This window comes from Heptranchias perlo, chromosome 3 (genome assembly GCF_035084215.1).
Source record: "Heptranchias perlo isolate sHepPer1 chromosome 3, sHepPer1.hap1, whole genome shotgun sequence".
Classification (NCBI taxonomy): Eukaryota; Metazoa; Chordata; class Chondrichthyes; order Hexanchiformes; family Hexanchidae; genus Heptranchias; species Heptranchias perlo.
The window spans coordinates 55,134,172-55,206,260 of record NC_090327.1 but is presented as its reverse complement, the minus strand read 5'-3'; the positions used below and the strand labels follow the sequence as shown (position 1 = coordinate 55,206,260).

Genomic DNA, 72,089 nt, shown 5'->3' with positions numbered 1-72,089 from the left:
TTCGATTCACTCCACATGATATCTAGAAACAGCTGAGTGCACTGGACACAACAACATTCCTGTGCTCCAGCCGTGCCTGTAGCCATGCTGTTCCAGTACAGCTACAACACTGGCATCTACCTGACAATGTGGAAAATTGCCCAGGCAATTACTTGTTCAAATCCTCCTTAGATATGGGGGCGGTGCCAGAGAACTGGAGGATTGCAAATGTTACAACCCTGTTCAAAAAAGAGGAGAGGGTTAAACCTGGCAATTACAGGCCAGTCAGCCTAATGTCAGTGGTAGGGAAAGTTTTAGAGGCAATAATCCAGGACAAAATTAATTGGCACTTGGAAAAGTATGGGCTAATAAATGAAAGTCAGCACGGATTTGTTAAAGGAAAATCGTGTTTGACTAACTTGATTCAGTTCTTTAATGAAGTAACGAAGAGGGATGATGAGGGTAGTGCGCTTGATGTGTATATGGACTTTCAAAAGGCATTTGATAAAGTACCACATAATAGACTTGTAAGCAAAATTAAAGCTCATGGGATTAAAGGGACAGTGACAGCGTGGATACAAAATTAGCTAAGGGACAGAAAGCAGAGAGTAATGATGAACGGTTGTTTTTCAGACTGGAGGGAAGTACACAGTGATATTCCCCAGGGGTCAGTATTAGGACCATTGTTCTTTTTGAAATATATTAACGACCTGGATTTGGGTATACAGGGTATAATTTCAAAGTTTGCAGATGACACATAACTGAGGAATGTAGTAAACAATGTGGGGGATAGCAACAGACTTCATGAAGACATAGACTGGTGAAATGGGCAGACATATGGCAGATGAAATTTAACGCAGAGAAATGTGAAGTGATACATTTTGATAAGAAGAATGAGGAGAGGCAATATAAACTAAATGGTACAATTTTAAAGGGGGTACAGGAACAGAGAGAACTGGGGGTGTATGTGCACAAATCTTTGAAGGTGGCAGGACAAGTTGAGAAGGCAGTTAAAAAAGCATATGGCATCCTGGGCTTTATTAATAGAGGCATAGAGTACAAAAGCAAGGAAGTTATGCTAAACCTTTGTAAAACACTGGTTAGGCCTCAGCTGGATTATTGTGTTCAATTCTGGACATCACACTTTAGGAAGATGTCAAGGCTTAAGAGAGGGTGCAGAAGAGATTTACCAGAATGGTACCAGGGATGAGGGACTTCAGTTATGTGGAGAGACTCGAAAAGCTGGGATTGTTCTCTTTCGAGCAGAGAAAGTTAAGAGGAGATTTGATAGAGGTGTACAAAATCCTGAGCGGTTATGATAGAGTAAAAAAGGAGAAATTATTTCCAGTGGCAGAAGGGTCGGTAACCAGACGACACAAGTTTAAAGTGATTGGCAAAAGATCCAAAGGCAATAAGAGGAAACATTTTTTTAGGCACTGCATGAAAGGGTGGTGGAAGTAGGTTCAATAATACATTTCAAAAGGAAATTGGATAAATACTTAAAGGGAAAAAGTTACAGGGCTATTGGGAAAGAACAGGGGTGTGGGACTAATTGGATAGCTCTTTCAAAGAGCCAACACAGGCTGGATGCACCAAATGGCCTCCTTCTGTGCTGTAACATACAATGATACTGTGATAAATCCAACACGGCCAATTACTGTCCTATTAACCTACTCTCAATCATCAGCAATGTGATGGAAGGAGTCGTCAACAGTGCTATCAAACAGCACTTACCAATGACCTGCTCGCTGACACTCAGTTTGCGTTCCGCCAGGACCGCTCACTCCAGACCTCATTACAGCCTTGAGCCTAACATGGACAAAAGTGCTGAATTCCAGAGATCAGATAGAGTGACTGCCCACTGACATCAAGGCAGCATTCGACCAAGTGTGGCACCAAGAAGCCCTAGTAAAACTGAAGTCAATGAGGATCAAAGGGAAAAATCTCTGGAATCATACCTGGCACAAAGGAAGATGACTGTGGTTGTTGGAGGCCATTCATCTCACCCCCAGGACATCGCTGCAGGAGTTCCTCAGGGCAGCATTCTAGGCCCAACCACCTTCAACTGTTTCATCAATGACCTTCACTCCATCATAAGGTTAGAAGCGGAGCAGTTCGCTGATGATTGCACAGTGTTCAGTTCCATTCGCAATTCCTCAGATAATGAAGCAGTCCCTGCCCGCATGCAGCAAGACCTGGACAACATCCAGGATTGGGCAAGTAACATTTGCACCACACAAGTGCCACCCAATGACCATCTCCAACAAGAGCCAAATCCCCCATCATCAACATCCTGGGGGTCACCATCGAACAGAAATTCAACTGGACCAGCCACATAAATGCCGGGGTTACTAGAGCACATCAGAAGCTGGGTATTCTGCAGTGAATGGCTCACCTCCTGACTCCCCAAAGCCTCTCCACCACTTACAAGGCACAAGTCAGGAGTGTGATGGAATACTCTCCACTTGCCTGGATGAGTGCAGCTACAACAACACTCAAGAAGCTCGACACCATCCGGGACAAAGCAGTCCACTTGATCCACCACCTTCAAAATCCGCTCCCTCCACCACTGCGCTGCAGCAACACACCAAGACTTCTTCGATAGCATCTCCCAAACCCGCAACTTCCACCACCTAGAAGGATAAGGGCAGCAGGCACATGGGAACACCATCACTTCCAAGTCACATCCCATCCTGACTTGGACATATATTGCCATTCCTTCAGCATCACTGGGTCAAAATCCTGGAATTCCATACCCAACAGCTTTGTGGGAATACCTTCACCACACAGACTGCAGTGGTTCACCACCACCTTCTCAAGGGCAACTAGGATTGAGCAATAAATGCTAGCTAGCCTTGCTAACAACGCCCACATCCCAAAAATGAATTTTAAAAAAAATCATCTCCACTCATCAGCCATCAAGCAAGGGGTCATGTTCTGGGTACATCACTTGCATGCAGACTCATACTTGCACATTGAATTTCCTTTTACTTCATTTTTGTCTGTGATTTCTTACTTGTCTTCTGTATCAGCCTTTGAAAAGGCTCCTAATGGGTTGAAATGCCTTTTGAGCCTTTTGTAAAGCTACAGGATTTTAACTCCCTATTCTGATACGTCCCTTCAATTGTTCACATCCCTTTAAATTTCAGCCACACACAATTTTCCAGTCCCACTGCTAATGTGCTCTCTGCACCCTTCCAAATATGCAGTTGGACCTATGAACAAATATGTAAATGAGTTTACCCTGGAACACTGAGTGCCTATACCACAATATCATTCGAGTGAGATGTGCACCAGTTCTTAACCATTTAAAAGTCAATCACAGCAACAGATGAAAATTGGCCTTATGGACTCTTGTATGATTTGAAACAATACAGATCTCCATAGGTCACATTTACATCCCATGGTGGAACAGTTGTGTTCTTAGGCATAACATTGTAAGGATGCCAAAAGTTCAAGAACCATGTCCTAATGTAATATTTGGTTATCTCTAACAAAACACATCCTTTTAAACTTTCTAAATATTCTTAACTCCTAATTAGAAATTTATCCAACTCTTTTTTAAAAATGTTGATCAACACAGTATCAGCCAGTTTAAGTGGAAGTTTACCCCACATATGCACTGCTATATATAGGGAAAAAGTCCTTAAAGGTAAAAGTTTGGAGTTCTTCAAAGAAATTTGAGGACTATTTTATGAACTTTTGTTGATGCCACCTGAGACCACATACAACCAAAATATAGTCAATAAATTACTTGTCCAAAACAATCTGGAATTTAGTCTATCGTAAATAAATTTCTACTTATCGGACCCCTTTTCCTCCTTCCTTCTCTCCATTAACTTAGTGTTTAAAATTATAATTTTGATAGATTGAGTAGGAAAAAATTATTTCCTCTAGTTAGGGAGTCAATGATGAGGGATCATCAATTATTATTAAGAGAGTGAGGAGAGAAATGTATTTACACGGAGGATTGTTGGATCATGGAACATTTGCCACAGGGAGTGGTTGAGGCAGAGACTATTGCATCTTTCAAGGGAAAATTAAATAAATATGGGAAGCAGAGGCAATGGGAAGAGAGCAAGTCAGTGGGATTAGTTTTTAATTGCTCCAGCAAAGATGTGGCACAGACACAGTGGAACGAAAAGTCTCCTCCTGTCCAGTAAACTTCAATGGTTCTATGGGTCACTGTTCATTCTCAAAACGTGCTTAAGTTATTACTACATCAAATGCATATTGCTACATCTGTTTGAATATAATATACATTATTTTCTGCTATTGGAAAATGAGTGTACAGGAGGGTACAATTGGCCTCTGCTGACTGAGGCTGGGCACTCAGTGGGTAGAGTGGGTAGCTCCAGTTTACATTCCTCCATTTTCAATGTGGGGTTCAAAGACTAGTTTCTTATAACATGGCAGAGAAGCAGAACTTTACATGTGGAATGGAGATGTGAAGGAAAATAGTACAACCTGAACCAATTACAGTCAGCTATTTTTTTTCCTAGGTGTACTGTAAAATGCATTGGTAGCCATTTTTCTACAAAAAAATCAAATTATAATCCTAATGATTCCACACCTTACTTAACCAAAGGACTGCCAGAGCTCAACATCAGTGAGTGCCCACAAGCTTGAGCCCCTAACACCTCCCGTTTGAGCACATGCCCAATTAGCTATATAACGTTCCTCCTGAAGTATGTAGTACCATCCTTAAAAGTAACTGGTGTTCACATTTCTAACTTTGGAAGTCCCTACCTTCTAACACACTTCAAATTCTCCACCTCCTGTCAATTCTGATGTACATTAATAGCTACTACTATCTTATTATCTTGCTGTCATAGAAAGAAGGCAGAACTTCCCTTATAATATGAAATTGGTTTCCATTGTGACAACATGGGGAACGCTGGGTTTGTCCCAATCTCAGTTGTGATTCCTGACTCAATTATGAGAGTGAGAGTATGGGGAAAGCACCACACAAGGAATGGATGGGAGGTAAACTCAAAGTTATCAAAGTATCTATAATTTTTTGGGTGTGGGCTCAAGTTTAGGAAGTGGCGTTGGAGTGGATTTTAAATTTTAACACAATAGGGCTGTTTATTCCATATAGGGGATAATATCAGGGCTGCTGATTTACAGTGATTGAAATGCCAAATTCCATCTTTATTGAATGTCATTGTGGGATTATTCTTGCTGCTTTAGAGATTGAATTGCTCAACTGTCATCATTCTGTGAAAATTGTAAATGCATGGCCTTTATTGTTGATTGTATCCATGTGATTTATATCTATTAGTGTTAATTTTATTCAGGTGGTGTGTATCAATTGGGGCTTTTGTGCATCCATATATAAGAGAGCTTATCTAGGGTGTGGTGTGTGTAATGTGGAGCTCTGTGAATAAAGGCTTGGAAGCAACTGAAGACCAGGCTCTAGTATTCTATCCTTCACCACCAGGCTATCCAGTTTAGAACATTTATTTCATGCATTTATTAACCTATATGGATTTCATTTTTATCCCTTTTTTAAAGTAGGGAATACGCAGCAAGATGGTATACAAAATACATAAAATGGAGGAAGATATCTAGTATTTAGCAGAACTGGGTAGTGGGCAATGAAGTTTATCTACACTCAGGGGCATTCCTGCACTTTGGTAACATTGGAGGCAGTCCTGGATTTTGGTAACACTGAGGGATGGTCCTGGACTTTAGTAACTCTGAGGAATGATCATGGGGTTTGGAGAATTAAAGTGGGGGTTCTGAATTTTGATAGTAGTGCAGAGGGGCTGTTGGAATTTGGCTGCATTGGGGGTCCAGCAAGACATGGGCCTGACAGCAATGAGTAGGGACAGCACTGATTTGTGACTTTCTAAGAGATCACCGTAAACACTTGATTTGATGTTTTGTGATGGGTTGCTGGATGTGAATCTCTGTCTGTTTCTTTCTTTGTCTCTATCCATCTGTCTGTCTGTCTCTCTCTAGGCCGTAAGAAGATCCAAACATCTAATTACTATCTTCAAAACACAGGTAATAATTACAGCTTTCAAAATTCAACTCTTTGCTTTTCACCATATATTTTAATGGCTTATATGAAGGAATAGAGCGTTGTATGTCCAACTTTGCAGATGGCACTAAGTTGGGAACAGGAAGTTACGAAGGGACAGAGACAGATTAAGTGAGTGGATAAAACTATGGCAGATGGAGTTCAATGTGGATAACTGTGAGGTCATCCACCTTGGATCTGAGTAAACAATTCAGCGTATGGCGAGAGACTAGGAGCTGAGGAGAAGCAAATTGATTGAGGTATCCATACACTCAAATTACTAAAAGCTAGTGCACAGGTACAAAAAGTAATCACAAAGGTCTTTCAACTGAGTTAGAATTCAAAAGTGATGCTTCAGTTGTAGAGAGTCTTGGTTAGATCCCATCTGGAGTACTGCGTTCAGTATTGGACACTGAACCTCAGGAAAGATATATTGGGCTTGGAAGGGGTACAGCGCAGATTCACCAGAATACCACCAAGCATTAAACAGTTATATGAGGACAGGTTGCATAAACTTGACATGTATTCCCTTAAGTTTGCCAGGTTAAGGGGTAATTAACCAAGGCGTTTAAAATGATAAAGGAATTCGATGGGGAAGATACGGGGAAACTATTTCCTCTGATGGGGCAACCCAGAACAAGAGGGCATAATAAAATTAGAGCTAGGCTATTTAGAAGTGACATCAGGAAATATTTTTTCATGCTAAGGGTAATGGAAATCTGGAACACTCTCCTTCAAAATACTATAGATGCCGGGTCAATTGAAATTTTCAAACTGCAATCGATAGATTTTTGATGGTTAAGGGTATCAAGGGATATGGAACAAACGCGGAAAAATGGATTCAAGGTACATATCATCCATGATCTAATTGAACGGCAGAACAGGCTCCAGAGGATGAATGGCCTACTCCCGTTTCTATGTTCCTATGTTTGAAGAAAAAAATCAAATTAAAATGAGGAAAGACTCTCTGTCCCCATTTCCCTCTGTGACTCCCCCTCTCCTGGATCTCACAAGTGTCACTAATTAGGATGTCAATATTTTCTAACTCTTAACAGATGTGATCAAGTGCTAATGAAAGATTCTGGGCCCGATATTAGCACCCGCTATCGGGTGCGTTCCTGGCGGGGGGGCTCTGAAAATCGGGGAATCCCGGAGCGGGTCGGGAGCCCGGCTCCAACCTGCCCACTTCTGGGTTCCCCACAGACGCGCTGATGTGCGCGCGCAGCCCCCGCATGTGGGACTCCCGCAGGCAATTAAAGCCGGCGGGGTGCCACTTAACAGTATTTATTCTGGTATTTCAGGTCGTTAACAGACCTGATTAAGGGAATATTTCAGGAGGGGTGGGATTTTACAAACAACTGGGACTGTTTCCCGTACTGGGGGAAACACTCCCAGTTGAAATGGACGTGTTGCAGCTATCAGCCTGTGGCAGCTGCAAAGGTCCATTTGACAGGTGGGGGGGCGGGGGGAGGTCCATTTGACAGGTGGGGGACAGGAGGCCACTCTGTCACCTTGGACAAAGTTTGGCCTCCACCACCCTCCTCCTAACAATCAAATTCACCAACTTGCACACTTACCCCGGTGTCCAGACACATGTACCTACCTTGTAGACCCCCTCAGATGTACATCTTCCGGATGGGGGCCGCCATAGCTGCAGTCATGACCTCCTCGGAGGGTGAACAGCATCACCAGCCTCGCCGGCCACGCCATCCACCTCTGACAAGTGGAGCCCCACAACGCAGTGCTGTGACACATCCACCTGCACAGCAGGAGGGAGGGCAACCGCAGAGAGAGATGCGTCGCAGAGGGCACTACCCTCGCCACAGGGTCCACAGACAGAGGCTCAGCTTCCTGGACCTCTCTGAGCAGCAGTGCACACAGAGGCTCAGAGTCACTTGACATGTAGTAATGGACATCTGCAGCCTCCTTCATGCCGAGCTGCTCCCGGCTGGCCCGAGCACCATCTTCTTACCTGTCGCTGTCAAAGTCACCACTGCCCTCAACAACTTCTCCTCCGCATCCTTCCAGGGTGCAACCGGGGACATCGCCGACGTCTCTCAGTCGTCTGCACAAAAGAGCCCTGCAAATACACCCACACCCACTCTGCGGTGACACAATGGGTGGCATCAGGTGTGGGTCTTCATAGTGATCCTCAGGAAAGGGCATTATTCCACAAACCAGACAAGATTCGCAAAGACGTGGCAGTAGTGGTGCCAATATAATATGTGATGTGAGTTGGTCAGAAATTAATATAAGTAACAACCATGACAAACCCACAAACACCCTTGTGCATCCCCTTCATGCTCACAACACGTTTGCCTTACGCTGCCTACTGCACATATGTGATGCATGCCCTGTGGCTGCAGCACAGGTAGTGGCAGGTTGAGTGAGGCTGACCGTGAAAGAGATGCATGAGAGGGTGAGTATGAGATAGAGCCATGAGATTGTATGAGGATTGGGTTGAGTACTGGCGAGGTGAGTAAGTGCAGGTAAGATGAGGATGAGGTTTGAGTGGGTGTGAGGGGTGATGTGACAGAGTAGTTTTGGCAGTGCAGAAGGAGGTGTGGGTTGGGGTCGGTGATGTGGCAGATGGAGTGTAGGGGAATGAGTAAGTGTACTCACTTTGGCTGACCTACTTAGGTCATTGCAGCGCCTCCTGCACTTTATGCAGGTGGGCGATATGTTGGTGGTACAGGTGACCTCCTCTGCCACCTCGAGCCAGGCCTTCTTGGTGGCAGAGGAGGTCACCTGCACCACCAACCGTTTCCTCCCGTCCGCCGGGGGGAAGATATCTGTCCTCCCCCTCTTCCTCACCCCATCCAATGATACCTGGAGTGAGGCATCATTCAACCTGGGAGCAGCCTTCCCCCTGGGCTGCTCCATGCTGTAATTTTTCCTATTTCTTGCAGCATCAGTCAGTGGAGGACTGTCCCTTTAAATAGAGCTCCTCCAGCTGACAGACCTTACTGGCATGCGCAGTCCGCCCGACGCACAGCTCAGCAGCGGGGCACCCGGAAGACCAGGTAAGTGGATCCAATTGGGCTGCGATCGCGCACGGGGTCAGACTGATTTCACCAGGCGTGTTACCCACGCGCCCAATCGCCCCTCCCACCGTCCTCCTAATATCGAGCCCTCTGTCTCTGACTACCCACTCTCACTCTCTCTCTGTCTGACAGGTGTCATGAATTAAAATATTAGCATTTTCTGTCAACCTAGCACAAATGATATTGGGACAAAGGATCAGGATAATGAAACAGTTTGGGTCGAGATAAGGAATAATAAGGGGAAAAAAACACTCGTGGGCGGAGTATATAGGCCTCCTAATAGTTGCAACGCTGCTGGAAGAAGTATTAATCAGGAAATAGTCGGGGCATGTAATAAGGAAACAGCTATAATTATGGGGGATTTTAACTATCATATTAACTGGACAAATCAAATTGAGCAGGGCAGCCTTGAGGAAGAGTTTATTGAGTGTATTAGGGATGGATTTCTTGAGCAGTATGCAACTGATCCTACAAGGGGGCAAGCAACCTTGGACCTGGTCCTGTGTAATGAGCCAGGATTAATTAATAATGTCCTAGTTAAGGGTCCCCTTGGAATGAGTGACCATAACATGGTTACATTCCATATCCAATTAGAGGGTGAGAAGGTTGGTTCTCAAACAAGCGTACTGAGCTTGAATAAAGGAGACTATGATGGTATGAGAGCGGAATTGATTAAAGTGGACTGGGAAAATAGATTAAAGGGTAAGACGGTACATGAGCAGTGGTGTTCATTTAAGGAGTTATTTTACAACTTTCAAAACAAATATATCCCACTGAGGAAAAAAGGGTGTAAAAGAAATGACAGCCATCCATGGCTAAGTAAAGAAATTAAGAATAGTATCCGACTAAAAACAAGGACATATAAGGTTGCCAAACTTAGTGGGAGGATAGAAGATTGGGAAGTCTTCAAAAGACAGCAAAAAGTAACGAAAGGATTGATTAAGAAAGGGAAGTTAGATTATGAAAATAAATTAGCAAAAAATATAAAAACAGATAGCAAGAGTTTCTATTGTTATATAAAAAGTAAAAGAGTGGCTAAGGCAAATGTAGATCCCTTAGAGGATGAGACCGGGAAATTAATGGTGGGAAACATGGAGATGGCAAACATGCTTAACAAATATTTTGTTTCAGTCTTTACGGTAGAGGACACTAAGAATATCCCAACACTGGACAAACAGGGGGCTCCAGGTGGGGAGGAGCTAAATACGATTAAAATCACTAAGGAATTGGTACTTAGTAAATTAATGGGACTCAAGGCGGATAAATCCCCTGGACCTGATGGCTTACATCCTAGGGTCTTGAGGGAAGTGGCAGTAGGGATTGTGGATGCTTTGGTAATAATTTTCCAAAATTCTCTGGACTCGGCAAAGGTCCCGGCAGATTGGAAAACTGCTAATGTAACACCCTTATTTAAAAAGGGTAGTAGGCAGAAGGCTGGAAATTATAGACCAGTTAGCCTAACATCTGGGGTGGGTAAAATTTTGGAGTCTTATTAAGGAGACAGTAGCAGAACATTTGGATAAACATAATTTAATAGGACAAAGTCAGCATGGCTTTACGAAGGGGAAGTCATGTCTGACAAATTTGCTTGAGTTCTTTGAGGACATAACGTACAGGGTGGATAAAGGGGAACCAGTGGACGTAGTGTATTTAGACTTCCAGAAGGCATTCGACAAGGTGCCACATAAAAGATTATTGCTCAAGATAAGAAATCACTGGATTGGGGGTAATATTCTGGCATGGGTGGAGGATTGGTTATCTAACAGGAAGCAGAGAGTTGGGATAAATGGTTCATTCTCGGACTGGCAGCCAGTGGCCAGTGTTGTTCCGCAGGGGTCGGTGCTGGGTCCCCAACTCTTTACAATCTATATTAACGATTTGGAGGAGGGGACCGAGTGTAACATATCAAAGTTTGCAGATGATACAAAGATGGGAGGGAAAGTAGAGAGTGAGGAGGACATAAAAAACCTGCAGGGGGATATAGACAGGCTGGGTGAGTGGGCGGAGATTTGGCAGATGCAATACAATATTGGAAAATGTGAGGTTATGCACTTTGGCAGGAAAAACCAGAGAGCAAGTTATTATCTTGATGGCAAGAGACTGGAAAGTACTGCAGTACAAAGGGATCTGGGGGTCCTAGTGCAAGATAATCAAAAAGTTAGTATGCAGGTGCAGCAAGTGATCAAGAAGGCCAACGGAATGTTGGCGTTTATTGCTAGGGGGATAGAATATAAAAACAGGGAGGTATTGCTGCAGTTATATAAGGTATTGGTGAGACCGCACCTGGAATACTGCATACAGTTTTGGTCTCCATACTTAAGAAAAGACATACTTGCTCTCGAGGCAGTACAAAGAAGGTTCACACGGTTAATCCCGGGGATGAGGGGGCGGACATATGAGGAGAGGTTGAGTAGATTGGGACTTTACTCATTGGAGTTCAGAAGAATGAGAGGCGATCTTATTGAAACATATAAGATTGTGAAGGGGCTCGATCGGGTGGATGCGGTGAGGATGTTCCCAAGGATGGGTGAAACTAGAACTAGGGGGCATAATCTTAGAATAAGGGGCTGCTTCTTCAAAACTGAGATGAGGGGAAACTTCTTCACTCAGAGGGTAGTAGGTCTGTGGAATTTGCTGCCCCAGGAAGCTGTGGAAGCTACATCATTGAATAAATTCAAAGCAGAAATAGACAGTTTCCTAGAAGTAAAGGGAATTAGGGGTTACGGGGAGCGGGCAGGAAATTGGACATGAATTTTAGATTTGAGGTTAGGATCAGATTAGCCATGATCTTATTAAATGGCGGAGCAGGCTCGAAGGGCCGATTGGCCTACTCCTGCTCCTATTTCTTATGTTCTTATGTAAGTGGTAATTAGAGGCAGTTTGTTTCAAAATTCAACCAATTGGTAGGTTTTTTTTGGAAAATGAACTCCAGTTAAGACGAGGAAAGACATCAGCCTGGTGTTTCCACAAGTTTTCCACTCAGATATCAGTGCAATCTGGGCGGAATCGACTGATATAGTGCAATAGATCACGGAATTTAAAACATAAGTGAGCTATGCCCATAACCACTTATGCTCAAGTTTCCTCAATCTTTCACATTGGTTCAAAAGTCAATTCGCCCAAAGCAATCCCTGCCCACTAAACTGGCCACACCCAGGTCGGCATGGCAAGCTTCTGTGGAAAACTATAAGCTTTGACTGACTAAATTGACTTTCTAATACACTTAAACCATAAAGCTGACCATATTAATGTAGAAATACTGAACCATAAAAGAAGCAAAGCATGATGGAATAAGTTGACCATGTTAGCTGACCAGCTGAATACAATAGAACGCTTATGTTCGGTTCCCAGCAAAGACACACAGAAGAGCTATTGTCTGCTTATGAGATAACTGTCTGACTAGCAGAAATGAATGACTATATAGCCTTGAGACTGAGTACAAAACTGATAATAAAAACACTTTCTTAGGGGAAAGCCACTTTCCCCTAGACATTGTCTCGTGATGTTGAACAGGCATGGGAACCAAAAAGGTTGGGGTCCCTATTTTTGATTGACTAACCACTTGACCAATGAGAGTGTACATGTACGCCCATATTCTATGATGGACAGACATTACTAATTGAACCGTATAAAAGTTAACCATTTCATCTGCTCAGCGAAGAGGTGGTTCCAACCATTGCTTGGACACAACTTCCAACTTGTACAAGTTTCTTAATAAATTCTTACTTGTCTGAATTAAGTGTTTGGAGTTAATGCATTGTGTATAATAGGTAATTAAGTTTTCGACACTTCTGCCAATTGCGCCCGTTCTGAGGGTGTTCATCATATTGTGCCCAGAATTTCGGGCACACAGGCATCTATGGTTACATTAATCCATCGTTAATGATCTGTAGCTGCAGTGACTAGCTGTCAATTGAAGCTTCACTCAGGTCTGTTTCTCATACTGATGCTACAATTGCTTTAAATTACTTTAAGTTCAGTTTAAATTAGTTCAACTTCAGCCAAAAGACCTGTGACCAGCAGACAGTTGAAACCGCTGATCGGCCTGTTTCTTCAGCTGCAGCAATTATTTGAACAAATTTTCAGTTTAAATTAGTTTAATTCAGTAATCTTAAGGCCCCATTGTTCCAGTGAACAATCGATTACGATCGATAACGTTGCTTGATTGCACTGATTCCTGGGAGAGTCTACGTTTGGGCTTATGCAAATGAGTTTGAGCAGAAACTTGGGCATAATTTCACCTTGGCAAAACCGGCGCAGTGTCCAGCACATTCCGGCCGCATTTTCCCGATTGTACCCCTAGTGGAAACTCCAAGTCATCCTATCTACCCCACAGCTTAGTGCACTTTCTGAAGGTTACACCACACAAAATAAAAGCAACAAGTGTTTAATCAGTAGTCTCTCTTTCCCCGCACCCCCCCCCCGCCCGCCCCTACACACACACATCCTCTCTGTTTAAAAAACATAGCCTTTAAAAAAAATAGACAACTTAAACTTTACTTGGACAAAGTTTTTGAAATTTCGGTCTGTTCGACAGGGTCTGGAATCTGTGGGCTTCCAGGAATTAATTCCAGACTGCCAAGTCCTTTCTGAGTTCCACAATCTATGCTTCATCTTTTCTGACTAGGATGTATCACACAGATGTTTGACTCACAAGTTTGTTGTGGGAAAGCCTTCGATGCTCCACCAGAGTGGAGGCTGTATCATCTTGTGGACAGTTGAACAAGTTTGCATGTTGCAGGGGTGGGAAGGAGTGGTCACTCTTTAGTGTGTAAATACTGCCTTGCCAGTGTTGCCAAATCCCAAAAACAATTTTTTAAAAAATGCTTTCTTTCAGATTGTTGCCCAGAAAGGTTTGGTATGGTAGCAGAACCACACTGTGTGCAGCAATGTACCTCTCAGGCCACAGTGACTTTAGCATTTTTCCTCAAGGGAGAGTTGGAACTTAAGGACCAGTGTGGGGTATAGTACACTTGACATATTATTCTCAGCTGGCCGTTGCACATCCTGTTGCAGGTGATGGCTGTTAGAATCTGCTTTCATACTTGACCCCATTGTTCTTCTGTTCTCAAGCTCCTTAAAGACTTTTAATGATGTCTTTTAACCTAGAAGCAAACATGGTACAGAGGGTGTAGATTTGTATGGGAGATTTGTTGGGAAGTGGAGTTACAGATCCAGAGGAGTCATTCCCATTGGAATTTATTGAGCATGGCTGGGTTTTGGAGGAAATGTTTGATTTGGAGATAGTGGAACAGGTAATGCTAGATCAGGTGAAGTTTGTCTGCCAGTTGTTGAAATTCCATAATCTGGCCTTTTTAAGGAATTGACCTCGACTGCTTTTGTCATGCTAGGTTTTGAACTTACCCATAGGACATGCTTCTGGGAGTTCCCCATTATCCACAGTTTTTTCCCCTACCCACAAAACTTGGAGATGTGGGTGTTGAGCTCTCTCAATTGTGGCACTAGGACATCTTAAACAGGTAGAGAGGGTGGGGAGTACCTTTATTTTTATTGCATTTGTCCTTCCTAGATTGTTCCATCTGTTCAAATCAGTGTGTATGCTGACCAGGGTGGGAGAAGCTTGTTTTGTAAAGATTGGTGAGTTTGGGCATTGCTGTTATCCCAGGTATTTGAAGGCAGATCCTGACCATGCAAAGGGTAGGTCTTGTGGATATATTTGGGAATGCTCTGCTCATAGATTATGCCCTCAGTCTTGGAGAAGTTACACGCGTATCCTGAAAATCTATCCTACTGTGGTCATTTGGAAGATGCCGGGCAGTGAGATGGAGGGGTTAGTTACATAAAGTAGAACATCATCATACAGCAATTTTTATGCTAGGTTCCTCCAGCTGCTACTACATGGACATCTAAGCTTTTTATTTCATTATCGGGATATGGGCATCACTGGCAAGGCCTGCATTTATTGCCCATCTCTAGTTGCCCTTGAAAAGGTGGTGGTGGGCTTTCTTCTTGAACCACTGTAGTAAATGTGATAAACGTGCTTCCTCAATGCTGATAGGTAGGGAGTTCCAGGATTTTGACCCAGCAATGATGAAGGAACGGCGATATATGTTCAAGTCAGGATGTTGTGCAACTTGGAGGAGAACTTGAAGGTGATGGCGTTCCCATGCGCCTGCTGCCCTTGTCCTTCTAGGTGATGGAGGTTGCAGATTTGGAAAGTGTTGCCGAAGAAGCCTTTGCGAGATGCGTCAGTGCACCTTGTACAGAGTACACACTGCAGCTGGTGGTGGATGTTTTGGTTAGTGGTTGAGGTTTTGATTAAGTGCTTTGTCCTGTATGGTGTTCATCTTCTTCAGTGTTGTTGCAGCTGCACCCATCCAGGCAAGTGGAGAGTATCCCATCACACTCCTGACCTGTGCCTTGTAGATAATGGAGAGGCCTTGGGAAATCAGAAGTTGGGCCACTTGCCACAGGCTATCCAGGCTCTGAGTTGCTCTATTATCCATGGTATTTACATGTTTGGTCCAGTTGAGTTACTGGTCAATGGTGACCCTCTAGGATGTTAATGATCAGGGACTTGACAACAGTAATGTCATTGAATGACAAGGGGAGGTGGTGATGGTCTCTCTTGTTGGAGATGGTCATTATCTGGCGCTCGTGTGGCACAAATGTTATTTGCCACATCAGTCCAAGCCTGGATGTTGTGATGATTGCTGCCAGGGGCTCTATGGCCTGCACAAAGAGGAGGGAGTTTAAGGGGAATCCCTGTTTGGAGGGGGAATGCCAGGGAGCTGAGGGTGTTGGTTTACTTGCTGGATGAGGGGTTTGATTATATGATTTTTAATTTACTTTTGAAATGTGTCATCATAGGTTATTCATCTGAATACAGCGAGAAGGAATTCCCACTCCACTCAGTCAAGTGCATTCTCTGTGTCTAGTGACAGTATGAGGCCGAGGTGCTGTTGCAATGATGCACATGTTGAATAGTCATCTGATGATATCACCTAAGTGGCGGATGTATATGAATCACATTTACTCAGCACAGCCAACTGCATCCAGTTAGCGACCATTGTCATTGCCAATATATCGCAGACCATGTTGAGTAAGGATATAGGCCTGTACGAACCGCAGGGATTGAGATCTTCGCATTTTTTTAAAGCATCTGGAAGGGATCTTATTTGTTCAAGATGACAGAAGTAGAACAGGTGTCAATTCCGGGAGTAGTGCCTTGTCGAACTTAGCTGGGTAGCCATGGGGTCCAAGAGGATTTCTGATTATTATTTAGCGTATGCAAACTCGACATATAATTCCAGCCATCTTAGGGCATTATCGTCACAAGCGTGCAAAGCTTGTACACCACTAAATCATTTAGTTAGTGGGCATGATTTAAAAACGTAGGAGGTTTATATCCAGTGGCATTAAAGATTGTCAGTACCAACCAATCAAATAATTTGGAAGATTGGGGCTGGAGCCTATCAGAACCAAATAGGCTGGAGGATGGGAGAGAAACAATCAAATGCTACTTTCTCCCATTGTTTGTTTCACACAGTCCTCCTCACTAACATCTGGAGACTTGTGCTAAAATTGGGGGAGCTGTCCCACAGACTAGTCAAGCAACAGCCTGACATAGCCATACTCACAGAATCATACCCTTCAGCTAATGTCCCAGACTCTTCCATCACCATCCCTGGGTATGTCCTGTCCCACCGGCAGGACAGACCCACCAGAGGTGGCGGTACAGTGATATACAGTCAGGAGGGAGTGGCCCTGGGAGTCCTCAACATTGACTCTGGACCCCATGAAATCTCATGGCATCAAGTCAAACATGGGCGAGGAAACCTCCTACTGATTACCAACTACCGCCCTCCCTCGGCTGATGAATCAGTCTTTCACCATGTTGAACACCACTTGGAGGAACCAATGAGGGTAGCAACGGCACAGAATATACTCTGGGTGAAGGACTTCAATGTCCATCACCAAGAGTGGCTCGGTAGCACCACTACTGACCGAGCTGGCCGAGTCCTAAAGGACATAGCTGCTAGACTAGGCCTGTGGCAGGTGGTGAGCGAACCAACACGAGGGAAAAACTTACTTGACTTCGTCCTCACCAATCTACCTGTCGCAAATGCATCCGTCCATGACAGTATTGGTAGGAGTGACCACCGCACAGTCCTCGTGGAGACGAAGTCCGTCTTCGCACAGAGGACACCATCCAACGTGTTGTGTGGCACTACCACCGTGCTAAATGGGATAGATTCAGAACGGATCTAGCAGCTCAAAACTGGGCATCCATGAGGCGCTGTGGGCCATCAGCAGCAGCAGAATTGTATTCCAGCACAATCTGTAACCTCGTGGCCTGGCATATTCCTCACTCTACCTGGCATGCTATTCTACACTCCTCATTGAACCAGGGGATCAACCCTGGTTCAATGAGGAGTGTAGAAGAGCATGCCAGGAGCAGCACCAGGCGTACCTAAAAATGAGGTGCCAACCTGGTGAAGCTACAACTCAGGACTACATGTTACAGACAGAGCTAAGCGATTCCACAACCAACAGATCAGATCAAAGCTCTGCAGTCCTGCCACATCCAGTCGTGAATGGTGGTGGACAATTAAACAACTAACGGGAGGAGGAGGCTGTGTAAACATCCCCATCCTCAACAATGGCGGAGTCCAGCACGTGAGTGCAAAAGACAAGGCTGAAGCGTTTGCAACCATCTTCAGCCAGAAGTGCCGAGTGGATAATCCATCTCGGCCTCCTCCCGATATCCCCACCATCACAGAAGCCAGTCTTCAGCAAATTTGATTCACTCCACATGATATCAAGAAACGGCTGAGTGCACTGGATACAGCAAAGGCTATGGGCCCCGACAACATCCTGGCTGTAGTGCTGAAGACTTGTGCTCCAAAACTAGCTGCGCCTCTAGCCAAGCTGTTCCAGTACAGCTACAATACTGGCATCTACCCGACAATGTGGAAAATTGCCCAGGTATGTCCTGTCCACAAAAAGCAGGACAAATCCAATCCGGCCAATTACCGCCCCATCGGTCTACTCTCAATCATCAGCAAAGTGATGGAAGGTGTCGTCGACAGTGCTATCAAGCGGCACTTACTCACCAATGCTCAGTTTGGGTTCCACCAGGACCATTCAGCTCCAGACCTCATTACAGCCTTGGTCCAAACATGAACAAAAGAGCTGAATTCCAGAGGTGAGGTGAGAGTGACTGCCCTTGACATCAAAGCAGCATTCGACCGAGTGTGGCACCAAAGAGCCCTACTAAAATTGAAATCAATGGGAATCAGGGGGGAAACTCTCCAGTGGCTGGAGTCATACCTAGCACAAAGGAAGATGGTAGTGGTTGTTGGAGGACAATCATCTCAGCCCCAGGACATTGCTGCAGGAGTTCCTCAAGGCAGTGTCCTCGGCCCAACCATCTTCAGCTGCTTCATCAATGACCTTCCCTCCATCATAAGGTCAGAAATGGGGATGTTCGCTGATGATTGCACAGTGTTCAGTTCCATTCGCAACCCCTCAAATAATGAAACAGTCTGAGCCCGCATGCAGCAAGACCTGGACAACATCCAGGCTTGGGCTCATAAGTGGCAAGTAACATTCGCGCCAGACAAGTGCCAGGCAATGACCTTCTCCAACAAGAGAGAGTCTAACCACCTCCCCTTGACATTCAATGGCATTACCATCGCTTAATCCCCTACCATCAACATCCTGGGGGTCACCATTGACCAGAAACTTAACTGGACCAGCCATATAAATACTGTGGCTACAACAGCAGGTCAGAGGCTGGGTATTCTGCAGCGAGTGACTCACCTCCTGACTCCCCAAAGCCTTTCCACCATCTACGAGGCACAAGTCAGGAGTGTGATGGAATACTCTCCACTTGCCTGGATGAGTGCAGCTCCAACAACACTCAAGAAGTTCGACACCATCCAGGACAAAGCAGCCTGCTTGATTGGCACCCCATCCACCACCCTAAACATTCACTCCCTTCACCACCGGCGCACAGTGGCTGCAGTGTGTACCATCCACAGGATGCACTGCAGCAACTCGCCAAGGCTTCTTTGACAGCACCTCCCAAACCCGCAACCTCTACCACCTAGAAGGACAAGAGAAGCAGGTACATGGGAACACCACCACCTGCACGTTCCCCTCCAAGTCACGCACCATCCCGACTTGGAAATATATCACCGTTCCTTCATCGTCACTGGGTCAAAATCCTGGAACTCCCTTCCTAACAACACTGTGGGAGAACCTTCACCACACGGACTGCAGCAGTTCAAGAAGGCGGCTCACCACCACCTTCTCAAGGGCAGTTAGGGATTGGCAATAAATGCTGGCCTCGCCAGCGACGCCCACATGCCATGAACGAATAAAAGAAAACATGATGCATGAAAATTTAAGAAGAGTTGTTGACTTCTGAGATTCCTCTTTATGTGGGTGTGTTTATTCAGCATTTGTCCACAGAGAAGTTGTACATAACAAATAAGTTGCTTCTTAAACCTTTTTATTTTCCTCAAAAGATACTTTCTGGGGCATGTTCGACTGTTACCTTATATGAAGGTTTATTTTCTTCAGTACTGGTTGCAGCGGTCTGTTGAGATAAGGTAGATGTTCTCTGGTAAAAGTGCATTAACTGGCTTTATTTAAAAATTCCTGTCACTTTAGTTGGCTATTGCCAAGGTTGGAAATAAAATAGGGATTGGAATTGGAATGATGATGTGTTTTACTTAGTTAAAAAAAATGGATGTTCACACTCAGAATTACAGAGGGCCCCAAAATTTCAATAAATGTACCAAATCAGGTGTCAAACATCAAAATGTTCTGGAACGGGCATGCCCCCATGGGAAATAATCTTCATTCAGTACTCACATCTCCCTTAAATAATTTCTAAATCACCACTGGTAATTTTTCTGAAAAGTATTGATGGAGTGCTGCGCTCCCTGAGGTGTTGTCTTCCAGGTGAGACATTAAACTGAGGCCGCATCTGCCCTTTCAGATGGCGTAAAAGATTCCATGGCATTATTTCGAAATAGTAAAAGGGTAGTTTAAGGAAGGGTGGGACCGATTAGGAACAAAAAAGATCTTCTTGTAGAGGCAGAGGGCATGGCTGAGGTACTAAATTAGTACTTTGCAATTGTCTTCACTAAAGAAGAGGATGCTGCCAATGTCACAGTAAATGAGGAGGTAGTAGAGAAATTGAATAGGATAAAATATATAAAGAGTAGGTACTGAACAGGTTGGCAGCGCTCAAAGCAGAAAAGTCACCTGGTCTGGATAGGATGCATCCTAGGTTGCTGTTGGAAGTAAGGCTGGAAATTGTGGCGGCTCTGTCCACAATCTTCCAATCCTCCTTAGATATGGGAGTGGTACCAGAGGACTGGAGGATTGCAAATGTTACATCCCTTGCAAATGTTCAAAAAAGGGGAGAGGGATAAACCTGGCAATTACATGCCAGTCAGTCTATTGTCAGTGGTGGGGAAACTTTTAGAGACACTAATCTGGGACAAAATGAATTGACACTTGGAAAAATATGGGTTAATAAATGAAAGCCAGCACGGATTTGTTAAAGGCAAATCGTGTTTGACTAACTTGAATGAACTCTTTGATGAAGTAATGGAGAGGGGTAGTGCAGTTGATGTTTTGTGTATGGAATTTCAAAAGTACACAACACAAAGTACAACATAATAGACTTGTTAGCAAAATTGAAGCCCATGGGATTAAAGGGGCACTTGCTGCGTGGATATGAAATTGGCTAAGGGACAGAAGGCAGAAAATAGAATAAAAGAAGTTATTTTTCAGACTGGAGGGAAGTGTGTAGTTGTGTCCCCCAGGGATCGATATTGAGACCACTGCTTTCCTTGATATATATTAATGACTTGGACTTGGGTATACAGGGCATAATTTCAAAGTTTGCAGATGACACAAAACTCGAAAATGTAGTAAACAACGAGGATAGTAATAGACTTCAGAAGGACGTAGACAGGCTGGTGAAATGAGCAGACACATGGCTGATTAAATTTAATGCAGAGAAATGTGAAGTGATTCATTTTGGTAGGAAGAATGAGGAGAGGCAATATAAACTAAATGATACAATTTTAAATGGGATACAGGAACAGAGAGAACTGGGGGTGTACATACACAATTCTTTGAAGGTGACAGCACAAGTTGAGAAGGCTGTTAAAAAAGCATACGGGATCAAGGGGTTCATTAATAGAGGCATAGAGTACAAAAGCAAGGAAGTTATGCTAAACCTTATAAAACACTGGATAGGCCCCAGCTGGAGTATTGTGTCCAATTCTGGGCACCACACTTTAGGAAGGATGTCAAGGCCTTAGAGTGGGCGCAGAAGAGATTTAATAGAATGGTACCAGGGATGAAAGATTTCAGTTACGTGGAGAGACTAAAGAAGATGGGGTTGTTCTCCTTCGAGCAGAGAAGGTTAAGGAAAGATTTGATAGAGGTGTTCAAAATCATGAAGGGTTTTGATAGAGTAAATAAGGAGAAACTATTTCCAGTGGCAGAAGGGTCCGTAACCAGAGGACACAGATTTAAGGTAATTGGCAAAAGAATCAGAGGCGACATGAGGAAAAAAAAATTACACAGCGAGTTGTTATGATCTGGAATGCACTGCCTGAAAGGATGGTGGAAGCAGATTCAATAATAACTTTCAAAAGGGAATTGGATAAATACTTAAAGTGGAAACATTTTCAGGGCCATAGGGGAGGAGCAGGGGAGTGGGTCTAATTGGATAGCTCTTTCAAAGAGCCGGCACAGGCTCGATGGGTCGAATAGCCTCCATCTGTGCTGTATCATTCTTTGATTCTATGAAAAGCAGGGTAGTTCTCCCTATTGTCCTGGCTAATATTTATATATTTGCCAGGAAACAGGGGAAATGCACAGGAATCCTCCACAGTGGCTGGATATAAAGGAGCAGCGGAGAGAAAGCACGGGATTCCCCTGTAGCAGCCAGGTATAAAGGAGAAGCGGAGAGAGAGAGAGCAGAGAAAGTGCGGGAATCCCCCCCCCAACTAAAAATATTAAGTGAGTAAAAACTTTAACTAATTAAATATATAAAAGTAGGTTAGCTCGGGATGGCAGGGCAGGTGGTGTGTTGTAACTGCAGCATGTGGGAGTTGGTGGAGACCAGCGAGATCCCGAGCAATCACATCTGCAGTAAGTGTCTGCAACTCGAGGAACTTCAGCTCAGAGTTGTTGAGCTGGAGTCGGGGCTGCAGACATTGCGATGCACCAGGGAGGGGGAGAGTTATCTGGACACTTTGATTCAGGAGGCAGTCACACCACTTAGGTTAGGTAGTAGTTTAGATTTGGTCAGTGGTCAAGGACAGGAGGACGTGACTGAGAGTCAGGAAGGTGTGGGAACCCAGGATGCAGTGATGGAGGAGCCTCAGCCTTTGACCTTATCCAACAGGTACGAAGTACCTACTACCCGTGTGGACAAAGACTGCAGGGAGGAGGGGCAATTTGACCACAGCACTGTGGTACAGGAGGCCATTCAAGTGGGGGGGGTGTAAAAATGAATGTGGTAGTGGTAGGGGATAGTATAGTCAGAGGGATAGATACTGTTCTCTGCAGCCGCGACCGGGCGCCCTGAAGGCTGTGTTGCCTTCCCAGTGCCAGGATTAAGAATATCTCCTCGCAGCTGGAGAAGAACTTGAAGCATGAGGTGGAGGATCCAGTTGTCATGGCCCACGTAGGAACCGACGACATAGGTAGAACTAGGAATGAGATTCTGCTGAGGGAGTTTGAGGAGCTAGGGTCCAAATTAATAAACAGAACCTCGAAGGTAATAATCTGTGGATTCCTCCCTGAGCCAGGAGCAAATTGGCATAGGGTCAAACAGATCAGAGAGGTAAATGCGTGGCTCAAAGAGTGGTGTGGGAGACAGGGGTTTCAATTCATGGGGCACTGGCACGAGTACTGGGAAAAGAGGGAGCTTTTCCATTGGGACGGGCTCCACTTAAACTGGGCTGGGACCAGTGTCCTGGCGAATCAACTAACTAGGGCGATAGATAGGATTTCAAACTAAAAAGGTGGGGAGGAGGATTCAGGTAAAGGTAAATTTATAAATCTAAAGAGAAAAGTCAAGTCCATAGAGCAGTGTAGCGATTTGGGTAAAGATGAGCAGAGTGTATCAGGAAGGGACAGAGAGTTTAACGGTAATAGTGCATCATTGAATAAGGTCAAATCAGGGAAAAGTAGTAAAAAGTCAAAATTAAAGGTGCTTTATCTGAATGTACGACTCATTGGTAACAAGATAGATGAATTAATGGCACAAATAGAGATAAATGGGTTTGATCTACTAGCCATTACTATGACATGGTTGCAAGGTGACCAAGGTTGGGAACTAAATATTCCAGGGTACTTGACTTTTCGAAAAGACAAACAAAATGGAAAAGGGGGGTGGGGAGGGGGGGGTGTGGGTGGGGGTAGCCCTGATAATAAAGGATGACATAAAGACGGTAGTGAGAACAGATCTTGGCTCGGAAGATCAGGAAGTAGGATCAGCAGGGATGGAGATAAAAAATAACAAGGGACAGAAAACACTGGTAGGAGTAGTTTATAGGGTCTAATGAGAGGGAGGAACTTAAAGTAATTAAGGTTAGTGAAGAAAATGTTTTAGAAAAATTGATTGGACTAAAAGCCGACAAATCCCTGGACCTGATGGCCTACACCCTGGAGTTTTAAAAGAGGTGGCTGCAGAGATAGTGGATGCATGGATTTGGTTCCCTAGATTCTAGAACGGTCCCCGTGGATTGGAAGGTAGCAACTGTAACCCCGCTTTTCAAGAAAGGAGGGAGAGAGAAAACAGGGAACTATAGACCAGTTTGCCTGCCATCAGTAGTAGGGAAAATGCTAGAATCTATTATTAAAGACGCAGTAACAGGGCACTTAGGAAATCATAATATGATATGATGGCATAGCCAACACAGTTATATGAAAGGGAAATCATGTTTGACAAATCTATTAGAGTTTTTTTAAAGAAGTAACTAGCAGGGTAGATAAAGGGGAACCTTAATATGGTGTTATATGTATTATATTTGGATTTTCAAAAGGCATTTGATAAGGTGCCACAAAAAAGGTTGTTACTCAAGATAAGGGCCCATGGGGTTGGGAGTAATATATTAGCATGGATAGAGAATTGGTTAATGGACAGAAAAGAGAGAGTAGGAATAAACGGTCCATCTTCAGGTTGGCAGGCTGTAACTAGAGGGGTGCCGCAAAGACCAGTGCTGGGGCCTCAGCTATTTACAATCTATATTAATGACTTAGATAAAGGGACCGAGTCTCATGTATCCAAGTTTGCTGACGATACAAAGCTAGGTGGGAAAGTAAGCTGTAGGGAAGACACAGAGTGTCTACAAAGGGATTTGGACAGGCTAAATGAGTGGGAAGAAGGTTGCAGATGGAGTATAATGTGGGGAAATGTGAGGTTATTCACTTTGGTAGGAAGAATAGAAAAACAGAATATTTTTTAAATGATGAGAGACTATTAAATGTTGGTGTTCAGAGGGATTTGGGTGTCCTTGTACACAAAGCACAGAAAGTTAACATGCAGGTACAGTAAGCAATTAGGAAGGCAAATGGTATGGTGGCCCTTATTGCAAGGAGGTTGGAGTACAAGAGTAAGGAAGTCTTGCTGCAATTGTACAGGGCTTTGGTGAGTCCACACCTGGAATACTGTGTGCAGTTTTGGTCTCTTTACCTAAGGAAGGAGACAATTACCTTAGAGGCAGTGCAATGAAGGTTCACTGGATTAATTCCTGGGATGAGAGAGTTATCCTATGAGAAGAGATTGAGTAGAATGGGCCTATACTCTCTGGAGTTTAGAAGAATGAGAGGTGATCTCATATTGAAACATATAAGATTCTGAGAGGGCTAGACAGGGTAGATGCTGAGAGGCTGTTCCCCCTGGCTGAAGAGTCTAGGACTGGGGGCATAGTCTCAGGATAAGGGGTCAGCCATTTAATGCTGAGATGAGGAGAAATTTCTTCACTCAGAGGGCTATGAATCTTTGGAATACTCTACCCCAGACGGCTGTGGATGCTCAGTCATTGAGTGTATTCAAGGTTGAGATCGATAGATTTTTGGACTCTATAAGGGAATCAAGGGATTTATTTTATTCGTTCATGGGATGTGGGCATCGCTGGCGAGGCCAGCATTTATTGCCCATCCCTAATTGCCCTTGAGAAGGTGGTGGTAAGCCACCTTCTTGAACCGTTGCAGTCCGTGTGGTGAAGGTTCTCCCACAGTGCTGTAAGGAAGGGAGTTCCAGGATTTTGACCCAGCGACGATGAAGGAATGGCGATATATTTCCAAGTCCATATGGGGTGTGACTTGGAGGGGAATGGGCGAGGGATGTGGGGATCAGGTGGGAAAATGGAGTAGAGGTCGAAGGTCAGCCATGATCTTATTGAATGGCGGAGCAGGCTCGAGGGGCTGTATGGCCTACTCCTACTTCTATTTCTTTTGTTCTTATGTACCTCGATGAAAATTACTAAAACAGATTAGCTAGTCATTATCACATTGCTGTTTATAAGACCTTGCTGTGCGCAAATTGGCTGCTACACTTCCTACATTACAACAGTGACTACACTTCAAAATACTTAATTGGCTGTAAAGCGCTTTGGGATGTCCTGAGGTCATGAAAGGTGCTTATATAAATGCAAGTCTTTCTTTCTTCTTTAACTGTGCTTGCATGTACTGCAATGAGAATGATGGAATGTTGAGTATATCTGCAGTGGAGGATATGCCAGCCCATGTCCCACTGCACTTTCGGTCACCTCCTTGTTCTCATGTCACAGGTCTATATTTATCGCTGTTTTTGAGTTGTCAGCTTTTGTGGCTGTATCATCTTTTTTTGAAGTTGTTGGTCAACTTTTGCTCATGTTCTAAATTGGCACATATGAAATCCATAGGAAAAAATAGGTTAGATGCCAGTGTGTATTTCTTTTAACAGTCATCACCCTCTGGAACAAACTGCCGAAATAAGTGATGGGAATAGATTTGCTGCATTTCTTTAAAAGTGAACATTTCTAGTAAATTAAATTAAGTTAAATAAAAAAAGAACTTGCTTACTGTGTGATGTTTCAGTCTGTGCAATATTACAATTTGTGTCATGTTGCAGACTGTAATGTTACACTCTGTGTAGTGTTGTAATCTGTCTAACAGTGCGGTTTGCATCACATTGTGGACTGTAATGTTCTGCACTAACAGTGCGGTTTGCATCATGTTTTGGACTGTAATGTCGCGCTCGGTCTAATAGTGCGGCTTGAGTCATGTTGAGGACTGTAATGTTGTTCTCTAACAGTGTGGCTCGAGTCAAGTTGCGGACTGCAATGTCGCGCTCGGTCTAACGCATTAATCTCGCTCTGAGGGAGGGGGCGCTGTTGCGCCGAGATCCTGTTTCCCAGTTCGCATCGCGCTTGGGTCTTCCGGTCAAAATGTCTCCTGGCGTGTTCCAGTTTAATGAGGCGCGACAGAAATTCAGTGTAAGGAGTCGTCGGCACTCAGTGTCCGCGAGTGATCGACCCTTTCCTCTTTGTTGATACTGTGCAGTGGTAATATTTATTGTACGGGGCGGGGGCGGGTTGTGGTTAAATGAGTTTCCTGGGCCTGGGGAAGGAGGAAGGAAGAGTTGTTACCAGTGACATAAAACAGTAATCTCGAACACCTGGCGCGGCATTAATTTGCAATAACCCGCAATATTCGGGCCTAATAAAGTCTAACTTATGTTATATAACACGTGCTAGGGAGGGAGGGAGGAGGGGATGGAGAGATGAAGGTGAGGTGTAGGAGCGGGAGGAAGTTACACACCAGACGGTTTGTTTGGAGTAATTGTCACACGCAGACCTTTTGCTGTCATTGCGAAAAGTATTTGAAAGGGTGCCAATTGAGTAACTGAAAATATTATTTTCGTTAGATGTAGCTATTCAAATCAGATTTCTATTAAGAGATGGATAGTCTGAAGTATGGCTTAATGAAGTAAAATATTAAAGGGTTGAAAGAAGAAAGAACTTGCAATTACATGGCATCTTTCACGACCTCAGGATGACCCAAAGTGCTTCACAGCCAATTACGTGGTTCTGAAGATAAATTACCAAATTATATATTTTAATGAAATTGGTTGAGGGATAAATATTGGCCAGAGCACTGTGAGAACTCCTCTGCTCTTCAAATAGTACAATGGGTTATTTTATGTGCACCTGAGAGGGCAGATGTCTCATTTTAAGATGTCTCATCTGAAAGATGGCTCCTCTGACAGTGCAGCACTCCCTCAGTACTACACTAGATTAGTCAGTCTAGATTATATGCTCAAGTCTCTGGAGTGTGGTTTGAACCCACAACCTTTGAAGGTGTGAATGCTACCAATGAGCCTAGACTAAAATGTGAAAGTGAAGTTCCAGTGCTTCCTAAGTATTCTCAATCTTGCAATGTTTTGCAGCTTTATAACATGCTCCACTCTCGTTCTTTATTTAAAAGTGGATTTCCCATGGTGGTGTTTGCAGACCGGGGATGGCAGTTATTAAGCAGAAAATGTGTACGCAGGGAGGGAAATTGCATAGAATAATTCTGGGAGCAGTGAGGGGTGCAGTGCCTGCTGCTGAGTAGGGGCAGTGGGAGCCTGTTTTTGGAGTGTTGGGGGCCAGGGGAACATGAATCAGTAGTTGTCAGTCTGAGTTGGGGCATCAACTTAAAAAATTAAATTTCATTTGTGTGTAGTTTATAAACATCCAAATTGTGATAACGTAAGCATTATAATGTACCTAGAGAGTTTCATAGTGACTGGGAATGCAGCAAAATCTTGGTGTGGCATTTTTTTATTACGTTTCCTAAAGCTGCAATATCCATCCTATAGTGTGGAGCCCAATACTCACATAGCATTCTAACTGAAGTCTTATTAAGGTCTTAAATTTGCCTTTTACTAGTTTTAACCAGTGTCCCCTTGTTCTACCTTAGCAATTAGTTTTCTTGTATACCTCTATAGGATCACCTTTCAGATGCCACCTTTCAAGGTTGAAAAGCCCAAGTTTGCTGTGATTGGTTCAGTCAAACAGCCAACCAGAAATTCATAGAAATTTGTGTAGAATAGGCCATTCAGCATTTACCGTTCATATGAGCAAACCGTTCTAATCATGTTTACGTGCTCTGTTCCCATATCCCTTCAACCCCTTTTCCTTCATCCAACTTTCCAATCTAATCTTAAATGTTGACATAGTTTCTACCTTAACCACTAACTATGGAAGTGAATTCCACAGCCTCACAACTCTGTGTAAAGAAGTTTCTCTTGTTCTCTGTTCCAGATCTCTTGCATTTATTTAATCTTGTATCTACAGTCTGCTATCTATCCTGTCTCATCCTTTCATAATTTTAAAATGCTTCTATCATATTGCCCCATAATCTGTGCGCTAGTACAAAAGACCCAGTTTTTCAAATCTGTCTTCATATTTGTATTCCCTCATACCAGACAGCATCCTAGTGAAAGTGTTAGTACACTTTCTAAAGCCACAATATCCATCCTATAGTGCGGAGCCCAATGCTCACATAGCATTCTAACTGAAGTCTTATTCAAGCCCAAGTTTCCCTAGCCTTTCCCCATAACTCAGACCCCTGACTCTGAGGATCAGCCTTGTGGCTCTTATATGTACTGCCTTGAATGTTTTCCTTGTGTCTTGGTGACCAGAGCTGGACATATTACTCAAGGTCTGACCAAAGCTCATGACTTCCTCTGATTTGCATTCTACTGTTCTGAGTATATTGTTCAGCATTCTATTAGTTTTGATCATTGTTGCTCCATTTGACATGTTAAGTAAACTAAAACTCCATTTGTAGCTATTCCAATACCATTCATGGAGTACATGTTGCCCATTTTTCCTTTCTGTGTGCAGTAGTTTACAATTGTCTGTTAAATTTCATTTGCCATTGTTCTGCCCACTCACATATTTTGTCCTGTTCGTTCTGTAGTTTCTGAACTGCCTCCTCCAGTTCAACTCTCCTAGTTTGGTGTTAAGTGCAAATTTGACAAATTATCATGGTGTTCTAAATCCAAATCATTGATGTAAATCAGAAACAGTCATAGTCACGACGTTAATCTCTGGAGCACCCCCAACTTCTCCCAAGACGTAAATTCATTAACAGGCACCTTTCAGACAATTTATAACCCATTCCCAAAATTTTCTCTGGATGCCCATAGCTTTGACCTTAACTGGTAGCCTTTTGCGTGGAACTTCGTAATGTAGGCAAGCACTGCAGCCAATTGTGCACAGCAAAATCCCACAAACAACAGTGATGAATGACCAAATAATCTATTCTTTGAATGATACTATAGATCCTATTTGCAACTATTAGAAATACTAAACCAAACATCAAAATTAGATTTGAGCCTATAGAAAATCAATCGGAAAACTCTTGCATGAAACTTTGGACAGATGGACGTGACTGATACAAAAAATGTAGCAGGAGGGGAGAAAATATACAGAGGATACATATTGTGAGCTGTTGATATACAGAAAATAAACCACCTAGTGCTCAAAATATGAATTTATTACTAATTGAGGTGCTCTCCTGTATTTACCAGTAGTTAGTGTAGCAGGTCTTCCTGTAAAGTGGCTTCACTGTGGGCCTCATTATTTTGTACATGCGCAAACTTGCTGTGGCAGTTTGTCCATTGCATGTTTGTGAAGAGCTGATAACATGATGTCACTGGACACAATAGTTGTTTTGTATGTAATGAGGTTGCATAACATGTTCTCTTGTGTGGTAGCTGAAGAACCAATACAAGACCAACTGTAGATGGGTTTCAAAAGATATTAATGCATTTTGACTGGAGCAATTATTCCTTTCCTCCAGCCTTCCAGTCCAGATTTTTGCATTTGATATGTTTAAGTTGTGAATATGGTGGATGTTTACAAAACAATTAATTTTCATATGTTAGCAGATAACGTGTTGTTGGTCATGGTGATTGGAGGATATGCTGGAGGAACGGCCGGAGGAAAATATCTAGGTTAACTGAATCCATACAAAAGCTTATTTTTTAGCATCTGAAGGAACAATTTCTCTTTCTATTTTGTTGAAAAAGTACTCATTCCATCTATTATGGCATTAATATTTATTTTATATTTGAATAATTAGGGAAGCAGTCCCGTGTACTTTCAACTTTACGACAGGTCAATTGGAGTTGGAGGTTCAGTGATGAGCCTATTGCATTTGTCAATGTACCATGCTCTGCGCAGGAAACTGGATCAAACTTCAGATTGGTGGAATTGCACAGCAGGAAGACTGGACTTAGAAAAATTGTTTTAGTAGTTGTAAGAGACTGTTAATTCACACAATAGATAAACTGTTTGTAATTGAGTAAGAAAGGCAACATTTTGAAAACTAACCATGAAATCAATTTGTGAGCTTTACTCACTGCAGTTTACTTTTGTTTCACTAGATTTGTACAAAAGAAGCTTTGAACAGCAAGAATGTCAAGCCACTAATTCTTATCTTCAGCCAGTTGAGTGGAGGGTGAGTGAATTGACATTTTAGCTTATACATTTAAAAGTTACCGACGTAAAAGAGCTTCTGATGTGGTAAATTTGGCTTTTATATGATTATCAGAGGGTGGAATGTTTTTGTTTAAGAATGTATGCTTGCTTTGTTTCAATGCAGTGAAACAGAAAAGAAAACAACACTAGATCAGGCATTCAGAGGTATTCTTGAAGAAAAAATTGTAAGTGTCAATGGAATTCTGTTATTTATGGCAGAGTATGAGACATTTTGTTTACAACTTCAGATGTTGCATGTAATGATGGCTATGAAGTTAGGAACAAACTGAAGTAAAAAAAAAAATTGTATTAGCATGAATGTAGATTAAACATTACAAGTATTATACAGTATATCTATATTATATAATTATGGACACAGTTGCATTAGTCTTTATTGCATAAAAGTGCATCAAACCTGGAAGGACTGGTGATAGAAGAATAAAGTAATCAGTGGCCCCAGGCCTTTTTCCACAACGCATAGTTAAAACGGAAAGGAAAACAATAAAACAGTAAAACTTACTCTCTCTTTAGGAATATGAGAATTGTAGAGCTTTGCTGAGACTTTCACAACCAGAACCATCCTTCTGGGTTATCTAGCAAATTGTTTGATATTGTATTCAAAAATATGAAATATTGTTTGAAGTAGTTTAAATGGAAATGTGCATATTTGCTGGGGGGGTGGGGTGTATTCTTCCAAATTTCACCTTATTTCCTAAATTGTGAAGGGAAATACCTTGTATGTTAAGAATATAAGAATGTAAGAAATAGGAGTAGGAGTAGGGCACACGGCCCCTCGAGCTTGCTCTGCCATTCAATCAGATCATGGCTGATCTTCAACCTCAACTCCACTTTCCTGCCTGATCTCCATATCCCTTGATTCCCTTAGAGTCCAAAAGTCTGTCTATCTCAGCCTTGAATATACTCATCGCCTCAGCATCCACAGCCCTCTGGGATAGAGAATTCCAAAGATTCACAACCCTCTTAATTGGCCGACCCCTTAGCCTCCAACTATGCTCCCTAGTTCTAGATTCTTCAGCTAAGGGAAACAACCTCACAGCATCTATCCCGTCAACCCCCTCAGAATCTTATGTTTCAATGAAATCACCTTTCATTCTTCTAAACTCCAGAGAGTATAGGCCCATTCTACTCAACCTCCCTTCATAGGATAACCCTCTCATCCCAGGAATTAATCTAGTGAATCTTCGTTGCACCGACTCCAAGGCAAGTATATCCTTCCTTAGATAAGGAGACCAAAACTGTATGCAGTACTCCAGATGAGGTCTCACCAAAGCCCTCACTACAACTGTAGTAAGACGTCCTTACTCTTGTACTCCAGCCCTCTTGCAATAAAGGCCAACATTCCATTTGCTTTCCTAATTGAATGCTGTACCTGCATGCTAACTTTTTGTGTTTCTTGTATGAGGACACCCAAGTCTCTCTGAACACCAATATTTAATAGTTTCTCACCATTTAAAAAATAATCTGTTTTTCTATTCTTCCTATCAAAGTGAATAACCTCATATTTCCCCACATTATATTCCATCTGCCACCTTCTTGCCCACTCACTTAACCTGTCTATATACCTTTGCAGACTCTTTGTGTCCTCCTCACAGCTTACTTTCCCACCTAGCTTTGTATCGTCAGCAAACTTGGACACATTACACTTGGTCCCTTCATCTAGGTCATTAATATAAGATTGTAAATAGCTGAGGCCCAAGCACCAATCCTTGCGGCACCCCACTAGTTACAGCCCGTCAACCGGAGAATGACTCGTTTATCCCTACTCTCTGTTTTCTGTCCTTTTAACCAATCCTCTATCCATGCTAATATATTACCGCCAATCTCATGAGCCCTTACCTTGTGTAACATCTTTTTATCGGGTGCCTTTTTGAAAATCCAAATATACCACATCCACTGGTTCCCCTTTATCTACCCTGCTAGTTACATCCTCAAAAAACTCTAATAAATTTGTCAAACTACTAGTTTGTTACACCCTTGGAGTAGATCTTTATTTAGAGCTCTCCTTAATATGATAAAATCAAGTTTTTCACCAAAGAATTAATGAATGGAGAGCATTGCTCACAGGTCACTACTTCTATTCATAGTGTTATTGTAGTGCAACTTTACCGATTGTAGAGAAAAGTGGTATTAGCTGTGTCTGAATTTACATTTACTACGTGACCTGGTAGCTCAGCTGTTGGGTGCTTGTCTTCCAGCCAAAGTGATGGGCTTGAATCTTAAGACTGCCTATTACTCAAAATTATCTGGTTAAACTTTGTCAGCTCTAGGTCAAACAGCAGTTGTAAATAAGACTTTCTGTTTGAAGGATTGTTTCCTGTCTAGTCAAGGGGTAACATTATCAGTGGCCAGTAACTACTTGTGTCCAAACAGTCTTATCTATCTGATTGAAAGGTGATGCTTGCTAGCAAGTAGTCTTTAGTAGAAAAATTAAGATCAAAAGAAAAGTTTATAACAAAAAAAATGTATTTGTGTTTTGGCATGTTGAATTTTTATCAGGCAAGGACTTATTTTTTTTTATTCTCGGGATATGGGCGTCATTGGCAAAGCCGGCATTTATTGCCCATCCCTAGTTGCCCTTGAGAAGGTGATAGTTGGCCGCCTTCTTGAACCCTTGCAGTCCATGTGGTGAAGGTGCTCCCATGATGCTGTTAGGTAGTGACAGTGAAGCTAATACTTAACCATTTTTCTATGTAGTTGCCAATGATTTCTTGAAATTAAAATGTTCTGAACAAAGTCTTCTAGAAGAGAATGACTGACCATCTAATTTAGCAATCCAAGTAAATAGCGCATAATTTTGTAATCAGTTTTAGAATTTCAGGTCTGATAACTTGGATAATTTTAACTTTTTGTAATTCAGGTTACTCAAAGATGACCATCAGATCTTTTGCACGTGTTAAATTTAATGGAGCATAATTAACTGGGTTAGAAATGTTATGACTTCAAATAAATGAACCACTAATATTGTAGGCTTTAGTAACTTTGTTCTTGAAACTTTTTTTCTCTCTATTTTAGTTAGAACAAGGGGAATGTGAAGATTTCTTGTCTATTATCTCCCTTAGCATTAATGGAGTCACAGAAGGTAACCACATATTCAAATTTATATCCAAAATGCGTATTGTTATTCTAAATAGGAGTTCTCTAACATTCAACTTTGAATACTCTTGGATGTTAAAATGTTTGAGGCTATAATCAAGAACATTTAATTGCTTTGTGTAGCTAATATACTGTTATATAATAAATTGGTATCACATACAGTATATATTTATGTAAATATATAATTTACATAAAAATGTTAATATAAGCTGTTTGAATAGTTGTATCGGAAAACATATAACCTGAAGTGTATTTTAATGCAGTAACACATCAAGGGGATTAGATGATGTCATAACAGGTCAAAGCTTGAGAGTCTAAATGTAATTTAATTCCCAAGATGTTACTGCCTTGGAACATGCTCCAAAGTTTGTACAGTTCATAGAACCTTGAGTCATTGTCATTTTTGTTCTTTTGTCAGCGGCTATCTTGGACACCAGAATGTAGGTCTCCACAATTGAATTGTGATTTAATAAGTAGTATTGTGTACTATATGATTTGACAGTTATTGTTGGAGATTTATTTTACAGTCTAATACAAAAGAGCACCATAGCTGTTGCACATTATGTGAAAGATATTGAGTGCTTTATATTTATTTTGTTACTGTGTGTCAAAATGTGGAGGTACCGCACAAAGAGTTGCATTCAGTGCTTTCTTTGTAGGGGTAATTGAAAAATATGATTACATTTTTATTGTGTAGGAGGAGTAAACCAACTGTCACCAAGTCATATCTTTGCACCTAACGTGCATTTTCTCACGGACCAGACATTTTTTTTTCAGAGGCAGAACAATTTTAGAAAGAGAAAGTTAGTCATTGACTTGAAGCCTTAAAGGCAGTGGCCAGGTTATCAGCCAAACATCACAATCGTGCTCCAGAACCAAGACTACCTGTGAGCAATGCCATGGAAGATTCACTGGTCTATCACAGTCAAGTATCAAAAGCATAAAAAGAAAGAAAAGTCTTTTCTGTCTTGGAGCTGAAAATTTACAAGCACTTGGAAATCTGCAAACTTTCCTCACCAACCAGCAGTTATGCTCTGATTGACTTCAGGGCTTGTTTACACTACATCCCCACAGGGATTACCTGAGCAACGGCATTAATGGGGCAGACCAGGTTACCAGCTAAATACGTCAACCATGCTCTGGACCGCAGGTTATCTGTGAGCAACATCACAGGAGAGCAGATAGTTACCTGTAAAATGGCTTAATTTTAAAACATACGGATCTGATTCAATGCCTTTTCCAACAACAAATTTAGTCTTCGGACGATATAGTTGGGGTGGGGGAAAGTGGACCCTATTTAAAAATGCCTGTTCATTCCAACTTATTATGATGGGAATATTTTAGAGGCAGCAGAATAGAAATGCACATTGGCATATTCACGCATTGTGGCAGGATGTATTCACACCAGGTTTTTCCCAGTATGTTTCCAGCCTTGGCAAAGTCTTTCAGGACACTTTGGGTGAAGGCTAACACAAGCAGATAAATCAGGATGTCATATTGCCTGGGCTATTCTTACCTTCTAGCACATAATTTAAGAACAGACCGATGGAGGTTGGGGAGCAGGATACTTGCATGTGTTTTCAGTCAGGATAATAACATGAAGTGAGAACAATAAGGCTTAAACAATGAGAAGGGGGGAAATTACCTGATTTGGGACAATACCAATTTCAGTTTCAAACATTGATTAACATCTACTGCTTTACAAAGATGAAAATTGACTGTCCCTTTTTCTTGTTAAAGTGGATGTTTTTATTCTCAATATTTAATGGTTTAATCTCCTTGTCCCATCAAATTCTCACTTCTGTCATTAAAACCTTATTTGAACTACCAATATGTTACCTGTGATAAGATACCTCTAGCATTAATGATTGTTCCTCATCATGAATTCTTTGTATTACAGACTTAATATGACAGTATTAAGAATTTTAAAATCTTTTTGCCCTCTTCAGCCCAGGTAATTCATTAAGATGACTAAAGTGTTATGTAAACAGATATATATTAAAATAATTTAATTTATTAGTGGCAGAACATTTAGCTCCTTTCACTTGGTGCAGAATAACATCAGTGCTTAATAGTTTAAAAACACGATGCTATCTCACTAACAGGCATTGAAGTTATGCTGTAATAATTTCATAACTTCAGTGCTTATTAGTATTGGTTGTTTTTTCTTAAAGAATTGGGCAGTTTAGGACATATCAAAATTCACTGTATTTGGAGGGAAAAAGCAAACTAAAACTTTGAAGGTTTTTAATTGTGACAGAAAACTGGTAATGCAACAACACTGATACTCTGTACTGTGGTCTGTGTGCAGCTGTGATGTTTGGAGAACAATCTGTTCCCCCTCCTCGATTGGAAGAAAATGTATGGTGACGAACTGTACCACTGAAACTAGTTTTTAAAATTCGATTAGGGTAAGTTACAAGAGTGAAATTACCACAAAGAGCAATAGCATATATGTTGTGTTTTTGTGCTTGTGTAGGTATCTGCTCTGCTACAACACCCTTTATACTGCTTGGTGATGTTCTCGATTGTCTTCCTCTCGACCAGTGCGACAGGATATTCACTTTTGTTGAAAAAAATGTTGGAACTTGGAAATCCGTAAGTAATGCTTGAAATAAAACAGTTGTTCAACAAAAACAGTTCAGTTGAAATAATTGACCAACATTTATTTTTAATCACCTGTTTCCTGAAAGACAGACAACTTAACACTATTTACTTTCTACAAGTTCATTTCTTAGTCATTTTTCAATGAGTGAAAATAAAATTTAAATTGTTAGTATATTGGGAATCTCAATCACAAAACAACAACGAAGCACTTCCTATAATTCTTGCATTTTCAGAGCAGTCATGGCCTTAGATAGTTTGCCTTTGTACCTAGGTTAATGAATGCAGTGGAATCGAAAAAGAAGATGGGGGGAATTGTTAAAAAAAAATGCAGTACACAGATGATAGTACACTGAAACCTCTATGCTAATTATAAATAAAAATAGCTTGCCATTAGCAGTAAAAGATTACGGCACAGAAGGAGGCCATTCAGCAAATCGTGCCTTTGCTTGCTCTTTGAAAGAGCTATGCAATTAGTCCCACTCCTGTGCTCTTTTTTCCCCCACCCCCCCATAACCCTGTAACATTTTTCCCTTCAAGTATTTATCCAATTCCTTTTTGAAAATTATTATTGAATCTGCTTCCACCACCCTTTCAGGCAGTGCATTCCAGATCATAACAACTCTATGCATAAAACAGTGATCCTCATGTCACCTCTGGTTCTTTTGCCAATCACCATAAATCTGTGTCCTCTGGTTACCGACCCGTCTGCCACTGGAAACAGTTTCTCCTTATTTACTCTATTGTAACCGTTCATGATTTTGAACACCTCTATTAAATTTCCTCTTAACCTTCTCTGCTCTAAGGAGAACAACCTCAGCTTCTCCAGGCTCTCCACATAACTGAAGTCCCCTCATCCCTGGTACCATTCTAGTAAATCTCTTCTGCACCCTCTCTAAGGCCTTGACATCCTTCCTAAAGTTTGGTGCCCAGAATTGAACACAATACTCCAGCTGAGGCCTAACCAGTGTTTTATAAAGGTTTAACATAACTTCCTTGCTTTTATACTCTATTCCTCTATTAATGAAGACCAGGATGCCGTATGCTTTTTTAACAGCCTTCTCAACTTGTCCTGCCACCTTCAAAGAATTGTCTACAAACACTCTCAGGTGTCTCTGTTCCTGTATCCCCTTTAAAATTGTACCATTTAATTTATATTACCTCTCCTCCTTCTTCCTACCAAAATGTATCACTTCGCACTTCTCTGCGTTAAATTTCATCTGCCATGTAACTGCCCATTTTACCAGTCTTAGACTGGCAACAGAAGCCAACACAACCAAAATAGGAGCAAAAAGTACATATCTGAAGGGAGGCTATTGTTTTCGCAGTCATTGTTATTTTAAAGAGCATGTCTCTGGGTGGGAATTGATTTGGAAAAGTATCCTGAGTGGCTTAGGTTTCCTAACTAACCAGGTGATAGAAGGTCAGTGACCTTTTTAATTACACTGTTGACCAACGTGTATTCTATTCTGGAGGATTTTAGAGGAAGATGGGGTGATCACATGATCTGAGACTCATTGTGGCTCCTATTAGCCAGTTGCAAAGGACTATTAATTGCGATTGTGTAGAAGTCCATATAGTTTGAACTAAAGCTGCTTAAAGCCACAATTAAGTAAATTTGAACTTCTAATACTTTTATATCATACTTATGGCACAAATCTCATACTGGTAAATTGTTGAATTCACAATTATTGGTTCCTATTACCCATGGGAATGTGGAACTCGCTACCACAAGGAGTAGTTGAGGCGTAAATGCATTTAAGGGGAAGCTGTATAACCACGAGGGAGAAAGGAATAATAGGATATGTTGATGGGGTTAGATGAAGAAGGGTGGGAGGATGATTGTGTGGAGCATCAACCAGTTAGGCCGATTGGCCTGTTTCTGTGCTGTACATTCTATGTAATTCTATGTAACAGTTTTCCATTGGGTATTCTTTAAATTAATTTCCCCAATTCTCTTGAATTACCAGCATCAACTGTGAGTAAAAAGCGCTTCACAGCTGATGAATTGCTTTTGATGTGTAGCCACTTGTAATGTATGCACCAGGTGGAGGCCAGGAACTTTCCCAAAACAAGGGAAAATCTGAGGCATAGGGCTCAATTTTCAAAGTAAAAAAAACGGGTGGGTTGGGGACATTGAAAATTGCCACCATTTCAGACCTGCTTCCAACCCGCTCATTTCCTGTTTTCACGGGGCGGGCGACATACCCGCTCCCAGGAAGCGGGTCGGGCCTTATAACCTTTCAAGGAGGCTTCAGGCCTCCGTTTTTCTCGAATTCCCGATTTCAACCCCAGGGGGCCGGGATTCCTGGGCCTTCTGCTTTACGCCTTGTGAAAGGAGTCGAGAAGGCCTGAGACTAACAGGTAAGTGCCTAGAAAGTCACAGCTTGTGGGCCCGGAGGAGCAGGAGTGCTTCCCCCAGGCTCAACAAGCCTACCTGCACTGACCCTGATCACAGACCCTCTTCCCCCCATTCCGATCCTCCGACTGCTGACCCTCCTGCCCCCAAACGATCGTGCCCATCCGTGCTATGCCCCCCCCAATTCATACTAACACAGACTTAGCTGAAGACGTCCTCTCTCTGGCTGGTCTCCCGTTCGACTGAGACCAGAATGTCAGTCAGTCGGATAGGAAACTGACAAAAAAATAAAAGACGTCCGGGAAACCCATACTAATGGGTTTCCAACCTCAATTTGATGTCCCCACCCCCTTCCCGGCTCCGTTTTAAAATTGAGCCCATAGCTCTTGGACTGCTTTTGATACCACCCTGTGATTGACCGAAGAACAACAAAGGCAGCGGGGGGGGGGGGGGGGGGGAGAATTCCGAGGGTAGCATAAGCAATGTAAAGTGGTCATGGTAACAATTGTGTTTTGCTCTTAGGCAACATTTTACTCTGCTGGGAAAAACTACTTATTAAGAATGTGCAATGGTAAGTGGGTACAACTGGTCCAGACTTTTGTAAATTGTTTACAGTCAAATATATGTAAAAATAGGATCAACGTGGTGTTGCTGTTCAGGCTTTCTTTAAAAACTTTTTTCTTTCTCAAAATACTTTGTGCTTGAGCAGTTTCTATAAATACACCAGTCTCCTATAAATCAAACCTGCACCTTCATGCATGTGTGAATGGGATAATGTGCCTCAAGGCTAGCAATTACTCTTTACCCGTGTCATATTGCACTAAACAGTAAGTGAGATGTTGATCATGTTCTCTTGTCCATTCTGAAAGACTGTCAGACCATTACATTCATTCTAAAACTAAGAGTCAGATTTATTTACAAGTAAGACTATACAGAAGTGATACGACACAAATACCAGAAGTGCAGGAATAGATTATTACAGTGTGGCACTGTCCACATACTTGTACCTAGTGTTAATGACCACTTCCACCTTGCATGCAAAGTATCTAATAGTGTAGTGTGCCCATGGTGAACAATAAATCCTTTATGCTGTTGGTAAGGTCACTGGACATAATATAAAATCCTTTGTACTCTCCTGGTCTCTCTGGCTATGAACAAATAGCACTGACAGAATGTATATCTCGGGCAATAAACTATGAATCAGATTTATTATAAAATAACATTTAACAGACGCAAGAGGAAACCTAGCAGATTTCACTAGATTACAATATAATATTTAAGTCCTTGTTGATATTTCAAACTGAATTAAAAAAATAATAAATATCTCAACTTTTAATATTTCTTGTACCTTCGAACACATACCTGTGAGGAAAAGCTTTACATGAAATCCGAGTGTTTCTGCAGTGTCGCAGAGTCACAAAAATCTGAGTGTATATCTGCTGTTGGGATAAGGGAGCCAGCTCATGGACATCGGTCTTGGACCTGAATTAAAGCAGTGCCCGTTTGACAGTGGCTTTTGAGATACCACTAGCTGAAGTGTTTTTAAAACAATTTATCCCATCTATGTAAAGTTATATAAAACAGAAATCCCTGTTGTGTTGCACTGTAAGTTGATGAATTATATCTCCACACACTGAAGCAGGCACTGAAATTGTTTTGAAGATCATTTAGTCTTTTTATAAAACAGCCCATCCTAAACACCAGACAAAATATTCTTGTGATCATTTCAGTATACAATGATTGCTGGCTTGCCTTGGAGTCTAAGATTGAATAGAACATAGAGGCAGTATCAACAAAGTGGAACTCAGCAGCAGAACTTGGGCATAAAAGTCAAAGATTTCAAATTTCTTGTACCATGGGATGCCACCATCCATTAAACACATCATTGGAATTGTCTGTTTGTAAACTTGGCCAATGACTGATCCTTAATCCTGCACCTCCAAAGTTAGTAGTTACAGCATGAATCTGAAATGAGTCAGGACACCTAAATTCAGAAGCCTTCTGTTTACTTCTCCCATTAATTTACTTCTCCCTTCCTCATTCTCTCTCATGAAGCTATTACCTCTATATGGCCTCCTTCAGTATGTTGGGTTAGTTAAGATCAGATTTCTTTTGGCCTCACTATGACACAATTACATTGTTTTGCTTATGGATCCTTTGTACCCTCTCCACAACACGTTACTCTATATCATTTATTTTTGAGTCAGAGTTCTTGGGTCCAGTGTATTATATTTGTGCTAGTTTTTATGTGAACTCCCTTATCTTCAAATGTAATTCTAGTCAATGAAGTAGCCAAAGCAAAAATAAAGTCTGCAAATTAATTAAGTCAACCATGTAATTGTACCCTGAAGCATCCTATTCTGATATAGGTTTAATTAAACTGGTTTATACTAAAGGAACAGATTATTTTCTCTTTTTTTTCTCTTTCCCTCTCCCCCCCCCCCCCCCCCCTCCCCTCCCTCCACTTGTGATGCCTTTCTGTTATACCATGACGAACATCTCATGGAGTTATGGGTGCATGTCTTCATCCCTCTTCTCCATAATGTTGTATGTTAGAGTTCCAGCATGTTGTGCTGCTCTAATGCCCTTTCTGTATGTTTTCCAATAACTAAATAATTTTGCAGATCTCCTACGAAGACTTTCCAAGTCACAGAACACTGTTTTCTGTGGAAGAATTCAGTTATTCTTGGCCAGATTGTTTCCTTTATCAGAAAAATCAGGTAAGAAATTAGAATTTTTCTCATGTAAAGGAATTTCTATTTCTATTCACGAACTGTTATGTTGAATAGATCTTGTATGTTGGCCATCTGTCTACACACTTGGAAAACTCCATACAAGAAAAGAGTTAGAATTAAAGGTCATTATATTGTCTCCCAACAAAACTACGTTCATGTCTATCCAGTTTCCTCCCCCCATGTGGTTGTTTATGGCTCAGTCTCTGAGATTTCCAGAGTTCTTAGGACTTTGTTACCTCTTGTTTCATACTACAATTGACCTCTTCAATGATCACCTAACTGTATCCACTTCTTTGCTCTTGATTCTACTATTCTTCAACTTCCTTCAGATTGAACATCCTCAGTGTGTACAACCATCATTCGTCTGTGCAATGATTGATATCTTCACCTCAACGCCCTTCGATCAGACCAAAAGAATCTTGTTTTAAAATTCAAAGGAAATTTCTTCATCTCTTGCAAGTTCAACCAGCAGTCACCAATTTTTACCTTCAATGGTTCCATTCTTCGTACTTTTTTTATTGACATTCTTGGCCTCACTATTTGCTGTGACTACAAATGAGACTCTCACTTCTCCATTGCCACAGATGCCACTAAGAAGCTCAGGTTTCTTGGTGTCGAGCAGTTTTCCACCTAACAGCTCTTGACTCTCTTTAAAACCCAAGTCGGTCTAAGGTTTGAATGCTGATCACATTTGAGGTGGCACGTCTGACGCCTCTCTTGCACCCTTGAACAGGATACACGAAAAAGGTTGTCATCTGATAGGTGACTTCTAACCTTTAGCCTCTCTCGGTCGTAAACTTTCTTGTCACTTTTATTGATCTGAGGTCAGTCATACTCTGAACTTTCTTTTCTTGTTCTTTCTAAGCTCAAAACACCCCACCCGACATGCCAATTCTCTTTCATAAAACCATACTGTTTTGAACTCAACACATTGCACAGCATCCTAATCAGTAACTCATTCTTTCTTAGGATATTAAAAATGTGGAACTCCTTACCTCCCTCAATCTTTTCTTTCCTTGTGCAATCTTCATGCTTTTAAAAACCAAGCTTGGAGCCAACAAAATATTACTTCCTGATTTACCTCATCTTTGCACTATGGGTTCATTTAGTTCCATTTGAAAGCAGAGTTGCTAGAAAGAAACATGCTGCTTTTATTTAAGCATTGAAATCCTGTTGTTATTTACACCTGCAATATTGCCTACCTCAGCCCCTCGACTGATGAAATCCTTATCAATGCTTTTGTCACCTCCAGTCTCAACTCTAATTCTCTCCTTACTGGCATTTTATGCTTCAATCTCCCAAAACTCTACCATCTGTATCCTTTCCTGCACTAAATCCCACTTGCCTGTCGTCCCCAACTCGCTGATTTACATTGGCTTTCCGTCCCACAATGCATTAAATTTAAAATCCTCATTTTCCTCTACAAATCCTGCCTCAGCCTCAATCCACTCCATCTCTGCAATCTCCTCCAACCGTATATCCCTTCTGTTCCTTCCGATTGTGGCTTTGTGTGCATCTCCTGCCCCCACCCCACTTTCTGCCTCACCTTTGGTGGCAGATCCTTCAGCCTGCTATGTTTTACTCTGGAACGCCATCTATAAACCAATTTGCTGCTGTATCTCCCTCTCGACCTTTAGAAGCTTTCTTAAAACTCCTTTCGATTGAGCTTTTCGGCACTCCTTCTAATCCCTCCCCTGGCTTGGCATCCATTTCCTTTGCTTCCGCTTATGAAGCACGTTGGACCTTTTATTACAATAAATGTGCTTTTTAATTGCAAGTGGTTGTCATCATCTAATGCATAATAGAGCGAGAATGTCTACAGCTTCTCAATAGACATTGCCACAAACAGCTAGTGTTCTCATCTGCAGCCTGAGCATTCATTTCAAGAATATAAAGCAATTAAACCTTGTATCCTTAAAGGGGGTGATACACCTGCACTTTAGCAGCAGAATAAAGCATTATGTTTTCCATTGTATAATGTTCCTGTCCTTATAAAACATAACATCGTCAGGTGTAAGGTGAGCAGCAGGATGGGAGGTTCACTAAATTCTATTAATGAGACATGAATTTATAGAGTGCCTTATGATATCCCCAGGGCATCCCATGCACTTAAACAATGAATTACTTTTGAAGTATAATCACTTGTTATGTAGGCAAACGTGGTAGTCAGTTTGTGCACAACTAGGTTCTATAACCAGCAAAAAGGAAGTCTATATTTTTGGTGGTGACGAAGCAGTGTTGGCCAGGGCCAAGTGCAGTGGAATCTTTTGCATCCACCAGAACAGGCAGACAGGCAGGCTATGGTTTTAATGTCTCATCCGAAAAATGGCAATGTAGCACTCCTTCGGTTTGTACTGAAGTGCCATCCTAATTTATATGTTCAGTTCTTGGTGTCGAGGGTGAGCCCACGGCCTTCTGATTTAGAGTTGAGAGAGTGCCACCAACTGATCCAAGCTAAAACTTTAAATGCAACAGAGAAAAATAGTAATTCAACAATTTTAATTTCTACAGCCATCATTCTTAATGTTTATCTAATTAGTTTGTGTTAAGAACAAGTAGCATTTTTTAGCAGGAATTTAAACTTTATTTTAATATTGGTAACGAACAGTTTGCATCTATATACTTTGGTTCTATTTAAAAAGTGCGTGTGCACATTACAAATATTATCATGGCAAAATCCATTCTTCTTCCTGTTTTGCACTCATCTTTGTTCATCAGTAGAGGGTGCATCTCACATTGTATTATAATCTTTACAAATTATGGAGGAATAAGGAGTATAACTGGTCTTGGGTGTTAACATGTTCCAGACTGCATATCTTACCACTTCAGGCATTTGAGCATGCTCTCTCTCTGCTCTAAATAACTTTGTTGCTTCAGTCTTAAAGATGACTGAGTCAAAGTCTTATGATTTTACATGTTAGTTTGATCTCTCTCTCGTTCTGTGCAAGTACACATAGGCTGTTGGTTCAATTTCCCTCTGTAGTTATCACAACTCCTCTTTGTTTTCAGCATTTAGATTTTTTTTTAAAAAAGACCAGACTTTTTTTTTGCATTTCTGGCCTTCCTTTCCTTTTTGTCTTTGGATTCTTATTTCCTGCTGTCCGCTTCTCCACTCCCCCCCCCCCCCCCCAACGTTCAATAATAGGCTTTTTAAACTGTTGGTTGGTTTCTTTTATTCAGCTGTGCTTAATATAGCTTCCCTCCTTTTATTTTACTGTGTTTTTCTTTTAACCATTCCATTCCATTTACTTTTGTATTAACTCCTTTGAGTTTTCACTCTTACAGGTCCCTCTCAGCTCCTTAGTCTTTTTGCACACAAGCATGTTTCTACCTTTTTAAACTAACTGCTTTGTACCTCTCTGTTTATAACAAAAGTTGCTTCTTGCACCTGGATGTTCTTTGTTTATTACATGCTCTGGGTGCTACTGATATGACAAATCCTCCAGCAACCTAAATGGTCCCTCAATATAGGTAAGTCCTTTTGATCTGAGAATGAAAACTAGATGCAGTTGGTATGATTCTCTCTGCTCCTAAAAAGCCTATTTTTCCCAGGTGCTTTCCCTGGTTCGTCTCCACACAATCAACATGTTATGGGAAAAAAAATGATTTTAGAACTGCCACAAGTGTGTCAGGTTCAGCATCACTGATCTAGTTTATTGTTGTAAGCCTGTGATTTCTGTGTTTTATTTCAGGGCTCAATTTGCAAAGCCAGTTTAACCTAGAAAATGTCACTGTGTTTAACACTAATGAACAGGATAGTACACTGGGGCTGAAGGTGAGTGTTAGCTGGGGTGTGAAACCCCTTTTGAGCTGTATACCACTCAGAATACTGTTATGTATTTATGTGATTTTTAATAATGTTGATGTATTTTGAGAATTTACAGCACACAGAAGATAGAGAAGATGGAATGGAAGTTGAAGAAGGGGAGACGGGTGATGAGGAGCCTCCTACGACTTGGTAGAGAACACTAACTTTTTATTAATCTCAGAACTGCCGTACTTAGTGCACGTGTTTTTAAAATTAATTTGTATGGAAGTTGCTGCTGAATGTAAACATTTTAATAATAAGAATGCCCCATAGAAAGCAAAGTGTTCCCTTTATTCAATCATTCCTAGTAAACAAACAAACACTGGAATGTATGTGGTCCCTAAACAATTTTTTTTCAAATGGTTTGTTGTATTAATCAACTTCCTCTATAATGGATTTGTAAAAGTGTAGGCAGAATATTATTGTCAATGTGTCTTTAGGTCAGAAAAATTTCTTATAATGCACATCTGCTGAATTCTAAGGATATGATAAAGCAAATAAACTGTTACTTTTGGGATCATGGAAATGACTAAATGTGCAACAATTAACTCAGCCTTTATGTATATTGTTTCACAAGCTATTTATAGGTATCTTTATTTCTTATTGTTTATAAGGCCATTTCAAATTGACTGCTGGCTGCCACAGTTGAATCAAATGATCAAGTTTTTGTTCACTGTTGCAGGGGCTTGCATATCCTAAATATTATACCACTCTTGTCACTTACAAAACCCTGGTATAATAGTTTACTACTATAACCTTCACTTACTGTCAATATTTATATTTTTTTAAAAATAGCTCTGTTCCCATTGATTACAACCTATACCGGAAGTTTTGGTCACTCCAAGACTTTTTCAGAAATCCATTGCAATGTTATGAGAAGATTTCTTGGAAGACATTTTTGAAGGTAAAATCTATTTATTAACATGATGCAACTGTATCTCCAAAAAACTCTTTAGTTGTGCTTGTGTTTTAAAAAAGAATCCATATTCACCAAGTGACAGTGTTAGATTGTGGCAGTCCCCAGAAGTCCTGTAATTGCACATAAGTTGCTTTTATATTGGTGTCACACATATTTGCCCCACCTGTTCCTACACCTGAGTCTGGCACAGTTGCCAGCTACAATTCTCTAAGGCTGGTGTCTAGGAAAAACTGCTAAAATCTGGCAGGTTTACCTTGGGACTGCTGCTGGCTGCATGAGACGTGCTGTTTGGGAGCCGGTGGTGCAAAGACCCCAACAGAAAAGCAGCTGAGCTCAATGATAGCAACTGATCTAATCCATGAACGTCCATCAGTATTGCTGCTGTGAATTAGCCACCCGATCACCTCAGATGAGACGTTTCCATTCTACATCTTCTACCTGTAGTAGCCAGGCTGAGAATACCTCAGTTGTTGGACAGTCAAGTTTAAATGTTGAGAAGCTCAAAGGATACTGAATTATGATTTTCAGATTTAGAATTCTTGACCAGGGCACACAGAAGTTGGTGCAAATCGAAAATAGTTGGTGGTATTAAAGCATGCAGTGACTTACAGAACATTCGAAACTGATGATTTTAAATGTGTCCTGTACATTTTGCCCTTTATTAGATTCTCTCCATTTAATTACTTTCAGCATACAGCCTACGATGAGTCTACATAATGGAATAAAGAGCCTCTTTCCATGTTTGTGTAAAAATTTGCATGGTCCCGTGCATTCTGAAGGTCTTTGATTTAACCCACTTGTGTGAATTTATTTTACAGCATTCAGATGAAGTGTTGGATGTTTTCAGAAGCTACAAACTGGATGATATGCAAGCTTCAAAGAAGAAGCAGGAAGAATTAAAACCTCCAGGGGAGGAACATGTGTACTTTGCTAAATTTTTGACCAGTGAAAAGGTAACTTTTTTGCAATTCTTCAGAAAGTGTCTTTTGGTTATTGCATTTACTATTCATTTGGATATGCAGATATATTCACAAGTGACGGCTTTTATCTCCAACCCTTTTCTCTTGGTGGTTTCCATAAGCAGACTGAATTACCTAATGATGCAAAACTTTATACACATTGTGTATAGAATAGCATGTCCAGGATTAATACGCTTATCAATTACAATATATAATACACTAGAGATTTCATAGGATGTCTGCCATGTTCTCCTGTCTTTCAAAGTTGGAAAATGAGCAGTGACAGACTTTCAGAGGCTAAAACAACTTGGTCAGATTTATTTACAGGTTAATTAAAGCACAGAAGCAAACTGGTACACCAAGGTACAGAATCAGCACGTTATTTAAAAACAAAATTAGAATCAATCCATGTAGGCTTAAAATGCTCTTTTGTTAAGAATAGATTTGTTACACCATTGGATAAGTGACAGAGCTTTCGTGAACTTGCACAATGCACTACTGTATGTAAACAATACAAACCTCAGTTCATAGACTTCAATTCTGCAGCTAGCACCAAAGTCTAAGATCCCCTCAATATATAATCAGTGTAAAAGCCTGATTTCAGACTTGGCGATCGTCTCTGATTAAAGGACAATGGTGTAAGATTAAATAAAATGATGTTGAGCAATTGCTCAAAAGTACCTGTTAATACTTTGGCCAAGTACAATTAAATTAGCATCTAGAATAAAACACCCTTACCTTGACTAATTTAATGATAATCAACCTGGCCTGATCCTGTTTTTGATTCAACTCTGATCTTCATTTTGTATTTTGGTAAGGAAATACAGCTTCTGTTTTAACTCTAGATGTTTAAGAACTGTATGAGGTAAAACATAGAAATCTGCCTATTATTATCAATGATGAATGATTAATATAGGTTAGTTGGGAGTAGATTGTTTTTGCAGCCCATGTACGAGCATGTAGTAATATATCCCTGCATGTTCTGGCAAATTCTGACAGTTTCAATTTATTTTTATATCAGAATGCTTTAAAAAAATTGGATTTTAAAAAAAATGTATTTTCAGTTCCACATTACTGTACCATTGTTTTGCACTGCAGATTAAAATGCTCTTTTTTATTCTTGTTCACATCCATGGCAGTGGAACAATTATGCAGTAATGCTAATTGATGCCTACAGTCCCACGTTTTCCAAAATCACTTTGTGAGGCTACTGTAATGGCATGAAAGATTGTCACAGTGCACATAAGTACTTGAGTTCATAACATTTAGCTTGTAACCCCTGACTTTATTTTTTCTTTATTACTAGCTGATGGACCTACAACTGAATGACAGCAACTTTAGACGGCATATCCTTTTACAGTATTTGATATTGTTTCAGTACCTGAAGGGCCAGGTCAAATTTAAAAGGTAACGCTGTCTGAAAATAATGAGTATGGTTCAGTTGAGGTTACACAGTCTCAAGATCTGCAGCTAAGGATGCACCATTACTGTATTAAGTTTAGTGGTAGATTTCAAAAGGCTTCTAAGTCAATCAGATCAAGCATTGATCAAGTGTATAGAACAGTAGGAAAATCAACATACAAAAGACATAACTCATGGGATGGGAGGCAAGGGAGGGCGAGAAGGCAGTAAGCAGGAAAAGTTGGTGGAACTTGGGTTTCAAGTATTTAATTTGAAATTCTCTATTTCTGAAGAATTTGTTGAGGTACAGAAATGGGTACTTCATCTATAAGCACATTTCTTGATATCATTAATCAGCTTTTTCCTTGAGGAAGCTGCTTTATTTAAATAAAAATAAGGGCTTTATGATCCCCTGTCGACCCCTCAATTTTCTTCAATGTGTTTTCCCCCTCAGTTAGTCTTTGCAAGTTTTCTTTTTTCTCTCTCCTCTAGAAAGTGTGTTATCCTTGCTGGAGTATTGGATCCAAGGGCACTGGTTGCTATCTGGTAATTTGCCTAAATGGCGGTTATTCAATGTGACCTCTTGTAGTGAATATTGGTAGGCTATTTCACTGCAGGGGGCATCGCAGTTGAGTCTGAGCCTATCCTCAGCTGACATACACCTACACCCACTTCAACCACGATTGCTGGACAGTGATTAGGAATGGGAGTTCTGGCCATCTTACCTCATACTAATGTAGGGGGCATGCCTCAGCTGAAGTCAGCTAACTCTGTCTTGACCAAGAATCACAACTGTGAGCTTGCTGGTCTGTGTGGTTCAGCTACTCATTGAATATGACTTCCTCTTTTTAAAGTGTTTTTCATGCATGATCCTCTGCTAAAAGAAGTGGATAACAATCTATTTCTGTCCCTCTACCAGTTTTGCTTTCTATTCACTTTATCTCCAGGAGGTGTGTGAAAGAGGCTTGAGTTAATTCTGCCTTCAGTTTACTCTTCCTTCCCTATCTGGTAATGCCTGGTCTCTGTTACATCTCCCTATTGCTGTTCATGGGGCCCAGTCCACTTAGATCTACTCTAATGTGCACTAAAACCTGTATTTTGTGCCACATCCCTCCAACTGGGGATGTTCCTTTTCAACTCTGATCATTATTGTATGTGCTGGGAAGGTGTCGGAAGTTAAGTATTAAATATAGTTACATCCATTATGAAGCAATGCAAAGCAATAATTGTTTGAGGTACCTGTAGTAGATAGTCTTCAAGGCTATACAGGAAGAAATAGCTGAGGCTTTGGTTAATATTTTAGGAACTTTATAAGAACAGAGATGTATTTCAAGATTGGAAGTGAACGTCGAAGTTCGTGATTTAGAGTGAATTATGCAATGGGAAATTAAATTAGTCAATTGGTGGTGGGGAAAATGCTCAAGTTTGTTGTATAGGATGGTGGTGTTCATCTTGAGCACGGAGACCACAAATAATGAGCAGTTTTCAAATATTTAATGCTATCTGCAGTTATTAAAAACTGCAATAAATAAAGTGTGATCTGGTGTAATTCTGCTTCATAGCTCCTATTGTGTGTTGACTGATGAACAGTCTCTCTGGATTGAAGATACCACCAAAGCAGTTTATCAGGTTGGTAGAAAAGAATGAATTGCTAAGTTGTACTGTAACGTCTTTAATTTTCCCACAAATTGTGTATTTTTTAAAAAATAGAACTAAATGCAGTCTTTTTTCATTAGTCCCCACATTAAATGTTTAAATTGTGCAATCTAATAGGGGAATTGCAAGAGATTCCCATGCGCCATGTAACTCACCCTTATTGCAACCTTGATGTATCACTCTTATTTGATCCTGTTTGTCAACATTTGCATTTATGCCGCTTCTGCAAGTGGGAAAAATCTGATCAGTACTACAGTTCAGCCCCAATTTTCTCAAACCAGGCAGGTGGCAGTCGGAGTTTTGGGTAAACTCGCATCTTTAAGCTGCTGAGATGCAAGTTTGGGTTGGGTCTTACATGTAATTCACTGAAACTTCCAGGTGCACCTAAGGTCTGACCAGGGATTCAGGTTGGGTGGTGCCGTTCTCTGGGTTTTTAACTGCTAGACTGCTACTTTGAATCGGGTATTTGGGCCTGGTCTCTTGCCAGCATTAAACTGTAAATCATTATCCACTGGGGGTTCCCGTCCATTAATCGTGGATAATTGAGGTTCCACTGTATATAATTCTTTGGCCTTAAATTATTTTCAGTAAAGTTAAGTTTGTCTTCCAATTCCACATTTTGAAAAACATTGATTTGTACCAAGACCTTGTTTCACATTTTGCATTCTATCAAATTCTGCCAGGTTATCAGTCTTCCTGCTCTACACCTATATATTCTGGGCTTAGGAAAGCTAGAGAGTGTGTGCACTTAATATGAGATAAATAGAAACTTGTTGGTTTCTCAGTGTTTTGATTTGAAACTTTTAAGCAAGGTGATCCTTGTTTTAGAATCTCCAACCAAACCACTGAGAAATTGTCATCCTGCTGAGCAAAAAATAGTCCTAGTACAAGAGATTATTCCAGCAATAAATGCATTTTGAAAAATCTCCTTTTCAGATTCTTGCGTGTTACTCACCTGTCCTGTGATATTTTGTAGTTTTTTTTCTTCAATTTATAATTGCATATTAAAAGAAGTACTTTCACATATGTTTTACAAAGCCATTGCATATTTTGATTACATGGTGCTTACGGGGAGGAGTGTGTTGATACATCCAGGTTTCTTGGTATGATTCTGCTGGGAGCAGTACAGTTCGAGGGGTTGAAGCAGCTTGTTTGGTCTTGGGTTCTGGGGATTCGTTAGAACCGATGAAGGCGGAAGCCTACACACAAGTGGTCGTGTCAGTTGGGGGTCAAAAGTCCTTTGGTCAGTGGGTTAGTTGATGTCCTAGGACAGGAGGGGAATTTTGTGTTGAATAAGCATCTAAGAATTGACTGCAGACTGCTTATATTTCTCCACTTCCAGGCAGTGGCTGAACATCACTTGCTCTGATCGTAATATGTCCCACATGTGCTTGGGGAGGGCTGCACTTCACCTTTCTGCAGCTCGAAGTGCGATCTCTGCTAGCCTGCTTATTGTGGGAAGCCTTCACTCTCTAGTGGACAGGCCCAGCAAACACTGAGCTGGGCCCTCTGGGATTGCAAGATTGGTCATATTTCTAGTGATCTGCCACACTGCTGTCCAAAATGGCTGGGTGTGGAGCATTACCAGAATACATGTCAGTAGTTGCCTTCTGACTGTAGTCCCTTCAGTAGTTGTCTGATACGGAGGGATGAAATTTGTGGAGCTTGTGTGGAACATGTGAATGACCTTGAGTTCGCCTTTTGTTGCTAGTAATGGTTTTGAAGATCTGCTCCATGCCACTCGCCTCTCCTCCTCCCTTAGTGCGTGTCCTAGGTCACTGACAAAAATGAGGTGTTTTTGTGTGGTTTTTGATTTAGTGACTGTTACTTTAAATCCAAATACAGTAAAGTTTAGAGCCCTGTACCAAACTTTATTTGATTAGTGTTGCAAGTTTTTTTCAGTTATGGGCTGGAGAGAGTGCTGTGATTTTTTTAAGTTTATGACTGACAATTCCTTCTAAATCTGAGTGTTTGGATAATTCAAATTCAGAAAGTCCCAGTAGCTCTTTTCTGGGTTATAGAAAAAAAACTTCTGTTCAAGCTAGGAGCTGTTTGGTTCCTCCTCTAAGATTTTCAATCAGTTTGCAACTCCTGAAGAAGAGAGAAATCAGTTTGAATTTCCAAGATGCAGTTTAGGCTTCCACAGTAGTAAGTAATTCTAGGAAAGAAACAATATTATATCAAAGTTATTTACGAAGGATTAACTTGGCTCTTAAAGTTGTGATCTTTTTATTACTTTGTCCACTCAAGTTAGGTGGGAGGATGTCTGTATGTAAATATCTAACTATACTATATGACTGTTATTGTGTGCTGCTTCATTTTTTGTAAAATAAATTCATTGATATTTTTAAAATTAAAAGATAAGGTCTGATGAGATGCACACATCATTTTCCATGACTGGAGTGAGATCTTATGGAGATGTAGGGTATGTCCAGTAGCTAGGAGCAGGTATTGCTTGCTCTTTGTTTCCCAGGCACTTGCAACACTAATCAAATTAAGCTTGATACAGGGTTCTGAACTTCACTGTAACTGAATTTACCGAAGCTTACCTAGATCTCAAGTCAAGGATAAATGCGCTTGAAGGTTTGGGGTGCCGGGACTCACCCATGAGAATGATCCAAACTGAGAGCCCAAAATGACCTAGGGTAAGAAGGGGTGAGAACACCTAAAAATATAACCGTCTTGTTCAAGTTTTCTGTCCTGTCTTTGATCATGGAGGTGAGCATGGTACACAGGATGGATTTGTGCATAGGAGATTGTTGGGGAGTCGAGGAAAAGTTCCAGAAGGGTTTGCTCATGCTGAAATCTGTAAAGTATTGCAGGTCTCTGGAGCCAATGTGTCATCTGGAGATTGCACTATTGGTCACCTTTAACTCTGTAATCATGCATATGCATTTAGGGTGCTTGTGCATAAATATAATTGGAAATTGCTAGCTGAATGGTGTTTTTACTAGTAATAAGAGTCCACTTCTAATTCAGCATCCCAATGGCTGGAATTTGCTTTTTGTTTATTTTACATGATAGACCATTGTTCTAAATGAAATGTTTTTGTAAATCATTTGAAGCTATCCCTTTCCGTTCTAAATTTGTAATGCAAATTTCAAAGTCCAAGAATCTGATCTCTGGATATTACCTACAGTAAAATCTTCACCAACGTGACTTGCACTATTTTCAGTTTCTGTAGCTAATTCAAACTAATTGCATTACATTCAGTAAATGTTAAAATCTAGGCTGCAACAGTTATTATTTTTGATAATTTCTTGGCAAATTATTGTATATGATTAATGAAATTGGAGCACTAAATTTCACTTTTAAAGAAGTTAGTTTGTAACATGTTCTTGAAAAAGCTATCAATTTCAAGTCTTGGTTGTGTATTTTAATGGAAATGCTACCTTAATCCTGAAAAGATTAGTTATATTAAACAATTTTAAACATAAGCACAGAGTTATTGAAGTAAAAATGTCCTTTTAACAATTTTGTTCCTCATTCACTTATGTAGTTATTTAAAGAGACGCCACCTGATGGAGAAAAATTTGCTAGCATGGTAGAGGTACGTCTAATTATTTTTGTTTTGAATTTCCAAATTAAATCTGCCAATACCAGATGTAAATAAATGACCACAACAAAGCTACCATTTCTTTTAGTAAGTATATGCTTTCCTGATAGATCTCTAGATAGTGATTAGGAATGGCTACTCTGGCTAATTTTTTCCTCTCTTCTTCCCCTCCTTGACTCCCTACCTTTGTCCAGGAGTATTGAGGCCATTTGTAGTGCCATGCTCCTGCTAGCAGAGATCAGCTGACTGCATACAAACTGAATGTGGGACCTCTTTTAAAAATTAATTCTTGGGATGTGGGCTGCAATTATTGGCCACCCCTAGTTGCCCTTGAGAAGGTGGCGGTGTGTCTTCCTTAAACCACTGTAGTACGTGTGGTGAAGGTGCTTCTACAATGCTGTTAAGTAGGGAGCTCCTACTAGGGAGCTGGATTTTGACCCAGTGACCGTGAAGGATCAGCAATATATGTCCAAGTCAGGATGGTGTGTGACTTGGAGGTGATGGTGTTCCTCGTCTGTTTGGCTCATTATTATATTCAATAATGAATTTACCCACTAAACCTTTGGGGGTGCCGCAAAGCCACTTTTAAATCATTTTTGATTTACATTTGTGTAGAGACTGAAAGCAAATTGATCTGATCTAACTTATAAGAGCTTTTGCACTCATTTTTGATTTCAGCATATACTACACAGTGAAGAAAACTGGATTGCATGGAAAAATGAAGGTTGTCCAAGTTTTGTCAAAGAAAGGTATATTTTTCAAGATTTAATGCCACTTTTTACATCCCTGTAATCATCTTTCTCTCCACCTCCTACTTCAGGTATCTTGTATAATTAATTGACTGAAAGAGCCAGCAGACATCCTGTCCTGTATGTCTAGTGTAACTTGCTTTCTTAACATTCCATTGCATAATAGGTAAATTAATATGCTGTACCATCTGGACTCTTAAGATTACTTCTGTTTTCTTTTTAAAAAGTTTGTAAATAGTCTTGTTGAAGATTTAGTTTTATTAAATGAATTTCAAACAATCAAATAATGCTGAATGACTAACTGTAGCTGATGTTTTCTGGTGTCATGTCAAGTTTTCATTTGTACTATGCTGAGAACGATCAGAAATGAAATTGACATAATTAAAGCATAAACTAGGAAATACCCACTATTCTGTAGTTAAGTCTGACTTGATAGTTAATGGATTCAATTATTAAATATAATGGCCCTGATATTTGCGGGGAGGGAGCGGGGTGCCTACCTGGAAGACAGAGGTACAGCCGAATTTAATGGCAGGACCTCATTAGAATTTTTTTACTCCGTTTACCGTCGGGCAGCCAGCCAGATTGAGAGGCTGGTCGCTGTCGTCTGGGAATGCCTACTGTAGAAAGAATTGGCTAGGGACCGGAGGGGGGTGGGGGTGAGAGAAAAATAATGGAGAGGAGAGATCGTGGGGGGGGGGGGTTAGGATTGGATCATGGAGGGGAGAGATCGGATCGCGGGGGAGGTGGTTGGTCGATCGCAGTGGCTGGGAAGAGGGGAGGAGAGTCAGCAGATCGCGACAGGTTAACTTCAGGGGCCGGGGGTGGGGGGGGCAGCATTCCTGCTGTTCCCGGCCCACAAGCCGTGCTGGATCTGGCAGTTCTTTACTCTCTTTAGCTGCCGGGTTTCCCAAGCCCTGCAAAACCCGTGCTGGAGACGTTAATCCAAATCGCTGACAAAATCTTAGGCATGAAGCCCCATTTAAATATTATAATTGCCAACCCTCTCGAGAGCGGGCTACTTGGCTGACACCAAACCCGCCCCAGTTAAACTGGAAATAAGCGCATTCATGGTGGGTTGGGGTCAGGTTTCCCATTTTTAACAATTTAACTCCCTCTTTCACCAACCCCCCCCCTGGAAATTTGTTACATTTTTGAGACTGTGCTAGTGTTCTCTCTCGCGCTCTCTCTCTCTAACACGCGCACACCAGAAGTCGTAAGTTCACTTTGATGATTAGATATATTTGGTTTTTAAAGACCACCTGAATCCAAAGTTCCAAAGCCTGCAAGAAAACGACCCGCTCCTGAAGATTTTTTTGGAAAAGGACCAAGCAAGAAGGTCTTAATGGGAAAGTAGGTACAAATGCAATTTTGCAGCAGAGTGGGGGATATACACAAAAATCATGTTTCATATAGTTGCTGCATTATGAGTCATGTTCCAGCACTACCAATACTGTAAATAGACAGATCGATATAAACATGTTACGAGTGCTTGGGTACATGTCTGCTACCCAAGAATAGTCTTTTCATTAAGCGCGTAAGTTACAAAAAGCCAGATCAGAATAATTGGGCTCAGTAAAGCAGGTGAATAGTTTAGTCAATATGGTATTATAATCTAACCTTAAATAATTGTGCCTGTCCTCTGCCTCCAATTTAACTTCACATAAACTCAAAAATTATTATACACCTTAATTTTGGATGCAGCTTGATGAAATTTCAAGATAAAATTATAGAAAATTTATGCTATTAATTTCAACTTCAACAGAAAGTTTTGTTTGACAGATGGTATTTAATTTTGTAGATGTCAAGTTAATGATTTTTGAGACTGGAATTTCTAGGTTATGGTATTATCCAGCATGGCTGGGTAATTACCAGAGTCGCTGTGGCATTTAGTTTCAGTCACAATCTTTGAAAAGAACTTCAAAGGGGTTGATAGATAGACTGTGGTTTCAAGTCAGTCTCCCTCGAGATGGGTCCACAAGGTTAGAGGTAGTTTTTTTTTCCTCTTGATTTCATCTTGGATTCCCAAGAATGAGACACCCTGTTAAACTTAGCCCATTAAATAGTCCATATTCATTTCCTTTTAAAAAAACCTTGCTGTCCTTTTGATAACAATTCCTTTAAAATATTTAAAACACTTTTTGTGCCCATTAATGTGTGATATCAGTAGGGATTGGCACCCTGGTTTTCCATTTTTGGCATTCAGGCCAGATATAGCATGGATGCAGAGTAACTCTCTCTGGCCCAGCAATATACCTCAACTCCCCTGCTAGACGTGGGTGAATTTTTCCACCCTCAATGCCAGTCTAGTGGTTTCTCTGAAGTAGATAGCTAGTTAGTGCCAAAATAGGATAGTTTTGTGCTTTGGGCCCATATGCATTAGGAGCTGACTTGACAGTGCCCAAACACATTTAATGTAGGACCTTTGTAGCTGCCAGAGTGAGGTCTTCGAACCTTCACCCCAGGCCAGATTCAAGCTCGGGTTCTAGAACTAGGACAAATATTTGATGACTTGCTGTGTCATCCAGTCCATTTGTTGTGATTTCTAAAATGTTTATAGTTCTGAAATACTGGACTATGTCTTTAGGAGTCTCTTCAGTGCTAAGCTATAAGAGTGAGGCTGTTAAGGATCACTTTATGACATTAAAAAGATTTGGAGGTAAATACTGTAAAATCCTGTGTGAGGCAAACAGCTTCATGGAGATTTTTGTGACATGCAGGTTTGGCTGGTGTACCAGTGGAATTCAGATATTTGTGTGGCTAGCTAACTGGCACAGTCTGTACAATAGTTTGATTGTAGCTAACCAGTGCAGTTTGTACACTAAAATAAAACAGAAAATGCTGGAAACACTCAGCAGGTCAGACAGCATCTGTGGAGAGAGAACCAGAGTTCATGTTTCAGATCGATGAAACTTTTTATATCTCACGTACCTGCTGAACGTTAACAGCATTTTCTATTTTTATTTCAGATTTCCAGCATCTGTAGTATTTAGCTTTTGTTGCAGCTTGTACACTAGTTTGACAGATGAATCTCATTTAGTGGTGCTTAAACTTATAAACTTAAAAGACAAGCCTGTGTAAATGACACTGTGGTCGTACTTCACGTATCTAATATGGAGTCTTTTTGTTTCCTGCAGTGATGAGCTGACACGGCTTTGGAATCTCTGCCCTGACAACATGGAGGCCTGTAAGTCCGAGAGCAGGTGAGAGATGCATCTTAACATAACAAGACCTTTTTCGAAGGATCTGAAAATTTGACTACACTTAAAGCAATCACAGATAGCATTTTGTATTAATACTGCTTTTGTACAAGTCAGGAACCTATCAGTATATTTGTGGATCAGTGGCACAGTGTGTTCGTGCATTGACATGCTGCGACATGAAGAGGTAGAATTCTGTTCTGAATTTGAGGTTTCCTGCTCAGTTAATTTCCAGTCCCACCTGGACATGTGAAGTGGCAAAAGGCTACTTCCTACTAAAGACAGGGATAAAAGTTGGAATAGAGGATTGACGTCATTCCTCAATGCATGCCTCCTGTTGTATTAGGAGATGCTGGGAGCAGATTTTTATCTGTCCTTTTGGTTAGAGGTTGGCACCGAAAGCCTAACAAGAGAAATACATGGTGGGAAGTGAATAACTATGTTAAAGACTTCAAGCAACTTTGTACTAAGCTCTATAAAAATCCTATATTTATGACTTTTTAAAAAAAAACAGCAATGTGTTATTTCTTTGAAAAACAAATACTTTGCCTAATGAGTTCTGTAAGTTCCATGTTGAGAATGCCCAGGCTTATTTTTCACAACTTAATCCTTGGGAGCCCCAGTCAGCAGTTACACTCTAGTTATCTTACAGAACTACTTCAAATGGAATTGGTTCTGTCATATGACGTGGTTACTGGTTTCTGTCTTGTTTATTCTCCAATGCTGATTTGGGTTCTGGTGGTAACACTGGCATATATGTACAGTTACTCAAAGGCACATTTATGACTACTTATCTGACGGATGACCTCCTCCCCCCGCCCCCCCAATGTGAGGATCATCTTCCATTGTGTACATTTATACAGGGTAGTGGTTGAGTGTGCTTTTTAAAATAAAACACATTGTCTCCATTTTCTAATTTTAATAAGGTAAATCTTTTTCCTTTTATTGCCTACTCACCTCGTCAGCCATGAACTCTCAGACATGAGAGCCAGTAACAAGAAAGTACAACTTCCGTGGAGCTCCAACACCTATGCTGGCTAAATTGTTGGTAGATAAGAAACATATCAGTTTACCTACAAATGGCTAAACTATTGTGATCTAACTGGATATACCCATATCTAGTAGGTTAGTAGAGAATTGACTAAGTTCTACAGACTTGTGAACAATAGGTTCAAGCATCAAGAAATGTCCCAGTGAAGGCCACTGTTTTGTAAATGACCACTTTATATGTCACTGCCATGCTGATCACAGTTTTATTGCGTTTTTATGTTTAGTTTGATGTGATTTATGTGGTTACATTGCCTTCTAACACATTAATGCTTGTGATTGCAGAGAGTTTATGCCCACTCTAGAAGAGTTTTTTGAAGAAGCTATTGAACAAGCTGATCCAGAGAACATGGTTGAAGAAGAGTACAAGTAAGTTTTCGTGATTTCACATACTTACAGATCTGTTAACTGTCCATGAAATTATGATTATCAGGAATCTGTTCACATTCTGACAACAGTGCTTTTTATTTCAATGGCGCAGGGTGGTAAACAATTCCAATTATGGCTGGAGGGCTTTGAGGCTGCTAGCACGAAGAAGTCCACACTTCTTCCAGCCAACTAACCAGCAGTTCAAGAGCTTGCCTGAGTACCTAGACAACATGGTTATCAAATTGGCTAAGGAACTACCTGTGAGTATCTGTCTGCCTCGTGTTTGTGACTTAATTATGGGATACAGAAGCATAAGTGCAGTGCCATATTTTGAAAGCTGGAAGAGATGTCTGAGTAATTAACTTGTTTAGAATATGGTATTCTGAGTCATCAAGCCTCCATGTTCGTTAGTGAGACATCATTGAGAGGAACAGAGTCCATGGAACAGCTATCACTGCATCCCTGCTATATAGGCAGGGCCTGCATGCCTTTTTGTTAAGTTTCAATGGAGTACTAAGTTGGATTTAGAAACAGTTTAGTGAAAAACAGAAAAACAAGCCTTTACTCAATACATCCTGACACTATAATCCAGTGCACCATGCGGGAAGAAACAACTTACTTTTATATAATGCCTTTAACATAAAATCTACCAAAGTGCTTCACAAAGGCAGAAAATAACCAGAGACTGAGAAATAGAGGAAGAAGATTGTGGTGGGGGGGTGACCAAAGGCAAAATTGAAGAGGTAGGTTTTGAGGAGGGGAGAGAAGTAGCAAGGCAGAGGGGCCTAGGTAGAATGTGGTAATATAGGGGACTTTAACTTTCCCAACATTGACTGGGACAGCCATAGCATTAGGGGCTTGAATGGGGAGAAATTTGTTGCGTATTCAGGAGGAATTTCTCATTCAGTATGTGGATGGCCCGACTAGAGAGGGGGCAAAACTTGACCTCCTCTTGGGAAATAAGGAAGGGCAGGTGACAAGTGTTAGTGAGGGATCACTTTGGGACCAGTGATCATAATTCCATTAGTTTTAAGATAGCTATGGAGAATGATGGGTCTAGCCCAAAAGTTAAAATTCTAAATTGAGGAAAGGCCAATTTTGATGGTATTAGACAGGAACTTTCAGAAGTTGATTGGGAGAGTCTGTTGGCAGGCAAAGGGACGTCTGGTAAGTGGGAGGCTTTCAAAAGTGTGTTAACCAGGGTTCAGGGTAAGCACATTCCTTATAAAGTGAAGGGCAAGGCTGGTAGAAGTAGGGAACCTTGGATGACTCGGGAGATTGAGGCCCTAGTCAAAAAGAAGAAGGAGGCATATGACATGCATAGGCAGCTGGGATCAAGTGGATCCCTTGAAGAGTATAGAGATTGCCGGAGTAGAGTTAAGAGAGAAATCAGGAGGGCAAAAAGGGGACATGAGATTGCTTTGGCAGATAAGGCAAAGGAGAATCCAAAGAGCTTCTACAAATACATAAAGGGCAAAAGAGTAACTAGGGAGAGAGTAGGGCCTCTTAAGGATCAACAAGGTCATCTATGTGCGGAACCACAAGAGATGGGTGAGATCCTGAATGAATATTTCGCATCGGTATTTACGGTTGAGAAAGGCATGGATGTTAGGGAACTTGGGGAAATAAATAGTGATGTCTTGAGGAGTGTACATATTACAGAGAGGGAGGTGCTGGAAGTCTTAACGCGCATCAAGGTAGATAAATCTTCGGGACTTGATGAAATGTATCCCAGGACGTTATGGGAGGTTAGGGAGGAAATTGCGGGTCCCCTAGCAGAGATATTTGAATCATCGACAGCTACAGGTGAGGTGCCTGAAGATTGGAGGGTAGCAAATGTTGTGCCTTTGTTTAAGAAGGGCGGCAGGGAAAAGCCTGGGAACTACATAGCCTGACATCTGTAGTGGGTAAGTTGTTAGAGGGTATTCTGAGAGACAGGATCTACAGGCATTTGGAGAGGCAGGGACTGATTAGGAACAGTCAGCATGGTTTTGTGAGAGGAAAATCATGTCTCATGAATTTGATTGAGTTTTTTGAAGGGGTAACCAAGAAGATAGATGAGGGCTGTGCAGTAGACGTGGTCTACATGGACTTCAGCAAAGCCTTTGACAAGGTACCGCATGGTAGGTTGTTACATAAGGTTAAATCTCACGGGATCCAAGGTGAGGTAGCCAATTGGATACAAAATTGGATTGACGACAGAAGACAGAGGGTGGTTGTAGAGGGTTGTTTTTCAAACTGGAGGCCTGTGATCAGCGGTGTGCCTCAGGGATCGGTACTGGGTCCGCTGTTATTTGTTATTTATATTAATGATTTGGATGAGAATTTAGGAGGCATGGTTAGTAAGTTTGCAGATGACACCAAGATTGGTGGCATTGTGGACAGTGAAGAAGGTTATCTCGGATTGCAACGGGATCATGATAAATTGGGCCAGTGGGCCGATGAATGGCAGATGGAGTTTAATTTAGATAAATGTGAGGTGATGCATTTTGGTAGATCGAATCGGGCCGGACCTACTCCGTTAATGGTAGGGCGTTGGGGAGAGTTATAGAACAAAGAGATCTAGGAGTACAGGTTCATAGCTCCTTGAAAGTGGAGTCACAGGTGGATAGGGTGGTGAAGAAGGCATTCAGCATGCTTGGTTTCATTGGTCAGAACATTGAATACAGGAGTTGGGATGTCTTGTTGAAGTTGTACAAGACATTAGTAAGGCCACACTTGGAATACTGTGTACAGTCCTGGTCACCCTATTATAGAAAGGATATTATTAAACTAGAAAGAATGCAGAAAAGATTTACTAGGATGCTACCGGGACTTGATGGTTTGACTTTTAGGGAGAGGTTAGATAGACTGAGACTTTTTTCCCTGGAGAGTAGGAGGTTTAGGGGTGATCTTATAGAAGTCTATAAAATAATGAGGGGCATAGATAAGGTAGATAGTCAAAATCTTTTCCCAAAGGTAGGGGAGTCTATAACGAGGGGGCATAGATTTAAGGTGAGAGGGGAAGAGATACAAAAGGGTCCAGAGGGGCAATTTTTTCACTCAAAGGATGGTGAGTGTCTGGAACGAGCTGCCAGAGGCAGTAGTAGAGGCGGGTACAATTTTGTCTTTTAAAAAGCATTTGGACAGTTATATGGGTAAGATGGGTATAGAGGGATATGGGCCAAGTGCAGGCAATTGGGACTAGCTTAGTGGTATAAACTGGGCGACATGGACATGTTGGGCCGAAGGGCCTGTTTCCATGTTGTAAACTTCTATGATTCTATAATGTTCAAACGTGTGCCAAAATGGCTGAAGCACTGCGGTTGAAAGTGGAGTGCCGCAAAGGAGGGATGCAAATGAGACTCTAATTGGAAGAGCAGAGGGGTGTATGTAGATGCATAGGTCTGAATGTAGTTGTTGAGGTAGGGAGGGGCAAGGCTAAGGATTCATAGACAAGGACAAGGATTTTGAAATTGGTACGTAGGTGGGTAGAGGCCCAGTGAAGTTTGGTGAGTACAGGAATCAGGACTAAGTGTGGTGGTGAGTGTAGCTGACAGAATTTTGGATGAGTTGCATATTATAAAGGGTGGAAGGTGAAGGGAGGCTGGCGAGAAGAGCATTCATGCATTTGATTCTGAAGGTGACAAAGGCGTAGCTGAACGTTTTTGCAGCAGTGAGTATGAGGTAGGGGCAGACATTGGTGACGTTGTGGAGGTGGAAGTTGGTGGTCTTGATGATGACAAAAATGTGGCGTTTGAAGATCAGCCGAGAATCGAACAGGGCACCAAGACTGTTCAACCTGAGGGATCTACCAAAGACAGGGAGGGAGTCGAATACTAAGGTATGGAGTTTCAGGCGGGAGCTGAAAGCAGTGACTTCAGTTTTACCACTGTTGAATCAAAGGTCGTTCTTGCTTATCCAAGATTTAAAATTAGCTCAGCAGTCAGAGCATAGTGATGGTCAAGGAGTCATGAGTGGTGCTGGAAGAGATAAAACTGGACGTTGTCAACATACATGTGAAAGCTGACCCCCCCCAGGGTTCTGAATGATATCGTCAAGGTGCAGCATGTAGACAGGAAAAGAAGGGGGTCATGGGTGCACCTTTTGGATCTGAACGTACAAGAGTGGGATGAATGCCATTATGGGGATGTGCTGGCTGTGTTGGGGCAGGTAGGAGTGGAACCATGCCATGGCTGTGCCACGGAGGTAGACGCAGTGGCGAGATGGTGGAGAAGAATGGAGTGGTTAAATGTCACAGGAAGGTCAAGGTGGATGAGGTGGGATGGTCCATGATGATCACAGCGACAAAGGTTTTAATTGATGGCTTGGATGAGGTAGTGTAGACAGGATGGAAATCAGATTGAAAGGATTCAAAGAGGTAGTAGTGATAGGACATTTGGATATGGAGCTGGGTCTCAATGAAATGTTCAAAGAATTTAAAGAGAAAGGGGAGGAATTTGGAGAGGAAAGAAGGGTCAAGGGAGGTTTTTTTTGAGGAGAGGGATTAATGATGGCAAGCTGGGTGGACAGAGACTGAAGAGAGGTATCCAATGATGATAGATGGGTACTTGCGTAATGAGTTGAGTTGGAAGGGGATCTCATTATGAGCTTGATGAGGGCCTGGAGGCGATGAGGGAGAAACTGTGGAGGGATGTAGGGCAGAGGTTGGGGGTGTGGAGAGGGCTGGGAGTAGAGTGGAGGAGGCAGCAACTGAGGGATTGAGCGTATGGTCACAATCTTGGAGAGAAAATTATCTTATGAGATCCTCACATTTGATGTTCAAAGTGGAAATGGAGGAAGCAGAGAAATAGTCAGGGAAGATGATCAGTAAGAAAAGAAAAAATTGTCTTTGTTCTCCAGGATAATCCTAGAGTAGTAGGAGGATTTGGATGAAGAAAGAAAAGCATAATATTGATTGAGATAGTCAAGTAATATCTGGCAGTGGATAACCAGGTCAGTTGCATGCTATAATCCTAGGAACAGCTTTGGAGTCAGACAGAAAAGGAGAGAGGGATACGGAAAGTTTAAAAGAGTTTATCAAAATTCACCCCAGTTACACCAGTGATACCCCATAAAGCTGTATTGGAAATTAATAGTCAAATTCTGGGATAGCTCCTCCAAAGATGATGCTCCCTCCAGGCCACTTTTCCAAAAACTTATCCCCGTGGCAGTGAGGGTAGAGGCAGGAGCAGTAGGTCTCTGTGTAGTATATTACCCCCATTGTTGACTACAGAAGTTTTCCTTCATCTCCTGAACAGTCCTTTTGGGTAAGCAAGCTATAAATAGATTTGATAACTTCAAACTTGAAATATCCCATTTTTCAAAATCTTGAAATGTTCTCTTCTAAGGCATTCCATGTGCAGCCACCAGACCACTAAAAAGTGCAAATGGCTACAATATGTCATGCCTGTTAATTTTGCAGCCTTTACATAAATGTGTGCAATTTAAGTAGTCCAATTTTATTTTCTGGTTTTGGATAAAATTTCCACGGTCACATCGGACTTGTGACTGTTAAAGTAGCTGTATTTAGTTATCTATGATAAACAGGATTAACGTGAAACTCCCAGGGATAAAAGTTGGAGTCTTCAAAACTTGAACTGCAGGATCATTTATCACTTTTGTGACTGCTTCCAGCCTCCCTCTGAAGAGATAAAGACAGCAGAGGATGAAGATGAGGAAGAAGATAATGATGATGCATTGCTAAAGGAAAGCAATGAAAGTAAGTATGAAATGCAACTTTTATATGAAATATATTGAAGATTCAGAGCTACCTAATAGTAATGTACTAATTTCTCAACATTAATGATAGCAGATCTGAGGCATAATGATATAGTTATGACTCCAACCCCCCCACCCCACCCCCCGACACTTTTCCTTATTAAAGAAAAAGGCAAGAGTAGTCTTTTCCATTGCTTTATTCAGAAACATAAGCAGATATGTGAAACAAAAAAAAAAGCAGGAGTTCATTTTTTTTCAGTTGCTGACCTGAGTTGGTAGTGTTGGTGAGAAACTAAGGAATGGAAGGGTGGTGTACAAAGATAAGGAAAATCAGAAAAATTAAATGAAAGCTCCAAGCTTAAAACAGCATAGTTCATCCGCAAAGCACCTTTGCTAGTTCCTGGAGTACATTCAATTTGATTATCTAATTTAGAAAGTTTGAACGGATGTTTCGCCTATTTGGTAGCAGCCACTAACTGCTTAGAGAACATCGTTAGCAATATTTTCTCACCGCATGATGACAATGTCAGGTAGTCTGCTGCTGCCTGAAAAATACATGGGATAGTAGGAGATTTGTGAATTTTGTAAATGTTATTTCTCTCAGCAGAGCCCAGGGCAGCTGCTGAAGCACAGAAAATTCACTGTTGTGATTGGTCAATGGGAAGAATTGTTGCCATTGACGTGTAATAAGATCAGGATTCTGTTGTAGTTGGAGCTTGCTGTGTAATACAAGCAAATCACTGCTCACACAAGTTGAAAATGCATTTTGTATAATCCGTTTTCTGTGTATTAGTGACTGCCCTGGGCACTGCTGGGGTAAAAAACACATTAAAAAATGCGCAAATCTCCTAGATGCTGAGCAGTTGTAGTGATTTCCTTCTTTGGCAGGCTCCATGTGAGCTGAAAACACATGAAATGGCTGCTATTTTGTTTTAAATTATGGCACACATTAAAAGGCATGATTGCACTGGCACTAAATTCAGAATCATTGCTGCTGTTGACCGTTGTTCATGTATGTTCTGGAATGGAACCACTGTTCTGGTTTCAGATCGCATTCTACCATTAAGAATATAAGAACTGTTAGATATTTTACAAGAACCAGTCTATTCTCCGTTCCTAGGTTGTGGTGCAAGTTTAATACTTGACTAGCAGTGCTAAACCACAGCACTTATCCACGCTTAGCAATGATGAGCCTTGAGGAAGAGAGTAGCAACCTGATGAATCATGATGTTATTTACACTGATTCACTTTAGAATTAGGAATTGAAGGCTAATAACACTAGGTAAATTCAAAAAAATTAATTCTGGAAATAACAGATGTCACTGAAACAGATGCACCTTTTCTGTTTAGTAAGTGCTATAAAAATATATTATGAAATCTTAATTTTTTAAAAAGAAAACCACCGATGTTGACATTTCTAGTTTCCCATGTATTTCAGCCAACAACAGCAGACTACCTGACATCATCGTCTGGTGACAAAAGGCTGCTAACGACCTCTCCCAAGCAGTTAATGGTTGCTATCAGGTAGGTAGAAACATCCGCTTTGAAGGCACTTTTACATTGTTACATGGGATCCCAGGGAACAGCGCTTAAATGGAGACCTGTGACTTTCATGTGCCACATGACCCTATTTATTTAGACCCATTAGAGGCTGAAGACTAGCAATTCCTCTAGGTAAATGGGTGGAAATTAGGCTCCATGCCTTTAGTTGCAAGTGAAGACTTGATAGCATCTCAAGTCTTATAAAAAAAATCTAGACTTATAGACGCAGCTTCAGGTGTCATTTTAGAATAATTTATAACTGTCAAACTTTTTTTTGAGTACTTTAATTATGTTAATTTACACCATGTACTTCCTTCAGGTCAATCGTGAAATACATGGGGACAGTGGAATGGCCCTGATCCCAACTGCGGCTGCCTCTTCCCCACCCCTCCCCCCAAACCATGCTTTTTTTTGTTTAAAAAAATTTTTTTTTTTTAAAAGTAAGGTTTAGTGTTGTCTGATGACATGGTGGCACATTGTCACAGCTTTAACGTGCAGTGCTGGAATGATAGCATATAGCTTTGTACCTTGCGTTCCCAATCTTAGCACTGCCAGATACTTCCTCACAGGAAGTGTTTAACAAAAAAAGAGAAAGTTGCCTGGGCAGCTTGTGTTGTACCTTCCAGCAGTGGGTTTTAGAGGAGCAATGGTAGAGGCCTAGCCCATTGCCACAAGTTCTGCCTTCAGAATTGTGGTGATTTGAGGTATGTTGTTAAAAAAAAAACTGCTATTGGCTTTACTGAAAACTATTTCCTAAAGGAATCTTATCTAAAATTGAGCAGCTAATAGCAGAAAATGTGTTGAATTTCTAATAGACCAAAGAGAAATGTGATAAAAGAAAACATCAAATTCTGTTCTGAAAATATCATTTTTTAAAAAAAAATGCAGTGTCTAAATGTGCCTCTTTGTACAATGTTATAATAAAACTCTGAAAAGTTTTGTCATAACAAAAATTGATGGGACTATACTTTTCTGTGTTTTCACATTTTAGTGTGAAGGTTAAAATTAGCAAACTGAAGAAAATATAGCCCGTAAACACTTGAAGTAGGATGAAATAAGTTTCCTACATTACAACAATAACTACAATTTAAAAGTACTTCATTGGCTGTAAAGCACTTTGGGACGTCCTGAGGTTGTGAAAGGTGCAATATAAATGCAAGCTGTTTCTTTCTATAATCCATTCCAGTAAGGAAAGTCCAGCATGTTAATGCTTCATTTTATTCTGCCATGAAATAGTGGGGTATGTATTTTCACCTATTGCCCGTAGTGGTTGGAGGAAAGGCGAACTAGGAAAGGAAAATAGACCAAAAAAAAATCAGTGAGTGACCTTTCTCTGTTAGTGGCAAAATGCAAAGTGAGGGTCAGGCAATTTTTCACATCAAGAAAAGGAAATGGGGAGGGTAATTTGTGGCTGCTTGCATTGTTCTAGTTGTCAGTTGTAGAACACCATAGCATGGGAGCAGATTACATGCCTGTCCTATCAATTTTGAATGGCAGGGGGATCGACCAAGGGAGGATTGGGGCAGAAAAAAAGCTTTGAAGAAAATGAGATTGTTTTCGGGATCATTTATATCTTTGGCTCGTTATTTTCATTCATATTATTCCTGTATGATAGCTAGCAACATAGTAAAGTATTGGAGCCTAATATTTTATTCTCAACTAACTAGTAGTTCTGCCCATAAACATTACTCAATGAATGCTTAACTTAATAGTGTGAATTAGATATTGAATGTCTGGAAATGACATTTAATGCTTTTCTTTATTTTTAGGTCCTGATATGCAGACTAAGCTTGTAACAGGTGAACAGATAGATATATTTGCCAACAAGCTTGGAGAACAGTGGAAAGTACTGGCACCACACTTTGAAATGAAGGAGTCTGACATCCGTGGAATTGAATCCGATAGTGAGGATGTGAAGATGCGTGCTAAGCTGCTGCTGGTTGCTTGGCATGATCGGGAGGGACTGCAAGCTACAGTGGAGAATTTTTTGTCTGCGCTGATTGATGCTGGTTTAACTGAACTTGCAGAAATCCTGACAAATGAGGCTGATACCATCAGCTAATCAATGATTGTAAAACAAAACAAGTGTACAAATTGAACTAGTAGTTTTTTTTTAACTGTTCTATTTTAACTAAAAGGAGATGGTTAATTTTACAAAAGTGACTTTTTTTTTATAAACTCCAGTTTCTGTAATACGGGGGATTTGGTTAGTTTACTATCCTTCTGCCAGCAGTTGCTTGTCATCTCAGTTACTAAAAGGGTTTTAAGTTGACGAGCAAAACTTGACATGGTGGTTTTTCTCACCAATGCAGAATTTCATTTTGAAAATGGGATTGCTTCGTTAAATTCAAGGTGGCTGACTGCCATATTTTAGTGTAACCTCAATAACTATTTTGGCATACATTTGTATTCAATTTGATTAGACAGATGTCAATATCAGTGGGTGCTACCCCTCTAATTTAAAGATAATAGCATGTATATAAGAAATGACCAGTCGTTCAATATTCTTGATTATGGAGAAATAGGCCAAATGACCTTTGTTCATTTCTGAACTAATGTTCTTTTGAGTCAGCTTTTACTGTGATGATAAAAGGTGTCATTTTTGAATCAATTCGGCTTTTCATCTTTTCCGATGATTCCAGTCTTTTTGCCCCTCTCCCAGTTTTCCTTGGGCCTACACTCAGTGTTGTGGAGTAAGTGACTTTTGCGTCTCTCACTGGTACCACCTTTTTGAGTTTCCACATGCCATATGTCAACCCTGACTAAAACAGATGTATGACCTCTGTCAGTTCTACTCAAATAATCCACTAAGAGGTGCACAAGAGTAGTCTCACAGAGCAACTTTCCTTTTGATATTTCCCTTCATTCTTGTGGTGACACGGACATGTCTTTGCTTCAGAGTTCCCCATGACAGCACAACTGGGATCAAGAATTCCAGTGTCTGAGGATTGCAGGTGTGAAACCTGACTCACCATGCTGTGTCAGCACTCCGCCACACAATTTCAACTTGTTTCTGAATTACATGTGACCGTTTAATAAAGGATTCTTATCAAAAATATGCTATATATTTAATTTAAAGTATATTAATGAAAATAATAGACTATGTGGTTCTGCAAGGGCAATCAACAGTAGGTACTGAGATTTAGTTTGCTTAGAAATTTTATTTTGCTCTTCCTCCATTCTCTAAGCTCCCTGTCCATTTTACTTCTTTTGTTGGAAGTTTTTTCTGTACAGAGCCAACCTGCCTACCTCTTGATTCTTTTCAGCACAGTGCTTGCTTGCCCTATAGTAAACTACATTGTAGGGGGTGGGCTTTCTCAATTTGATGATCAGGAAGTACCAGCCACTACTGTGCAGCCTACTAAATTTTCCTGTAAATCTTCTAACAAGGACACTGGCTCCCAGAGGAGTAAATCTGCATTAATTAACATTCCAGAATGCATTTGATTGTAGATAACTGCATTGGTGTGATTGATGTACTATTGTCTGTTTCAACAAGGTTAAGCAAAAGAATATTAAATGTTTGAGATTGATTTTAAGGGAATGAAAAAAATTAATCAGTAATTGACCTATGAGTCTTGAGGAAACCTGCATAAACTTGTTGTTCCTTTTCTGTTTGTGTGTATGTGTATATTGGTTTTCTCCATATATTGGATACATGTCACAAAGAATCCACAAAATCTGCATGTTTTTATTAGCATTCATCTTAGATCTCTGTTCTCTCCTACTTGCCCTTTTTGATTTTTTTTATTATTTCCCCTTTTTTCCATTCATTTACAACACTGGATTATATGACAATTGGTTAAAATATCCTCCCTTTAAAATGCAAATACTGTCAGCTTGGCTCAGTTGATACTACTCTTGCTGAGTCAGCAGGTTGTGGTTTCAAGCCCTATGTGGATTTGAGCACATAATCTAGGTTGACACTGCTGTGTAGTGCTGTAGGAGGTTCCAGCATTTGGATGAGATGTTAAATTGAGGCCTTGTTTAGCTGTTCCCATGGCACGATTTGAAGACCAAGGAGTAGTCCTGATGCCCTGGCCAGCATTCTTTCCTCAACCACCACCAGATTACCTGTTCATCCATTCGTTTGCTGTTTGTTTACAATGTGCTGTGTTTGCTTACTTAATAAGTGACTATAACCAATGGACAACTTTTAAAATGTAAAGTGTTTTAGAATGTCTTGATGACATGAATTTTCACAACACTTCCTTGCAGAAACCCTTTAGTCTTCTAAATATTCTGTGAATTGTTTTGAGTGGTCTATGAATGTGGAACACATCTGAGAGCAGAGCAGAACAGGTCTTTCTGTTGACAACTGCTGCTCAGTAACTCAATTTTTTGAAAGGGGTATTTTTTTAAAGATAGAAATCCTAAATAAGAACTTTTTTTGAGGTATGGGAAATAGTTTTGACCAGTTTGAACATCTGGGATACTTTATTGAAATAATGGGCTGCCAAAATGTTTAGGGCTGCACTAGTAAAAGCCTTTCCTGTTTGAGTGAATTGTAGTGTGTGATTAAAAAGAAAGTCTTTTATACCTCATTAATTTAACCTCTGTTTGTATGTGTATAGTATATTCCTGTCAGGAGAAAAATAATTCTTGATACTTCCTTTAAGAAGTCTGTGTCAATGTCCAGCTGTAATTTTTTCTGCTCTATTCTATATATCAACTGCACTTTTAGTTTTACCCCTATTAGCACCAGAAAAGATAATTATTTATTGCTTTCTCTTTATGGGAAACCAAAGTGGTTTATGAATAGTGTGAGGCCTTGCTGTATGCAAATTAGTTGGCACATCAGCCTTCATAACAGTGACCACACTTCAAAAATGATTCATTGACAAAGTGCTTTGGGATATCATGAGGACAAGAAATACCCTTCTCAAAGATTATTTTCTTGATTCCTTTTCTAACCCATCATAATTCCTCAGCCTTGGTTCTCCTGGTACTGTCCCAAGTTCAAACAAACAAAGTGAGTCCCTACTTTCCCTTTGCAGCTTCCTCATCATTCTCTATCAGGCCCAAACCACACTGGCTCTCCCAGATCAATAATCCAAATTGCCCCAGCTTCTGCTTCCAGGGACCACCTAGTCTTGCATATGCCTCGGTGGTTAATCTCCCCAACCTTTTCCCATATCGTGGTCAGCTTTTCACTGCAGTCCCATGAGCCTGATGGTGGATCAGCAATCACTGCCTCTCTCCCTCTGGAATACTCACTTCCAAACAAGGCCTTTGCTGTTCATGACTTTGCAACAACTAAATCCATTAACATCATGGCATTGTCAGAAACATACTTCAGGCAGCAACTCCTTCCCCATTACAGAAAATAAATACATCTCAAAGCTGGTGCCGTTTGAGTACTTGAAAAATCACTTTCTTTGCTATTGCAAGTCGATGTGAACTGGTCTACGCGTACACTCCTGCATCTTCAGGGCTGGGTTCATTATTGCTTCACAAAGTGCAACACATTAGACCCCCAAATCTATAGGGCACCTAGACAACACACAAATTAGAGATTTCAGATGCACTCCACACCTACAGCCATCACGCAAATCTTTTTTAAATTCTGGAGGGACCCACTAAATCTTACACATTAACTTGATTCCCCTGGAACTACCACAGGACTTGAAGAGCTGGCCCTCCATACTCATCAACTGCTGCAATAATAGGTGGCAGTCCTCCATCGCTCTGGTAATAACACGAATCCAAGTCTTTGTCAAATTTTCATAGCCATGGGTATCTAGTGCATAGTCTGATATAACTTATGCAGCTCTCGAGGGTTAATCCTGTTGGGCC

At 41.0% G+C, this 72,089-nt stretch overlaps 1 protein-coding gene across 3 annotated transcripts; it reads left to right on the top strand.

Moving 5' to 3' along the window:
• The first annotated feature begins 26,469 nt into the window (after positions 1-26,469).
• On the top strand, positions 26,470-70,837 carry thoc1 (THO complex 1). Of its 3 annotated transcripts, XM_067979749.1 has the most exons (22): positions 26,470-26,537; positions 30,482-30,555; positions 30,700-30,760; positions 33,609-33,675; positions 36,169-36,287; positions 39,175-39,223; positions 41,277-41,372; positions 45,080-45,162; positions 45,263-45,345; positions 45,991-46,099; positions 46,933-47,067; positions 48,380-48,480; positions 50,037-50,103; positions 53,630-53,680; positions 54,365-54,435; positions 55,693-55,788; positions 57,573-57,638; positions 58,968-59,051; positions 59,164-59,311; positions 64,668-64,752; positions 66,190-66,275; positions 68,063-68,151. In XM_067979749.1, exons 1-21 carry the CDS (start codon positions 26,490-26,492, stop codon positions 66,225-66,227), a joined length of 1,731 nt encoding a protein of 576 aa, XP_067835850.1. In that variant the 5' UTR covers positions 26,470-26,489; the 3' UTR covers positions 66,228-66,275; positions 68,063-68,151. The 3 variants fall into 3 exon arrangements, with proteins under 3 accessions (XP_067835850.1, XP_067835849.1, XP_067835848.1); XM_067979748.1 differs by lacking the exon at positions 66,190-66,275 and having other exon boundaries at positions 45,272-45,345; positions 68,063-70,837; XM_067979747.1 differs by lacking the exon at positions 66,190-66,275 and having other exon boundaries at positions 68,063-70,837.
• The last annotated feature ends 1,252 nt before the right edge of the window (positions 70,838-72,089 follow it).

What these genes read in the sequence shown, in the direction of transcription:
- thoc1 (XM_067979747.1), top strand. Translation starts at nt 26,490, where the DNA reads ATGTCTCCTGGCGTGTTCCAGTTTAATGAGGCGCGACAGAAATTCAGT. An exon ending in TCCTTTATCAGAAAAATCAG is followed by an intron (nt 41,373 to 45,079) that starts GTAAGAAATTAG and finishes GTTTTATTTCAG; the next exon opens with GGCTCAATTTGCAAAGCCAG. An exon ending in AATTTGCTAGCATGGTAGAG is followed by an intron (nt 53,681 to 54,364) that starts GTACGTCTAATT and finishes TTTTGATTTCAG; the next exon opens with CATATACTACACAGTGAAGA.